This window comes from Triticum aestivum, chromosome 3A, assembly GCF_018294505.1.
Source record: "Triticum aestivum cultivar Chinese Spring chromosome 3A, IWGSC CS RefSeq v2.1, whole genome shotgun sequence".
Classification (NCBI taxonomy): Eukaryota; Viridiplantae; Streptophyta; class Magnoliopsida; order Poales; family Poaceae; genus Triticum; species Triticum aestivum.
Window position 1 is genome coordinate 642,050,739 of NC_057800.1, and position 69,690 is coordinate 642,120,428.

Here is a 69,690-nt window from a genome sequence, read left to right on the forward strand (position 1 = left end):
AGCACTATGATTTCCTATAAGCTATACAGCTAGTAATGATTGTATTTTGCCATTATTACTATCCAGACTAGCGATGGTTGCATTTCACTTAAGAAACACAGCCTTTTAATGATAGCCCTGAACGTTAGTCAACTAGTTTTTACCCCCTCAAATGTTCTGGTTTCTTCATATGCTTGGATTATCACAAATTCACAATGATTTTGAGTCTGGCTTGTCATCTCCTCAAGTGTTTGTAGCCATTCTCATCATTTCAGGACTGAGCAGTAATATTCTACTTGGCTATTTTTGTTATGCAGTTTGATCAGGATTACTACCCTGGTAGACGAAAAAGAGGTAAGGACTACCGAGAAGATATGGTATGTCCATTTGCTCTTGAATTTGCTGCCTAATTTAGTTCTATTTTTCCTGGTCCTGTTAATTGCTGATGTGTTGATTGCTTTTGTGCAGCTGGAACTTCCATTCTTCTACCCTGGACAGGTTCCACTTGAACTTTTGATTGTACCTTCCCTCTTCAGTAACTTGCTGACTGTTACCATTTTAACCTTCGATAAATGGTTCAATCTACCACATGCAGATATGTTACGGTAAAGTGATCTCTATTCACCTCCATCAAGGAGCTTTTGTGGATATTGGTGGCACACATGATGGGTATGTACTCCTCTTAATCTTCTGCACAGTTATGGAGTTACCATGGCTGATTTAAGATCATGCGTTATGATATTTTTAGTGACATTTTGTTGTTGTCTTGCTTTTAAATGTGACCTGTTAGCTACGGTGAATAATACCACATGGAAATATTAAGGGCATCTGCATGTTGGCACGAAACTGCATCACAATATTCTACCAATAGCATTATGTTGAATGATGATCAATGAATGGCACTGTCAGGCCTAACTTTGCCTTCTTAGAATATTCTACTTTTTTTACATAACTTGTCATAGTAAGAAGATATTTAATTTGTGTGGCTGCATCTCTTTATATGTTTAGGTGGGTGCCCATAAAAGGAAACGATTGGTATTGGATCCGCCACCATATCAAACCTGGCATGAATGTCTATGTGGAAATTCTGGTTAGTTAGCCTTGAAGTTCATTTTCCAATTTCTGTTGCTGCTTCTGAAGATATCTAATGGTAAACAATATGTAGTGGAGGAATGCCTGGTTATCCACATTGCATTATGATGGTACATACAGACGCGGAGTATTTGAACCGAGCTCACATGCTCTCCGATGAACAGTAACATCCGAAAAAATAGTTTAAAAAACTGATTTTTTTTTGTGATAAACATTGATGAATGTTTTTACCGCCTGCAATTTTTTTGTGATAAAATGATATTCGTGTGGGTCTGGGCAAAAAAAATCAAAATCGATGATCTGAAAAGACTATTGTTGGAAGCATTTTGGAGCATTGATTTTTTTTGTCCAGACCTCCACGAATGTTATTTCATCACGAAAATTTGCAGGATGTTAAAACTTTCATCAATGTTTATCACCAAACATTTTTACTGTACATCAAAGAGCATGTGAGCTTGGGATCAAAAGAGCACTTTCCTGTACAATTTTGTTACTCCGTCCGATCCATATTACTTGTCACAGCTTTAGTACAACTTTATACTAAAGCTGCGACAAGTAATATGGGTCGGGAGTAGTTTTTTTTATAAGATGTCTTTTGTTTTTTCTTTGCAACCTGGATCCTGGAATTTCAGTAACTTTAGTAGATATGCCTTACTAATGAATTATAACTATCTATTGTTTTGCAGGCCAAACGAGACCCATATCGGTTTCGTTTCCCACTTGAAATGCGCCTTGTCTATCCTAACATTGATCACCTAATGTGAGTGCTGTCACTAACTCACTATCCTTATCCTCAGTCACTCTGGCGAGTCCTGATTGTGTGACGGTTTTAATGTCCATTGTGTTATGCATTGCTTCGATTTACCTTCAGTCTCGGTTGACTCAGGGTTGTCTATCTTCTTCCTTGCTGCAGATTTAATAGGTTTGACTTCCCACCAATATTTCACCGAAAGGAGGATACAAACGAAGAGCAGCTGTGGGTACGACTTTTCAATTGATTTAACATTTGCTCTCTTGATTCTGTTTTCTGCTACTTCGTTAAATCTAGTAATTCCCTCAAGAATTTTCACATTATTTTTGTTCTTACTTCATCAGTGTTATGTGCTTGTGTGTGCTTCTTACCTTTATATGCACTGACAGCGCGAAGGTGGAAGGCTGCCCATTCCTAGGAAAAAGCCTTTGACAGACATGGAAACAGAACCTTTGGTGTCAGACCACCCCTTTGTTGAAACGGTAGCCACATATCTACCGCTAACATGCTTGTGTCTCTTGCTCCCTCCTAGTGTTCACATTTGGTTCCCATTCGATAGGTTTAACAGGAATGTTTTTTATCTGCTTGCAGCTTTGGGAATGGCATAATGCAGAGCAGATGATTTTAGACCACGAGGATGAAAATCCAGATAAATTCAAGGATGTGACGTACGAGTCAACAGTTGATACATCCTCATTCGACGAAGAAAACAGGATTCAATACACTGAAGGACGTGTCAAAGAAACAGTGCTTAAAAAGAAAGTTGTGGTACGCATTTGTGTGCCATGATTACTTTGATCAGCATTGAGTCTTTATTTCAGAGTACAGTGATCCCTTAATGATACACCCATTGTGGTTCTGAACTTTTTTCTGTTATAGAATGTAAACATCAAAGAACTCGATATGAAGGCTGCTCGTGCTGAGCGTGAGGTACCGTTTCTTCCATCATTAGCTGGATTTTTTGTTTAGCCACTCTGCCATTCCTTTACTGATGCTGAAATTTAACCGACGCAGGAGATTAAAAGGCTCAAAGCGGAAGCACAAGAAAGAGGAGAGGAGTACAAAATCGGAAAGATGCGGCGGAACATAGAAATGGACGAGTACGATCTGCTGCAGTGGCGTCGCTCTTACGAAGAAAGGGAGGCTCTCCTCAGAGACATATGCTGGTAACTGCGACTGAACAACAAGTTTCATCACACCCAACACACGCGCTCTCATTATTAACACCCATGTAAACCGGCAGCCGGAAGGCCCTGGGCCTCCCCATCGAGGAGCCGGGGCGGTACGACGTGGACGAGACGGTGGTGTACGGCAAGGACTACTACGACCCGTCGAAGCCGATGTACCGGTACGACTACTGGGGCGAGCCGCGCAACACGGAGAAGGTGAAGCTGGAGCGGGACGTGGAACGGCACAACCAGCAGATCATCGGGGACGCCAAGAAGTGGTGCGAGACGTCGTACGAGGACTACGTCCGGAAGAAGACGCTGCGGGAGGCTGCGGAGGCCCGGGAGCGGCGGCGGAGGGCGCAGGAGCCGCAGGAGGAGGAGGAGTACGACGATGACATGGACCTCGACTTCGAGAAGATGACCGACCCCCGCGCCCCGCACAACCGGTTCTACATCACGAAATGAAGAGATGGCGTGGCGTGGAGATTTTAGGTGTAGTAGTTGTTCTGTTGTGTGCAAGCAAGAGATGTGAATATTTGGTAGCTTCGTGGCTGTGATAAAGCTGTGACTTGACACTCAATTGTGCGCAATGTTTTCGAGTGGATGAGTCGACGGGTCGCTCGGGGAGGGCGACTCTAGACTCACGGTCGACAAGTCGACATGGCGATGAGTTGACGTGAGTTAAGCAGCAGGAAGTCAGGGGAGGAGCACAAGTGCACAGCAGCAGCAGCAACCAGGGGAGGAGGGGAGGAGCACACCACCAGCAGCAGTAACCAGGGCCAGCTGAGAGATGGACCACTAGTTATGCACTTCCCTGTGGCCCAAAAGCCCATCTAGTAGCTATATACTCCTCCGTGACCTAATCCACCATCCACACTCCTTCCTCCCTCCCCACAGCTGCCACACATTCGCTGCCACTCTCTTGCCACCTGTCCACCACTCCTCCCAGCGATGGATCTCTCAACTCCCCCGCAGCAGCTCTCTTGCCACCGCTCCTCCTCCCAGCCCGCTCCTCTTGGCGCTTCAGCTTCAGCAGCAGCAGCAGCAGCACGGCGGCAAGGGCGCAGCAGCAGCAGCGAGGCAGCATCAGCAGCACGGCGGCGGGAGAGTGCTCCAGATCCAGCGCTGCCTCGAGTCGTTCGACCCAAAAACCGCGACTGGTCGTGACTAGTCGAGACTAGTCGCGCGAGTCGCTCGACTCATCCCAGGAGTTGAGTCGGGAGGCTGAGTCAGCCCTGGAACTGCGACTCGTCGACGACTAGTCGCGATTAGTCGAGCGACTCGAAATCCATGATTGTGCGTGCCTATGATGTCTTTGTGATCAAATGCAAATGAGAGTTTAGGAAGAGACAATTCCAGGTCAAAGCAGGCGAACTTGGCCTGGTTTAGAATGTTGTACTAGTATAAGAAATGGTTGGTTGGTTTTGTAGATGTAGAGTACTACTCATGAGCAAAGAGAGAGTGATCCGGTGTTGTCTTTGTTGACCCGGCTGCATTTTGGGCTCCTTTTCTGATCAATCAGACGGGTTAGGTGCGTTTAGCAAATCCGTATTTTTAATTAACCGAGACGGCCGCGACAAGTTGTACCTTTATGCTATGTCATAGCAGGGAGTAATTTAGTACTAGTGTTATAGTGTTATGCACATGACACTAATCTAAGTTACTATTTTTATAGTGTAAAGTAATATAGTAGTAGTGTCATAAATGGTTTTATTTATTAATTTTAAGACTCATTTTTTTTAAGAAACGCTATGTTACGGTAACATATTATATTACTCTAAACACATCTTTTCTCATTAAATACATGCCACATAAGTAAATTTGTCTTAGGCTACGCTATGTTACTAGATATTAAGTTACTCCCACTATGACTAGTCTTACGGTTTACTGTAAAAGAGTATGAATGTAAGAGCATATCCAGTCGTTCGCCCCACCAGGGGTTTGAAATAGCGCCACTTGAGGGCCAACCGACAGTAAATTCGGAGCAAATTAGGCCCAAATTCTGCGTGCTTGGACACAAATTCAACAAAAATTAATTTTATCCCGTAGTTCATCACAGAAATCAATACAATTCAATAGTTCAATGAAACAAACTCATAATTCAAATACAAATTAAAACTCATAGTTCATCACATGTCGAACTAGGCGTTTCCCTTGAGTCTCCATAGGTGCTCCACCATATCTGTAACACCCACAATGCGGTTATATCTTTCACGTGTCGAAGCACGACTTAGAGGCATAACCGCATAGTAGGCATGTCGCAAGAGGGGTAATCTTTACACATCTCATGTACTGAATAAGAAAAGGATAAAGAGTTGGCTTACAATCGCCACTTCACACAATACATAAATATAGCATTACATCATCCAGAATACAATCAAGGTCCGACTACGGAACAAAATAAAGAAAAACAACCCCAAATACTAGATCCTCGATCGCCCCAACTGGGCTCCTCTACTGATCGTCCGGAAAAGACACATAGTAACGTCTTGAATCCTCGTCGAACTCCCATTTGAGTTCGGTAGCGTCCCCTGCACTGGCATCATTGGCACCTGCATCTGGTTTTGGAAGTAATCTGTGAGTGGACTGAGCAATCTCACACCCTCGCGATCAAGACTATTTAAGCTTAAAGAAAGGAAAAGGTAGTGAGCTGGAGCTGCAGCAAGCACTAGCATATATGGTGGCTAACTTACGCAAATGAGAGCGAGAAAAGAAGCAAAGCACGGTTTGAAGCTATAAAGATCAAGAAGTGATCCTGAAACTACTTACGTTCAAGCATAACACGAGACCGTGTTCTCTTCCCGGACTCCGCCGAAAAAAGACCATCACGGCTACACACGCGATTGTTCATTTTAAATTAAGTTAAGTGGCAGGTTTTCTACAACCGGATATTAACAAATTCCCATCTGCCCATAACCGCGGGCACGGCTTTCGAAAGTTCAAAACCCTGCAGGGGTGTCCCAACTTAGCCCATCACAAGCTCTCACGGTCAACGAAGGATATTCCTTCTCCCAGGAAGACCCGATCAGACTCGGAATCCCGGTTACAAGACATCTCGACAATGGTAAAACAAGACCAGCAAAGCCACCCGAATGTGCCGACAAATCCCGATAGGAGCTGCACATATCTCGTTCTTAGGGCACACCGGATTGTCCAAACTTCCGGTAGGCTAGCCCAGAGTTTCCCCTGGTGGCCATCGATGGCTGACAAGTTGAAACAACACTTAGAGGAGCACTGGCCCGGGGGTTTAAAATAAAGATGACCCTTGAGTCCACGAAACCCAAGGGAAAAAGGCTTAGGTGGAAAATGGTAAAACCAAGGTTGGGCCTTGCTGGAGGAGTTTTATTCAAGGCAACTGTTAAGGGGTTCCCATTATAACCTAACCGCGTAAGGAACGCAAAATCAATGAACATAACACCGGTATGACGGAAACTAGGGCGGCAAGAGTGGAACAAAACACCAGGCATAAGGTCGAACCTTCCACCCTTTACCAAGTATATAGATGCATTAAAGTAAACAAGATATAATAATGATACCCCAACAATAAACATGTTCCAACATGGAACAAACTCCATCTTCACCTGCAACTAGCAACGCTATAAGAGGGGCTGAGCAAAGCGGTAACATAGCCAAACAACGGTTTGCTGGGAAAGGTGGGTTAGAGGTTTGACATGGCAATATGGGAGGCATGATATAGCAAGTGGTAGGTATCGCGACATAGCAAAAGAGCGAACAACTAGCAAGCAAAGATAGAAGTGATTTCGAGGGTATGGTCATCTTGCCTGCAAAGTTCTCCGAGTTAACGAAGGCTTGATCCTCGTAAGCGTACTCAACGGGTTCCTCGATCACGCACTTGTCTCCCGGCTCTACCCAAGGCAAGGGCACAAGCAAGGGAAACAACAATCAACCATGGTGTAATGCGCAAGCAATATGATGCAAAACATGGCATGATATGCGAGACGTGATATGCAATGCATAAGCGTGCTCCGGAAGGAAAAGATTGAACCATGCATCAACTTGGCAAACCAAGTGCGCCGCTGGAAACATGAGTTGATTTCGGTCGAAATCTATATAAAGATCACCGGAATCGGATGCACGGTTTGCAAATAGCAAGCAAAACAAGAATGGCACAATTCTGCGATTAACAGCACAATGCCATCTAGAATGCAACAAGAAACTAAGCTACTGCACTCCAACATAGCAACAAAGCGCATGGCAGTGATCTACTCAAGATGCTTGACAAAATATGAACACTGAGCTATGACTAAATCACACAAGAGCAGGTTCAAACAAGCATGGAAAAGGTGCAAAAGATATCAGCATCACAGACTTAGTGAAAATAACAGCATGCCAGGAATTAACATCAGGAAGCAATATTTAGAACAAGCAAACATGCTACAGGAACAGAACATAGCAAACAAAGGCATGGCATGAACCTACTCAAAGAAAAGAATAAAAGTCCCTTACTGACCATAAGCCAAAAAGGATCAGAAGATATGATGGCACCCATATAAACATAGCAAGTTTCGTTAACAGATTCAGACTTAGCAGAAAACTGGGCATGGCAAAAACAGAGTTATGAAGGCATCTTTGTGAGCTCGATTCACTCATCACAAAGCCTTGCATGACAAACTAAGCATACTACCAGCAAGAAGACATGTTCATGAAGCTAACCAAAGCAATAACAAGCTCATAGCATGCATGGATCAACTACAACAACCTTGAAAAAATTGATTAACACGTAAACAATATGCCAGGAACATTTTATAGCAAAAGTAGAGCAAGATTGAGACATGCTAGGGCACCCCATAAATGCAAACCGGGGCATAGATGGATAGAGCACAACCATATGTCCAAATCATCCTTACTGAACATACTCAAAAGAAGCACGGATCTCACTGTAGCAACATAAATACATGGCATAAAAATAACAGCAGAGCAATGACTTAGTGAAATTCTAAGTCTCTAAAATCAGCAATATCATGAGAGCTACTTTGCATGCTTTTGCTAGTCACCACAAATATCACAAAAATATATGACATACACCCCTGTAAAGATGACATGGAATAGACCAAAACACATGTAGAGCTCATGACCATATGCAGCACACAACAATTGTAGCAAAAATGACAAATGCTCATACTCTGCTAAGAATCAGCACCTAACATTTTATAGCACTCTTGCATCAGTTATTTGGGCATCAAGATGGACTCAAACAAGCAGGTCACAATGGAACAAAATGAAGAGCACATCATGATGAACATTTTGATATATCAGGCCAACTCCACCGCGCGACCACATCCTGTCCGGCCCCGTCCGTTTGGGGTAAAACAGACGAACGAGGCGGCCTAGCGCGCGACGGCCTGGACCCATCTGGTCCGTTTTGTGTCCGGGCCGACCCGTTTCAAGCGCATCTTTGCGTCGGGTTTGGGTCGCCGCGGACACCGAACGGACGCGCCGCTCGTCTGCGTCTGGCCGCGTGGCGGGGCGGCCACCTACCTCCCACCCGCCAACATCAATGCGCACAGGTGGCAGACCCCACCTGTCATCGGCCCAGTGGAAGGTCACCGTCCTTCTTAAATGGGGAATCCGTGGACCGATCGTAGTCCACACTGCCCCACTCCATCCAGCGGCCTCCTCGAAACCCGACCGCGCTAAACCCTAGACCCCTCCCTTGTCAAGCTCGCCGGCCGGCCACCCTCGACGCCATGGGCTTCTGGAACCGTAAGGGGAAGCACGACCGTGAGGCCGGCTCCTCGTCGGGGCGCCGCGCCGGCTCCGGGAAGAAGGAGGCCGCATCACCACCACGTCGGGCCCCCGTGCCGACGGCTTTCTTCATCGCCCCCACGTCCGCCGGCGAGCGCGACCGGTACTACGTCCGCGCGTCGGTGTGCCGCCATTATTGGGAGACGAGGACGCCGCTTCCCTGGAGCGATGTCCACCTCCCCAACAACTGGCACCTGTCCGTCGATCGTGTGCCGATCCCGCCGGTCCCGGGGAGCGCCCGTGCACGCCGTCAAGAGATCACGCGCCGCCGCCTCCTCCTCCCCGACGACCTGTACTACGACCACAGGTATGCCCCCGACTCCCCGCTGTGGGACACATGGCTCCAGGACGAGCACGACGTGCGGCGCGCGTCCTACTTCGCCGGCACCGTGTCGGGGCCGCGGAGGCCACATGCAGAGGCGCGCAGGCGTACGCGGGTGCGCGGCCTAACGCCCACGCCGTCGCTTTCCCCGTCTCCGTCGCCACCTCCCCCTCCTTGCATGACAGCGGAGGAGGAGGCCCGTCTCCTACAGCGTGTCACGGACGACTCCATGAACACGCACGACGAGCGGCAGTGGGACGGCCTGGAGGAGACCATGGCCCTCTCTGTCGCCGGGGACATCGCCTTCCCGGAGCTGCAGATGGCGGCCATCACAGAGGAGGTGATGGAGGAGGATCCGCCGGCCGCGTTCCAGCAGCTGTTGGGCCAGGGGTGGGGCTGGTCCTGCACTGCTCCGGAAATGGCCGCCGGCATGGGCGTGAACTGGTGCCCCACTTCGACGCGGTCACCAGAGCGGGAGGCGTCGCCACGGGAGGAGGTGGTGTAGGCACCTCCGGTCGTCCAGCCCGCCCCCGTCTACCACGCACCGCCGGCCCACCTGTGGACGCCGCCGGCCTACGTCGACCTCGTCAGCGACGACGACGACACCGGCGGCCAGTGAAGACGGCGACGGCCACGGCACCGACGGGCGCGGCAGGAGCGCGCGGGAGGCGTTTTTTTATATGTTAATTATGAAACTGGGCCTTTTAAGTGGCCGTGGAAACTGGGCCGTTTTGTGGCCGACCCCTATATATGTTTTATGTTTTTTTAAAATGTGTTTATTTAATTTTTTAGTTATTTCATTCTAGTTTTTTAATTTTTTTATTCACGTCCACCCCGGACACGATTTGGGGTGCGGCCGCGCGATGGGCGCACGCACGACCTATCGGACAAAGCCGGACACAGGCGAACCCATCGGTGCCCCAAAGGAACAAAATCCGGCCAATCCGGACGTCCGTTTGGGGTTGCGCGGTGGAGTTGGCCTCATGCATGCAAAACGGATCTACAAATGGGGAGTTATGGCATGTTGAACAGAGCTTCAGAATGCAAAAATAAATGACTTAGAGGAATTTTCGGGTCAACCCTAGTCTTCAGATCTGGATCTGGCGCGTTCCACGAGGTTTGCCAGAGCAGTTCGCCGGAGTTGAGAGGTCCTGTGGCCGGAGAGGTGCGGAGGAGGCAGATCCGGCGCTCGGTGGAGGAGAAGGGCCGCGGGGCGCGGGGAGGCGCGGTCGGAGGCGGCGGAGGGCGGCGCCGGGCGCCCATCGGCAGTGACGGCGAGCAGGCGGTGGGGCGAAGCAGCGGCGGAGCTGGGCGGCAGCGGAGCGGCGGGGTCGCGAGCGAGCGGCGGCGGCAGGGAGCGGGTCCGCGGGGCCGGATCTGGGCCCAGCGGGCCTCAGCGGCGCGCGGGTCGGCGGCGGACAGGTGGCGCGCTGCGGTTGGACGGGCGCGGCGGCGGACGCGTCCGGCCGGATCCGGACGTGTCCGGCGGCGCGAGGAGAGGGGGAGTTATGGTTTTTGCCCGAATTTTTGGAGGGGAGGACATATTTATACATAGAAGGAGGTGTGACTGTCCAAATGAGGTGTAGTTTTCGGCCATGCTATCGTGATCCGACGACGGAGGACATGGGATAGGTTTGGATGGGTTATAGGGCCACTTTAGAGGGGTGTTGGGCTGCAACACACACGAGGCCTTTATGGTTCCCCGGTTAATCGTTGGAGTATCGAACGGACTCCAAATGGCACGAAACTTGACATGCTGTCTACCGGTGGTGTACCAAGGCCGCTTGACAAATCTCGGTCCATTCCGAGAAAGTTTAACACCAGCACATGAAAAGAGACAAAAGGGGGGCGCCGGAGGACATAGGAGTGTCGGATTGCAAAACGGACAACGGGGAAGATGCTCGAATGCATGAGACGAACACGTATGCCAATGTGATGCACATGATGACATGATATGAAATGCATGACATGAACAAAATGCAAAACGAAGGCAAGAACCCAACCACGAATCTCATAACTTAAAGCCGGAAATGGCAAGAGTCGGAGTACAAATATGGTAAGTTACATCCGGGGTGTTACAATATCGTGTTGCAGTTCTTGATGCACCTGTGGGTCTCGGGTCTCCTGACGCATATTGAGGAAGACAGTCCATGATGCTGTTAGCTGGTGATCAATTTAGGCAAGAGGACCCTGCCTGTAATATGGTTCAGTGTCAAACATTGGTTCTTCCTGCTCACTCTCAATGATCATGTTGTGCAAAGTGACACAACAAGTCATGAATTCCCACATTTGATCTTTCGACCAGGTCAGAGCGGTCTACCGGTCAGGAAATCGAGATTGGAGCACACCAAATGCCCGCTCAACATCCTTCCTGCAAGCCTCCTGACACTTGGCAAAGTAGGAGTTCTTGCATCCTGGCACAGGGTTTGAAATAGTCTTCACAAATGTGGACCATCTCGAGTAGATGCCATCTGCTAGGATAGTATCCCTTGTTGTAGTGGCGCCCATTGACCTCGAAGTTCACCGGAGGAGTATGACATTCAACAAGCTTGGCAAAGACATCCGAGACTGCAGTACGTTGATGTCATTTGCGAGTTCGTGACATAAGAAAGAAGGAGTGCCAAATTCAGAGGTCTTGTGTGGCCACTACCTCAAGTACCACACTGCAAGCTCCTTTGGCGCCTTTGTATATCCCCTGCCAAGCAAATGGACAGTTTTTCCATGTCCAATGCATGCAGTCGATACTTTCAAGCATCCCAGGAAATTCTCTTGCTGCATTCTATGCTAGGATCCGAGCAGTGTCTTCAGCATTTGGTGATACACAAGTATTATGGTCCAAACGCTGCCACCACTGCCCTGCAGAACTTGTACAAACACTCAATGGTGGTGGACTCGGCCATGCGTCCATAGTCTTCCAGTATATCACCTGGAGCTCTGTATGCAAGCATCCTCATAGTTGTCGTGCACTTTTGGATTGAGGAGAATCCAACTGTGCCGGTGCAATCCTTCTTGCAAATGAAGTAGCTGTCGAACTCCCGGATGGCATTCACAATCCCGAGGAAGAGTTTTCGGATTATCCGACAACGGCGCCAAAATAATTTCTCGACGTGCAGTGGAGCGTCGGTGAAGTAGTCGGCGTAGAGCAAGCAATAGCCCTCCAGTCGATGCCTCTGCTTGCTCTTACGGCGGCCCGACGCTGAGCCACCTAGCCGCAACTTTGCATTGCTCGCGAACAGGCCGACCAGAGCGACGAGGATCATGAGGTGCTCTTCGTCCTGGGTGTTGGCCTCGGCTTCCTCCTCTAGCAACGCCGCGAACGCCTCCTCATCGTTGGAGTCCATCACCGAACAGGCAAATCACCGAACACTTGGAGGGCGTGGTGGGTGCGCAGCCGCCAGTATCCCACGTCTGCTTGGCCGGAGCCCTGGAAAGCTCGCCCAAGAGCGGGATGGAGGCTACCGCGGCGAAACCCTCTCTTTTAGGCGGGGAAATGTCGTTCTAGCGGCAGAGCAACGGCTGTGGGCAGGTGGGCGACGCCGGGGTCGGCACGGCAGCGAAAGGGGAAGTGGCGTTGTACAACACTCAGGGACGAATCTGGGCGGGGAAAAGTCGTTTGTCGCCTGACAGTGTCGGCCCACGTGTCACTTTTCCTTCCGTCGGAGCCCCCAAGTGCGCTGGGCGCTGACGGAAAAAAAGGCGTCCTGAGAGTACCGAGTGTTTCATGCGTGAAGCTTGGTGCAGGCGTACGATGCTCCGTGTGTGCGCTTGTGCATGCAAATGCTTGTGGTTGCAAGAATGCGCGCTTGTACCGCGTCCCCGTCCCTGATGCCTGACCCAAGTCGTTTACCAGAACCGTTACATCTCCAGCATGTGAGGTGCGGTTTTCACATAGCCCGTGACCAAACCAAATCATCACGCGTTCGTTTTGTGTGCGTGGAGAAAGTATGGTGCGGTGCGGTGCCCATGGACCCGAACCGAATCAAGAGATAAGAGAAGGATGTTCCACCGAGCTCTCTCAGAGCTCAGACACTCTCGGCCGTTGGATCGGTTCGCTTGATGGAATTCAGGCCGTCGGATCGAGCCGCTGGATGACCTCGTCCATCGGATCAAAGAAAAGTTACTGCTGAAATGAATAGTTACCCTGTTTCGTGCCACCGCCTGTAAAATTGGGTGGCCGCCGAGGGCATTTTCGTCATTTCACTCGCAGGGGGTATAAATCACATTGGCTCCTCTGGAGATGACCTAGCCGCCGCCTCCTCCCGCACTTGCACCCCCTCCCTTCTTCCCAGCCGCGGCTCCCCACCCTCTTCCTCTCGCCCCCGCGCCGCCATCTCTGCCTCCTCCCCCCTCCGGCCGCCACCTCTGGCTCCTCCCCTCTCGCCGCTCGTCCTCCTCCTCCCGCTTCTCATCCCCGTCGCGCCTCCATCCTCCTCCCCATTGAATCGCAGGCGGCCCTCCCTTGTGCTAGCCGCTCTCGGTGATGAAGGGCGGCGGAGCCAGGAGCAGCAGCGGCGGGTTGATGCGGATGCGGCTGCGGCTCCCCTAGTGCTCCTCTCGTGCTCCCTCTTCTCATAGACGGCTTCTTTGGGTCCCTCCTCTTGGCCCAGGTAACATGGCCGGTGGCGGTGGCGGTGGATGTGGGGATCATGAACATCACCCTGTAGAGAGGATCGACGACGGCATGGGGTGGTTGCTCCAGCTGTTGTTGTTGCTTGGGGCTCAGTGTCGGTGTCGGCGTGCTGATCTTAGCACCCCTGACCTTCCTCGTGCAAACCCTAGGCTTCCAGCATGGATTGGTGGTGGCGGCGAAGGGAGGAGGTGTGGACTGGGACGGGGTTGGGTGAAGGGGAGGCTACACATGGTGAGGGGTGGCAAAGATCTCATCCTCTCCATACTCCAGCTTCCACTGCACACTAGTAGCCTCTTCTTTATTTCTCTTATCTCTATTTTACTTTGTGCTTACTCTGTTGTGCTTGATTGCTTGCTACTTGCATTGAACATCAATGAATGCCACTATGGCAACAGGGAGTAGTAGCAGTAGGTCAGCTCTGTCCCAATTGCAAATTTCTTTGTTATTGTGTACTGTTATAAGCAATGAATCTTTTGGATAACCTTGGTGATTTCAGAATCTGAAGTGCCATATTTAGTTGCACTGAGAGAGAGAGAGGGAGAGAGAGTGTGTGGGTGATGTTAACCACAGTTTCCTTTTGTTATCCAGATTGGAATTGGCCGGAAGAATGATGTAGACTTAATAGTCGACTGTTCTATTTGTTGTTAATGCCAGTTCCACACATATATGTCGTTGATCTAGCTATTAGCATTATGGTGGCATACTTATGTATGTTATTTCTATTTGCAATGTTGCCCATTGGATGGCAGTGATTGTGTTGCTTGCACTGTGCTTGGGGTTCATATATTTTGCCTAAATGTTGTCGTGCCCCTCCAAAGTTATTTATCCATGTCGTTGACCGCCTCTGTTATGATAGTTCTTTAACGAAGTGGTCACATTCCACAGGAAGAAGAACCCGTAGTACTATGAAGTTTCTGCCAAGAGAAACTACAACTTTGAGAAGCACTTCCTTTACCTTGCATGGAAGCTGGTTAGGTCATTGTCTCTCTCCCACATTGCTTTCTTCGGAATTGGCTGGCCTACCTTGTGGGTATCCATCTCAGGTGCTCTTCTTCGCCGTCCACTCGAATTCGATGTACCACATGCCCTGCAGTTAGCAATCTTTCTATCTTTTTAGGAGTCTTGATGTGTTATTTTCTTCGAAATGGATGATTTTTTATGCGTGTTTGATAATCTGCTTTGAAATGTACGACTTACTGCTTATTAGATTGGATTATACATGTTTGATTCTCTGCTTTGAACTGTACGAGTACCTGCTTATTAGCCCTGGAAAATGAATGGCTTCGATGGGTGCATGTGTGGTCAAGGGATGGTTTGGTTCATGCATCGTACTTACACTGTGTTATTTGTTGTTGATTTGTAGCACAAGCTGACATTGTTTAACATCTTAGGTGGATGTGCTTGGCCAGAAGAAGGAATGGACGCCATCAACCTCGCCCGCTTCTGCACAACGCAGGTATAGCGAATCGTCCTCCCTTCTAAGTTGTTTCCATATAATTGGATGAACACCCGCAGTTCAGTTTGGGCTTGGGCAGTGTGTGTTCTTCTCGAATGCTTACTCTTGATGCTTCGTGTGATTCAACATCGATATTTTGTTCCTATTGATTTACATGTTATACTAATGAAACTTTAGTTATCAAGGGTGTATAATATCTTGGAAGCTTAGTGTTGTAATTGAATGTCCTTCTGCGTTTAAGCTAAAAAATGTTCATCTGCATTGATTCATTTTTAGTTGAGGATGAAGGAGCAACATGCTCATAGTATTTGTATGAGGATAAGTTTGTTTTGTCGTCACATGCTCATTCAACATCAGATGGTCTATTTTAGCATTGTTGGTTCATATTGTTTAAGGATGTGTCTATTTTGCCAGTACTGATATATCCTTAAGCTCCTATCTGATTAAGGATGTGTTTCTCTTGGTACTGCATGTCCATGCTAATTGAGCTTTCTTGGCAGGCGAAGAGTCCTCTCGCGCCCTGGACTTTAATTTAGTTACCTCTCGTTCGTGCCACCACGTGTAATTCCAGTGACCCGCCGAGGGCACTGTAGTCGGCCGGTCGGAAGCCATTCTTTTTAGGGCGATGATGATTAATCATGGCTGAAATAAGTGTGCCTTTGAGCAATTGAGGCACTTGTGGGTATCAAGTTGGATCCTCCCTGTTGTCTCTAGAATCCTTTTTGATCTTGTGATACATGTTGTCCTGTCCTTGGATGGTCATTCTTGTTGAGTGATAACCAGGGCAGCTCCACTGTGTAAACAGATTGATCTGGTGATAAGAGATGACGGGGGTAGGTTATATGATCAAGAAAAGGAGAATCTGAGCCCACTATGCAATGAACCTTGAACCCTTTTATTTGTATTTAAAGGTGTTGCTTATTTATGCTCCAGTGTTTATAGTTGTCTTATGCAAAGATTTCTCGTCTCTCATACCTTTATTGCATTTAAGTTGTTCTTGATCTTTTATTGTTTGTTGTTGGTCCTTGATTTAATCTGGTTAAGTAAGTTGCACTTTGTTATACTAGAAAGACTCGCTCCTAGCAAGTTAACGGTTGAATGGCTTATTTTAATTCGGTGTGATACTATTACTTCTATTTTTCCACAAGTTACCAGTTGCAGCTATTTTTTCTTACATGCTACAAATAATAATGCTACAGGATTTTTTGAGTGTTATTTGGAGATAATGTTGGATTGTTCATGTAAAGGGTGTCTGAGGTAGCATGTCCCATGTTGTTGTCTGCATCCATAGACACCTTTTCGACTGTTGTGATTAAGTTGTTGGGTTAATCCGAGCCATTGAGCGGCCATTTCACTTTGTTTTCTTTAGTTTGTGCTGAAGCTTTCCCCAATTCTGTTTGTCACCCCTGCATTTTTTGGATCACACACCAGACTAAATGTAGTGAATTTTGAAGGATGTGTGTTTTGTTGGCTTTGTAATTTATTTCCTTGCTAAGTAAGCATTTGGGGTTATTTTGTTTTGTTGCTACCTTCTGGGCGACGGGCGGGCGGATCTATGGACGGCATCACCACAACTATATTCTGATGGTCTAATCTCGAGGTGAAAATACTCTCTTTGTCTCTCATTTATGTTAGTTGAATAGTTACTTGATTTGATGTTGGTTAGCGTACTGCTTGCTATTTCTAATTTTTGTTAGTCCCATTCGCAACTACAACTTGCATGATAAGGACAATCGGATAATTCTAATTTCTATTTTTTGTTAGTCCCATGGATGGTAACAATCTTTTACTATTTCTTGTTGTATGCTATCGTATAGTGCCTCCCTACTTGCTCAAAATCAAATGTACATCTATGAGAAGGTACAAATTAAGGTCGTTACGATGGAAGTAGATTGGCATGTTTGCAGAAAAAATAGCCATGTAAGTTCAAAAGAACGTCTTTAACTATTGCTGCTATATGCTTTGTATATTTCCTCTCTGGTTCCTTCAAAATCGAGAGGGCCAAGGTCTCCATCGTTGATTTTGAAGGAAGCAGAGAGGAAATAAAATGTATATAGCAGGAATATGTTAAAATATGTTCTTTTGAACTTACATGTTGATGACGTCCTTGATTGCAAGTAAATAGTTAACCCGATCCTTGCATTCCCCACCAGAAAAGAAAAATAAAGTCATCCTAGCAGATGTGGTAAAAACCGCAGTCAACTTATGGCGAAAGAGCTTACAATGTAAACAAAAGGAAGAATCACCCTAGATTCAAGCAGCTTCAAATGGGGAGGCAGAATAGTAAGAATACAAAACAAGAAAATAATGCAGCCCGACACTACAATGTTCAGGGGCATAGCAGAACAACCTCTGCCTCAACCACCTCTTTGAAAGTGCATTTTGGAGCAAGAGCAATGATTGGAAAAAATGGGAGCATTGTAGCATAAATACTTAAACACGCTAATTACAATGTTAGTCACTTCAGACCCTTAGATAGCCTAAAAGGAGTAGTTTTAGTTTTTCTATATAGAACAAAAGATTTATCTGCAAATAGCAAAAGAACTATATGATAAATCTGCCCCCATCAACACCAAAGAAAAAAGAAGGTACCAAACAACTTAAGAAAGACAACAAAACATTCTTGGAATCTAGCTAGATATGAGCATCTATTGGATAGGAACAAACAAACTTCCCATGCAAAAACAGCCAAGGTAGCCAACAAACCTAAAAGGACATAAAAAATCTACTCTATTGGAGCCTAGATAGATCTAGACATCTCTTAAACCCAATTTGCAGGAACCTAGCTAGACATAAATATATGAGCAAGTCCTAAAAATACAAAAGTGCCTGAGTTCTGAGGAGCCAGGTGAGGTGCTTCGTTTCTTCTTTGCCTCGCGTGGGGGCGAGGGAGGAGACGAAGAGGAGCCGCCGGAGTCCACCAGAGCCGCGCCGGCGATGAAGGCAATGCCCAACCCGAAACCCTAGCCACGGCTGAGGGTCACAAGCGAGCGCGAGACGCCCTCATCCTCTCTCTCTCCCTTACAGGGACTCGCCTATTGCCTGCAAGTCGCCGCCGCCGACGAGACGGACGCGGGAGAGGAAGAGGAGCGGCGCGACTATCCGCTGGGGGCAGAGGAGAGAGGCGTAGGGCAGGAGGAGGCCGACCCCCTGGGCCACGCCGCCCGCGCCGCGTCCCATACGCCGCCGCCTTTACCTCGCCTCGCCATTTCCTCCTTCCCTCCCGTGGGAGGCGGGGCCGGGGCGGGGCATTAGGGTTTGGCGGCGCCAAATCGGGGGGTGGAAGGAGGAGAGGGAGGCGCGGGTGGGGAGGAGGCCGGGCGGCGGCGAGGAAGGAGGAGAGGGAGGCGCGGGTGGATAGGAGGCCGGGCGGTGGCGGGTGAGGAGGAGGCCGGGCGGCAGCGGGAAGGAGGAGAGGGAGGCGCGGGTGGGGAGGAGGAGGCAGAGCGAGCGGGAGAGGAGCTGGCTAGGGTTTCACCACGGGCGGAGCCGGCCTTTTATACCCCGTGTGAGTGAAACGACGAAAATGCCATGGCGAGTAAATAGTTTGGCATGCTCTAGTTTATGGAGTACTCTTGGAAACTTATTCTTCCTATCTTTCTTTTTAAGGGGTTTAGAAGATAAATAGAAATGATTATGTAAGGATACAACCCTTGAAAACTATGTATATTCTTATAGATAAATGAGCGAAATACTTGTTGTTGGCCATTCAGTTAGTGAAATTGAAGTAAGATCTGCAATTGAGACACCAAAAATGTTATTTACCGTGAGCGCTTCCAATCTGCCAGATTCTCTTGGTTACTTAAATTTGTTATTATGTTTGTAGATATTATAATTTACACTTTGTGGACAGCATGCCCGTATATGTCCTGTATATACATCCAAATGAATGGGATGGATAGGATCGGGGCTCTAGCAGTTGTTGCCATGGTAATCACTCCATTTTAACATTTGTGTGTTATTGTTGGTCTTCGTTGGGAGGAATGTGAGCAACGATTTGATGCTGATATAAAAACTTTGAATTGAATCAAATTTAATTCTTTTTGCCTGTCCTGCAAAATATAGCTCAAAAACTTTCTCCTTTTTTGCTTTCAAAGGACGAAGCACATCTCAAATTAGGAGTTGCTTTGTACAATTCATATTTCTTGAACTATATGCAGTTTACAACTTTATCTCTTTGATTTGTCATCAGTTCACTAAGAATGTAAGTAAAATAATACCTCAGGGTTAATATCGTGTTGGCGACCGAGTGTGATGAGCCAAAGCCGCTTGACGAATTGTTTGTGTGCCATTTCTGTGGGTTCTTTATTTGACGCCACTTTAGTAATTAAAACAATGATGGCTCTGATGCCTATGTTGCTTCTTTGCTTCAAACTATAACATGTGTTTTTAGTTCCAACGGTTTTGCATTATGAAAGTCACTCACGGGATTTTCTAGCTTTAAATTGTTACTCTGTTTCTCTGTGTCTGCTCTTCTGTGCCCCATCAGGATCGCCACTCACGCGCTGACTATTGTATTGGCAGCCCGCATAGAAACTGTGGGAAACAAAACTAAAACTACCGCGGAATTCTTTTTATTATTTGCTGCCTATACAGAACAAATACTATTGAGTTTTGGCTAATCTCTCGATGGTTTCTAAACGGTAATCTTGCCTGACCATTGACTTTTTGAGTTCTGTCTTAAAAGAGTATTGTGCACCAATGAGAGAATGTATTATGATATAATGATATGTTGAGTGATCTTCCTTTTCCTCTTAAAAGTACAGATTTGAAAAAAATCTGTACTGGTTGAGTGTTTTGTCTAATTAGAAATAACTCTAATCAATAACCATTACGAAGCCACCTAATTAGAAATGACTCTAATCAATAATCATTACAAAGCCTCTGTGTGTGTGACCGCTGATCTTTCCATTTTCTTGGCTTGCAGGTCGCTGCTAGAGCCGGACAAGGTCATGACTTGCCTTACCTGGTGAGGTACTGGCTAGAAAGAAACACGTACCAGATGGTGCCGTTAAGGACATCGTACTGCTGATGATCTACAGGTCCATTTCTCCTTCTCCCTCTCTCTCATATGTCAAGCTCAATTCCTTATCATTTTGCACAATGGAGGTCCCTTGAAAGCCACTTGACCGAAATCCCGTGTCTTGTGATATGCATTTCATACGGTTGCTTTCCTTTGATATTTTTCTTCTTTGTATTTGTCTATGGATATGAACAATTATGTTTATGATTCCTGCGTTGCATATGGCTGCTTTCCATTGATGATAAATGGTGAACAACTATGGTGTTTTTCCAGCTTAACTACAGAAAGTTGAAATGTGCCTAGCTCGAACCCACTTGTCACTCCAGCGTCTTCCTTTCTACTTCATATATGGTTCTGGTATGTCCTTTATACTCAGTACATTCATGTCTGGTTTTGAGATCTGCTAAATTTAATGTTGCGCCACATGCAAGATAGATTATCTCCATATATTATTACTTTTGACTGACAAGAAGTTCAGATATTGTTGCTCTGTACTGATTATACTGAAATTATTTCTCTCTTATTGCTTTGGATGCTGAAATGTATTTCTGACCCTATACGAAAACAATTTTTTTGTAAATAATGCATAACATAGTTTTTCTGTCGATAAACAAATTTTTGATGTATAAGCACTACCAAATCAGATTACCAGACTAAGAAATCTACCGCTCGCTCCAGTTTAGCTGTAGTTCTGGATCAGGATTTTAATCTAAAACTACTTGAGGCGACAACAAAATACATATACGAATCTGTAATTTGTAGACCACTGTGATAGCTGTAGCATAGTCGAGATGTTGTTGTGTCACTATGGGTATTTATAAATGAAGAAAAATGATAAATCTAACTGGTCGGAGGAGGTAAGCCAGAAGCGAGAATTTGAGCAAGCCATGCCGCAACTGCATTAGGAAGGCTTGCATCACCATTATTTTAAGGAAGTTTAATCCACATATGTTTTGGGCATCTAATTTAAAATTATTGGCTGCATGGAAGTGGCACCTTTTAGTTCTTTGTGCTGCTACAAAAATAATCATGGTTGGGCTGTACATTTGACTGGCAACCTAAGTTGATTTTAGTATTTTTCTTCTTGGTAAGCTTTCAGTTATATTAGCAAAAATGGTGCTTGAAGGTTTCAAATATATCACACCAGAACTATTCCAAGATTGCTATTGAAATCTTCCTTCTGGAAGTACTTGAAGGAAGATTCTTGCCCAGTTCAGCCGCTTTAATATTCTTGAAGGACACATCAAAGATTTCTAGGTGATGCAAATTTATATGAATTGCACATGGTATTTACTTTCAGAAATCTGGATAGTCTAAGAACGTTGGCAAGTTGTGATGGTTATCAAAGTAGTTAACTAATCCTACTTAGTATTAGCTCTTGCCAATCACATTGTATACGTATAGTCTGTAGTTCTCTATTGGCGGCGGAAGACGAGGTGTGCGCTGAGGATCCCAACGAGGAAGAGGTGAGCCGCCGCGACATCGAAGCTCTCGCACCGCTGCTCCCCGTCGAGCTTGCGCGTGCACTGGATCCGGTGGCCAATACAACCCGTCCATTTGCCGGCACCTCCAAGCAACGACTACAGCAGCGGGTGAGCCACCCTACTCGGCAGTTTGTTCTTTGCATCCTTTGAAACGAATCGACACACTACTGAACTTTATATCTGGTCTGCTGTCCTGAAAAATAATACTATCTACAAAGTTGTCTCTGTCCAAAAGATCACAGAGATTCCAGATGATATGAAAGCAATTTACAAGTATGTGAAATATGACCACCCCATGCTTTAATTTAAAAAGGTGTTAGTTTTCACATGTGTAACCTTTTCTATATCATTGAACCAGGACTCTTTAGGAGATCAAGTAGAAAATTGTTGTTGACATGGCTGTCGGTCGTGGCTACTACATTAATCAAAGCCAGGGCCTTAATTATCCTGTAGGTTGACTATACCTTGGTTTTAGTAGCTCTTTGTTGATAACTATCATACTTGCATAGCTGGTTGATTGATTTGATTATAACCAAACTGCACCGACATAATTTTAAGATCGTGATTATTCATATAAAAATGATGGAAGAAATATATGTATCAAAGTCGCATCTGTTGAGATCATGAGTAGGCACAATTGCTCCTTCGAATTATTGTGATATTGTAGTCCTCTTTAGTCTTATAAATTATGTATTGTGATGCTCCACCTCCTTTTCTCTTCTTGCCAGGACATATACTCTGCATGGGAAGTTGCGTGTTTGCTACGAGCTTAAGACGCATCGGCATCCGCTACACCTTTCGATGTACTTCTGTTGTTATGACGTATCTCTTGCTTTTGGTATATTGTAGTGAATTTATTGTTGTGCACAACCATTTGTATGCTATGAATGGGGTCTTTATGCCTTTGTGATCAAATAGAATCTATCAAAGGGCGGCTGCTCTGCTCTTTGTTATTTTGGATTCTGACTTGCTTCTGTTATATTAAACATCTATCCTCTATAATGAATGTATAATTGTGAACCTTCTATCCTCTGTAATGAATGTATAGTTGTGACCCTATTGACATGGGCTATTACTATTCCTTCCTTGGGTCTTTATGCTGTCCAATCAAATAGCAATCTATCATAGGTAGCTACTTTGCTCTTTTTTATTTTGGATCTGGCATTATGTCATTATTTAGAATTAGGCATGCTGCACCTATGGGATGGACCAGACAATGCGCCAAGATATGTTGGCAACAGTTACATTATCTATAAAGACGATCTCATATTTGATTACTCTTGCAAAGATTTGTACTTTGTTTACATCTGGATAACGTGTCGAGCCAGACACCACCTGTCAGCATCAAAATAAAAATATAGCGCCAGAATCTGGATTACTACTAACTTAGCATTACCTGTTTGAACAAAACATTAGGACCGGCGCCCTTGCGCCAAGGCGCGGTCCCAATAGATAGGGGCACGCGTTCCTGGCCGGCTCTCACAGCGGCCGCTCATGCAGTTGCCGTGAGAGCCGGCCGACGCTGCGGATCCCATGATTGGGGCGGGCCATGCCATCATCACCTTGGCACCGTCGCCGTCGGCCGAGGTCACCGTTCCGTTGAGTCGTTCTCCAAGTCACGCAAAGCGTGCCTGCCTGCCTGCCTGCCTGTCCTTTTTTTTCAAACAAAAGGCCATAATAAGCTAATTAATCACGGACCCGCCCGCCGCCACCGGACAAAACCTCGAGCTGATTGTAAATTAATTGGCGCCACATGCAACTCCAACCCCATCGCCCCGGCCCCGGGCGGGCATATTCGCCTCCACCCCACCCCTGACCCGCCAACCGGCATCGGCATCGGCATCAGCTGCGGCCGCTTCCCCTGCGATGCCACCCCCGACCCCCCAACCCAATCATCTCCGGCAGCGTCAGCATCACCTCCCCAGTTCAAAAATACACTCGGCAGAGCAAGTTTATTAGTCAGTTTCCTTTTTAATTAATTTCTAGAGCGAGATAGGGGGGAAAGGGGAGGTATAAGTAGGGCGAATCGCCGCCCATGGGCGCACATAATTTTTTGGAGTAGGAGGGAGGGAGGGAAGGAAGGCTATAAATTTAGTGCTGCGGGTATATAGGGGGATCGCTACAAGTAAGCGCTCCATACCGGGAATAGCCGGCCGTCCGACCGTCCGTCCGGGAGGAAAGAAACGGAACCAGCCATGGGGGACGGTGGTGGTGGTGATGGCGCCGCCGCCTCCTCGTCGCCGCCGGCCGCCGCGGCCGCCCCGGGCTTCTCCTACCTCGCCGTCTTCCACAACTTCCCCCTCGTCGCCGCGCTGCTCGGCTTCGCCATCGCGCAGTCCATCAAGTTCTTCCTCACCAGGTAACCCAACCAATCGCTGGCCGCCAACGACGACTGACGACCCTTGCTCTGACCTTCGCTTCCACCTCCTCCTCCCCTGGACGGCGCCTTCTTTGGCCGTGGAATTGCGGCCAGAGGAGGAGGGTCAAAGTTAGTCTTCAATTTTCACAGATTAGAGTGGGGAATCGTTCAGGGGAGATCTGGTTCAGAATGCAATTCCCTCCGATTCTCTGATTTTGCTCTGCTCCTTGGGGATGCTAGGCTGGAGAATGCGATTCCCTCTGGAATTATTTACTTGCGTCTTAGGGGGGGGGGGGGGGGGGGGGGGGGGGGGAAATGAGCTGGGAGCATAAGCAAAATCGCCGTAATCTCTTCAAATTAAGCATATGGTTTGGTCGGCCCGTGCCTGTTCTGGGGTGGGTGAAATTTGCATTTCTTCAGCTTGAACACATCTAAACAAACGTTGCAACTCACATATTCTCTGACTGCGTGTTTCGTTTCGTTTCCATTCAGAGGCCCTTAACCATGATCACCCAAAAAAGATATTCATACGAGACAAAAACAAACCAATAAATTTGGGCGTTGATCTGACATGATCAATGGATTTTGTGATTAATTCCCCATTACACACTTCTGCGCCTTTATTCGCACTATCAAATAAAAATAAAATACACACTTCTGTGCTTGTTAATTGTTGCAGTAAGTTTTCATAGGCAGATGCTGCTGCAATAGGTCTGATGTGCATTACTTCTTGACTGAATGAAGGTATAAGGAGAAAAGATGGGATCCTAAGCGGCTTATCGGCTCCGGTGGCATGCCGTCGTCGCATTCCGCGACCGTTACAGCATTATCGGTAGCCATTGGCTTCCAAGAGGGCTTCGGCAGTGCCCTCTTTGCCACATCAACGATATTCGCAAGTGTGGTAGGTTATCCATCTCGTCCCATCACGCATCACCTGTTTGTTTATGAAGAAAAATAATATGTTGCTTCTTCCTGGACATAAGCGTTCTACCATGAGTTGGACATTAAAATGTTGAGTGCAAGCATCGTGCAGGATTTTTATACTTAATTTCCTGTCTGTTGATTCATGACGACGAGGTCTTTGAGTTTCGATTTTGTCACTTGATTGGCAGGTGATGTACGATGCTTCTGGTGTCAGATTGCATGCTGGAAAGCAAGCAGCGGTATGTAACATCTGCTCTGATTTTTGTGATTATATATGCTTTGATGTTCTGAGTTTTGTAATTATGCTGCGCCTTGTCCTGACCTTTTCCATTCTTTAGGTGTTGAACCAAATAGTCTGTGAACTACCGGCTGAACATCCCTTGGCTGAAACAAGACCATTGCGTGAACTTTTAGGCCATACCCCGACCCAGGTCTGCTCAAATGTCCTTTTCATTCTCCATTTTTAGTATTAGTTTGGCAGTTCGAAAGCGATGCCATATTTTTACCGCGATCACCCAGTCGCCAGCTGAGCTCATTGCCCGTTCTGGGAGGTTTGCCCCTCCATGATCGTACCAGAAAACTTATTGCCCACTCAAATTTGCTCGCAGGTTGTCGCCGGTGCGGTGCTTGGGTGTATGATAGGTATTGCAGGGCAGATTATCATTGCAGTGACAAGTGTTGTATGACGCTGCTGTGTCTCAAGGTGCAGGAGAATTGCTAGTGTTCTCAGAGACCTGAGAAGAAGAAGCTTCTCTGGTGTTTCTGTGACTTAGGTATCGGTTTGATGTGTAATGATGTGCCGTAGTGCTGTTGAAGATTGAATCAAGTTTTGATAGCACCTAAGTGTATGTTCAGGTGATGTTCTCAGGCTTGATGTACAGATTATCTATTCGATAACTTCATTGCTATGGTGAAAGCTAGAAAGTGGCTGCATCACTAGTTATAATGACTCGCTAATTTTGTTCTTTACGCTTGTTTAGATAGGGATGGCTCGGGTTAGAATTCATGGGGTTTAGTGCATAATAAAACTCACTTTTTGGGGGGAAGATATGGATCTGTATCCCGATTCTTGGGGTTCAGTGTACAGTGTAACAAACAAATCACAACAAAAACACTTGGTCCAAACACTCCCTGTTGATTAGTACAAGAAGCTGACAGCCAACATATCTAAAGCATGATGTAACAAAGATAATTTTATTCACATTGATGTAACATCTCCGGGAAGTTCATGTCAAATGTATGATAATGTAACCAACATGTGTGAGAAGATATCAACAAACAAACCTGACGGTCATGTACATGCAAATAATGCAGCATGGAACGGTTAATGTCCACGTCTAGTGGTCGAGGTTCTAAGTTTGACACTTGAACCCAGTCAGTTAATGAATGTATATCTGGGCATTCTTACACCTGGGGCCTATTTAAACTCAAAATCTGAGAAAAGACTTTTCTAACGTCTGCATAAGCATCTCTCACCGTTTCAGGTTCTGTTCTCCATGCTATGTGCTCATCAGGCCTAACCAAAATAACACTTCTATTGCTTACCTGACACATCTCCCACCACGAGTTGGCAGATGCCCTTGGTATTTCCTCGACATCGACATAGTTTGTCCAGGGAGCCAGCTCGGACATGCTCCCTTTCACTCCCTCGCCCCCTGAACCTTGTGGCCACATGACGCAAACTTTGGCTGATAACTCGAATTCATCTGTTATCCTTAGCATGGCCCGGGCAAGCTTATATGACTCTTTCAGTGGTGCGATAATGATAACAAACTCAACTTTATCCCCACTTACTAGGTCCAGTGTTGAGAACATGCCCTGTAAGAAGTCATCACGCCCACGGCTTACACAAAGGTACATGAACGGCTAAAAAAGAATGTACCAATTATAGGGGTCAAAGGGTCGAACCTCACTCGAAGCAGACAGTGGTCTCACCAGCATGTGTGGTAGCCGTGAAGCAACCTTAGCAGATGGGATGTACTCTCCTGATGACCTCTTAGAATGCTTCTGTTTTTCTGCTTGATAAGTGGTGTCAGCACAATCTTCAGCAACTAGGGCTCCTTTTTCATAGCTGAAAGTGCACAGTAGATCCAGGTCAGAAACTTGCCTATTTGGTGAGAACATAGTATTGTCTCCGGAGGCGGTCTACTCATGTTGTTCCATCAAGTAAACTCAAAAGGAAGATAAACAGTAAAGTTGTTTTGAAGAATCATTCACAGTACAGAGACTAACCGAAAGCCAAGATCCTCTGCAGGGAACTGCAGCTGTAGACTTTTTCCTTCATCAAGAATACTTCTCAATCTTGCTAGTCTCAAGGATCCAAGGGGATTGTTCTCACTCAAAATGTAGTCCGAGACTTGTGTACGACCAATGGAAAATAATCCTTCCAGAACCACCTTCTGTAAATTTCTTGGAATGATTGATCCTAGGCTGCTGTTGATTACTCTGTGCACTGATAGAAACATGTGAGGGATGCGTATAAGGGGCAAGTTACAAACATTCAACTGTAATCAACCATAGTTGTACATGTTGTCAATATTTACTTTTCAAAGAGAATATCAATAAATTGTGCACAGCCCTCTTGCAGGAGCAGGGTACTTTACCTGAGTTTGCAATGGTTGGATCAAGGCCAAGGGTAGCAGGAATAGACATTGCTGCCTTGAAGTTTTCCAAACTAAGTACTGTGTTAAAAATGGCAACCTGTCATAAAGAAGCATGAATGCTATTTCAGTATATTTGTAGCAGAGATGTTAACATTGACGAACAGAAGGCATGCAAGGAGAATCTAACAGGTTTGCGCTCTGACTCATAAGTTTGTATAATTGATGGGTCAGCGATGCCATTTAGAAGTAAACACAATTTCCAAGCCAAATTATGTGCATCCTGAACACCAGTGTTCATTCCTGCGAAAAGATGTCAGGAAGTGCACATCTCTTTATACATTTGAACTTCAGATACATAATAACGAGTTCAGCATGGTAATATTGCAGTATCAAATTTGAAAATAACTACTAACCAAAACCACCAGCAGGAGGAAAGCGGTGAGCAGCATCACCAACTAGGATTACACGATTGTCGCAGCCAACATACTTCTCTGCAACTTCAGCATGCATTGCCCATTGTTTTATGTCTAAAACCTGAATATCTGCTGGCTCCCATCCAACCAATTTGACAATAATTTGCTCGCACACCTAGAACCAAAGGGGAAATACATACGGGGGAAAAGAGTAAGGAGGCGTGTAAATATCGGCATAAAATTTACTCTGCAGACTAGAAATCTACAAAACAAGTATTTCAGAACTGTAAGGACTGCAAATAAGTTCTTGAAAGAATACTACAGAACAAGCATTTCAGAATGACAAGGCTATACAGACTGGGTGCCGAAGATAATTTTTAGTAGACGTTCACAGGTGAATGAGGTGGGAAATGCCAAAAACTAGAAATTGAGAAAAATATTCAACTGAAATCACCTTTGCACTAAAATCCTCAAACATCTGCTGAGGCGGATAAAATGGAACCTGAACATGAAACAGGAGATAAATTAACAGCTAGATAACTAATCATCCTACTTCCTTCAGCATAATGGGCATCTTACTCACAACAGTCTGCTAATTTGATATACCTGCAACACAAATTCCCCATGCTCCAGGTCATGTGCCACGAGCACACCAATTGCATCAGGGTTGAAAATAAAGAACAGCATGCCAGGCCTCTCACTAGATAAATACTTTCCAAGATCCCTGCTCACAAAATGAACACTGACCAATTTCTGCAAGTCCCTTTCACCTTTCATAGATATACCAGCCAACTCACGCACTTTGCTTCTTGCGCCATCTGCCCCAAGAAGAAGGCCACAGTGAAGCTTCCTCTCCTGCATCCTCCCCCCATTGTTAAATGATGCTCCAACCAGAATGCCGGCATCGGTCAGCTGAATGGAGCTACACTCGTGTCCCATCAGTATCTTGTTTTCCAGCAGCAAATCTTGAGCGGAGCTACCGCCAAGCTCATCAGGAAAGCACGTCTCAAAGCCAACGTCATCCAGTTTCTTGAGTAGCAAATCCACTAGCTTGTACTGCGAGAAGTGTGCGACCGATATAGGACTAATGACCTTGTCAAAATCTGCACAAAATAATCGTCAGCCGGTCAATGTATGCAGCGAGGTTCAGAACATCGCGCACGCAAACACTTCAAGAACTAAACTCACCTTCCTGCTTCATGTGATCAACTGAACCGAGAATGGTTCCGGAAAGCGAGGTACAGTACACGAACTTCCTCCACAGGTCCACCTGCGGCTGAGCCCTCTCGATGTCCCCAGCCAGGCCGTCGAACTTGCGGAAGATCTGCCAACACCACCCAAACCTATGAAATCACCACCCACACAACACACACGAAGGGCTGAAATGGCAATGTTGGGGGTGCGCTTGGCAGATAACTGATAACACACCTCCATGGTGCGGTTGTTGATGAAATGCGCCCGGGGGTGCCTAGTGAACTCCATGCTTCTCTCTAGGACCGTGCATTTGATGCCTGCGAGGTTTCAACAAAACGAAATGTCAAATTTATCAGCTGAGCTCCGATTGATCCACTGAACATCTGATTGGGGCGACTCCGCAGGTGCTCACAAACAAATCCTCGCCCCACGCCTACCGAAGCGCGAAGCAGAGCATAGCTCGCGGAGGCTGGTGGCGCTTACCGAATTTGGCGAGGAGGAAGGAGAGGGCGAGCCCGACGGGCCCGGCCCCGACGATGACCACCGGCAGATGCGGCGCGTGGCCGCCACCGCCGCCGGCGAGGGAGGAGAGGAGCGGGCGCTGGAGGCGGCGGAGGCGCAGCCAGGAGATGCCCCTGCCCGCGGAGAAGAGGCGCCAGCCTCCTCCGGCGGCGATCGACGGCATCGTGGCCTCGGCGGTGGCCGCGCAGGCTGCCGCGGTCTGCGAGAGGGGGTTGTGGGTTTAGAACGCGGACACGAGTACGAAAAAGCAGTTGGGCCGATGGAAGTTGAGCGATGGCGTGTTCGGTAGCCCTCTGTGGCAGGAAACTCCAGACTAGTCACAATGGGTAACTTACACTAGTTTGTCTTAAAAAAAAGTAACTTAGACTAGTAACATGCATATGTTATTATGTTACTATATCTATAGTGAGGAGTAACATATGTACGGTGTCATATAACACTTTATTTATTAGGTTGTAGACTCATCTTGTCTTGATATGTGTAATGTTACAATAACTAGTTATGTTAGCACATGTCCCTCTTTCCTTATTAATTACTCGCCACCTCATCTGTTTCGCCTAAAAATGTGCGATATTACTGCTGGAATTTTGTCTATTTTGGGCCTAACCCAATAGCAGTTTCAGAAATTCCTAATAAATCCTAAAGACCCACTTAGCCCATTTATGCAAGGCAAGAGGTGGTACAAAAGTTTAGTCCCACATTGCTAGTTTAGTGGGGGTTGGACCTCCTTATAAGGGAGGTTCTTTCTCCACTTGTACGAGCATGAGAACAAGAGGGATATCCACGCTCGCTCATCCTCCGCCCGCCTCGCCACGCCACGCCACGCCAGAACTTCTCCTTCCTCTCGCCACCGGTTCCAATCTCTGAGCTGCTGCTGTCTTCCTCATCCCGGCTTGCGACCTGCACCGCAGGTCGGGACAGTAGGCCTCCGAAACCGCACCTCTTTGAGTCCTGTACGGGAGAAGGGTGATAAGATTTTTGGGGAGCGCTCTGCGCGACTACTGACTAACTCCTTCGTACGCTGCTGTCACGTATGTGTTCTTCTTTCTGTTAGATATCCTGCCACAGTTTCTCGTAATAGTACTTGCCCTAAATATGTTAGGTTCTACCTCATATATGCAACTAGTTCTACTGTCTGCTATGGATATGATAGGCTACGGTCCATATATGCGGAAGCTATTTACCTTCTCTCTGTCAGAACGCATGACTTGTTTTATCTCTACTATATTAGTCATGCTTTATCTAGTATTTCTGTTAATAAAATCATTTGGTAAATTGCTCATATTTCCAACAATCCAAAAACCTTATTATAGGCAATTTACCCCAAGTAGTTTTGCTGCTTCCATGAGATCTCCTATGTTTGAGGGTATTCACTACAAGAGGTGGCGCGTGAGAGCAGTCTTATGGTTTCAAACCATGAGTTGCTATGACGCCACTCTCGGCAAACCTGAAGAGGAGCTTGATGCTCAACAGGCACAAGCCTTTCAGAAAATGGATACTCTGTTTAAGGCTGCTCTCTTGAGTGTTCTTGGTGAGAACATAGTTGATGTTTATGCGTCAATTGATAATGGAAAAGATATGTGGGATGCACTCGAGGCCAAGTTTGGGGTCTCGGATGCTGGCACTGAGCTGTACATCATGGAGCAATTCTATGACTATAGGATGACTGAAGAGCGCTCCGTGGTTGAGCAAGCTCATGAGATACAATCATTTGCTAGAGAACTTGAGCACTTCGGTTGTATGCTACCGGACAAGTTTGTTGCCGGAGGTATCATCACTAAGCTTCCTGCTTCATGGAGGAACTTTGCTACCATGCTGAAGCATAAGAGACAAGAGTTTTCCGTCCCGGATCTCATTGGCACTCTTGATGTGGAAGAAAAGGCAAGAGCAAAGGACACACGTGCTCGAGGTATTGAGGGGGGATCTAGTGCCAATCTGGTACAAAAGAAGAACTTCCAGCCCCACAAGTTCAAGAACAAGGGCAAGTTTGATGGTAAAGCAAAGTTTGATGGGAAGAATAAGGATGTGCAACACACGAACTTCAAGAAGAAGAATAACAAGAAGAAAGGTGTCTGTCATGTGTGTCGGGTTTCGGGTTCCGGCAGACCCTTGAGGTTCGAACACTGGGGTGCGCGCGGAGATCTCTCCCCTACCGATCTACGTCCGATCCTCTCGTGCGAACTAAGATGAAAATGGTAAACAACACAAGGGACACGATGTTTATACTGGTTCGGGCCACTGTTGTGGTGTAATACCCTACTCCAGTGTGTGGTGTGGTGGATTGTCTCTGGGGCTGATGATGGACAGTACAAGGGAAGAACAGCCTCGCGAGAGGTGTTCTTGAGCTGGTGCGATGAACTGCTAGGGTGAGTTCAGTCGCCTCTCTCTCTCTCTCTCTCTGCTATGGTTCTACCAGATTTCTAGTCGTTCCCTCCTTCTGTGGTGGCTAGCTCTATTTATAGAGGCCCTGGGCCTCTCCCCAAATAATGAGCAGGAAGGGAGCCAACAATTGGCCATTTCGAAGGGGAACATCTAGTACAAGTTATCCTGACCAAAGGTGGTCTTCGGCTGCCAAAAGCACTGGCGATGACGCCGTCTTGGGCTCCACGGTGACCTCCGTCCTGCCGTCTGGCTGGTCTTGGTCTCGTTGCACCGGAATGGTAACCTTTGCCTGATGCCTTGGCATGTGCTTGCCCCCTTTGCACCAAAGAGGAAACAAGGACACTGCGCAGGCCGGCGCCCGCCTGGTCTCGATCGTCATGGCTTGCGTCACGGGTTCCTCGCGAGGTACCCCTACCTTGATCTCTTCGCCTCCTCGCGAGCCTGCCTGATGAGGCTGCCTTTGAGGAAGCTTCCCGTCGTCCACTCCGCGAGGGTTGGCCCCTCGCGAGGGTCTTGAGCTTGAGCTGATGAAGACGGGCCGTGCTGGGGCCCCGCTTGAGCCACGCCGCGGGCCGCAGGCAGGCAAGTCTGGGGACCCCCGTTCCCAGAACGTCGACAGTAGCCCCTGGGCCCAAGGCGCGTGCGGGCTTGGCTTAGCTGAGAAGCAAAGGGGTAAGCGCGAAGTGCCGCGGGCCCTAACAGCATGCGACCTTGGGTGCCGCGTGGCGGTTGATTGGGCGTGGGCGTCTGCACTTCCCACGATGCCTTGCTACGCGCCCGGCTAAGCGGATCCGTAGTTGCACACAGTTGTTCCTCCTTTGGTTGCCCGCTCGCCTCCTACCTTTACTCTTCTCCGAGCTCCAACCCCCGCCGCCAATCCGACTTGAGCTCTTTCCCTTCCCCAACGCCATGGCTCCGACAAAGAAGGGAAGGGGGAAGAAGCCCGCGCCTCCGTCCTGCGCACTTCCAGCGGCGGCCCCCGCCATCGATCGGTCAATCATACTCAACCCGGAAGCCTTGGACAAGGTCCACTCCGCCCTTGCTTCCATCTTCAACGAGTGCGGCCGGACCACAGTTTGGCCCGCATCCCGCGCCTTTCTTGATAGGACCGTCACGGAGGTCCGATTCTTTGCCGACGCCCTATGGGCGGGTCTGGTTCTCCCCTTTTCTGCTTTCTTCAATGTTGCGCTCTCCCATTATCAGATCCACATGATGCACCTCGGGCCGGAGTCCATTACCCTCTTGGCCGTCTTTGCTTTTGTGTGCGAGGCGATGATAGGCATCCCTCCTTCTGTTGCCCTGCTGCGCCACTTCTTCTCCTTGCGCCTGAGCGATCCCACTCAGTGCTTGGGGTGTGTAAGCTTCTTCGTTGTGCCCGAGACGGCTGCTTCAGGGATTGACTTCGGCCTTTCGCCTTCTTAGGCCAGGTTCAGAGAGCGGTGGCTGTACGTGGACGTCGTGGTGCCCAGCCCCTTGCTCTCGCACCCGACCTTGCCTGTTGTTCCCAACCCAGGCTGGGGTCATGAACCGCTCGCGAGCCCCCGGCTCGCTTTCGTCTGGCGCCGCTTCGAAAGTTTGAGGGCGCACAATGTGACAGCGCCCAAGGTGGTGAGGGAGTTCCTTCTGTGTCACATTGCTCCTCTCCAGCGCCACTCTCGCCGGATGTGGGACTTTGCGGGGCGCAGAGACCGCATGCGGCTTCAGGAGGAGGATTTGGCGCCCGAAGTGCTGCGAACGGTGCTTCGGGTCTTGAATGGTGATCCTTCCCCAGGCAGCCTACGGAGCGGTGGCGTCCTTCTGTACCTTTGTTTCGGCAGGGCTGATTTCGTGAAGCAAATGCCCAGCTTCGACGAGTGGGAGCTATGCCCGGCTAGCCTCACGGGGCCGCGCGAGAACCTAGTTGTCGTGGTTGCTCCCCCCCCCCCCGCCCACAGCGGTTCCTCCCCAGGCGATAGAGCGGGAAGAGAGCCGGCGGGAGCTGAGGTGGCTGATGTCGAGGTGGTGGCGCCGCGTGAAGCCTCGAAGGCGGCGTCTCCCGGGGCCCGTTCTGGGGCGGCGGTTGATGCAGGGTTTTGGCCTTCGGCTCCTGAGGCTGGGGCTCCCGAGCCCCCAGTCGTTCTTCGCGAGGCGACGCCCGACGGTGCCCCCAAAGCTGACTCCTCCGGCGCCGATAATCCTGAGGCTTCTTCTGCGCCCCAGGCCGCCCCCCGCCCCAGGCGCTTGGGTCGGTTTCGTGTAGACTTCGAGGCCCTTCGCAAGAGGAAGGAGGCCTCAGGCGGCAGCGACCACCCTTGCCGCTTGTTGACGCACAGGAAGTACTTTGTCATGGACGAGTAAGCCTTCTTCTTTCCCTGCTCACTTGCTCTGTTATCCTTGTGGCTGATCGTGGCCCTTCAGGTCCCGCCTTGCTGAGTCCGTCGAGTTGACCCAGGAGCCAGCCCCCGCAGCTTCGCCCCCTTTGCTGGCTCCGGGTCCGCCGAGCTCAGGTGGCGCCCTCGCCGCTGGACCGGTTGGTGGAGTGATCTGCTCCATAGGGCGCCTCGAGCTTGCTCGCCCGATGCCCTTTCTTCGCGAGTCTTCTTGGGGCGCGTCAGGCTTGCCCCGTGCCCCTTCTCTGGTCATAGAAGGCGAATGGCTGAGGTCTGTCCTTGGCTCCTCCTTCGTGGGTGGATCGACGTCGGGCCGGACTCTCAGGGTGGTCCATCTAGCGACGGCTGGGGCGGCAGCCCCCTGCCCCACGCCTGGAGGGGGCTTACCGCCCCAGGGCCCTCTGCATGCTCCAGCGGAAGAGGGTGATGTGGAAGAGGTGCTCAGGTGTGCTCGGGAGTGTCGTGCCCTTCGTGAAGAGTTCCTCCAGGGGGCGGCGGATGCGGTGAGCCAGATCGGGGCAGAGCTTGCTGACGAGGATGCGCGCCTCGAGGCCGAAGGTTTGCGCCTTGTTGAGGAGAAGTGTAAACTAAAGGTTGTCATAGCCCTCGCGCATCATCAACATGATCTTGACAATGCGAAGGCTGAGGCGTCGCTGGCAGCTTCGCGGGAGGCCTGCTCCCTGGCTGTTGAGGAGGCTCGGGAGGCAGACCGACGGCGCAAGGATGCGGAGGAGCGCGCACGGGAGCTCCAAGCCTGAGCAACTCCCTGGAGCAGCAAGTGGAATTGCGCCAGGCGGCCCTTGAGTCGATGGGGGTGGCCTCTGTCGACCGGGTGGAGCTTCTTAAGCGCGAGGAGGTGCTGACGCTGGAGGCCGCCGAGCGCAACCTTGACCTTGAGCGGTTGGAGATGAGGGAGCGCCCGGTGGCCCAGGCGGAGGATGACGTTGCCGCGCGCGAAGCCCGAGCCCAGGAAGAAGTCGATCGCCACGTGGCGGAAGCTCGCTCGGCCCTCGAGCGCGAACACGGGACGAGGCTGGGGCTGATCAAGGCCGAGGCCGAGGGCAGGACCGCAGCCCTCAGGGCCAAACTGGCCGAAGCAACGCGCCCTCGGCGTGGCGCAGGCGGAGCTGTCCTCTTCCCGGGCCGAGCAGCTTCTTCTTCAACAGAGGGTCGATGACGCCGATGCCGGGTGGTTGGTGCGACATATGCCAATGGATGGCTTATCATTGTGGGAGCCAATAAAACATCGCCGGTGCCTGGAAACGGGATAAGCGAAGACATGCACGCCGGTGAATCTTACCCAGCTTCAGGGCTCTCCGTGGAGATAACACCCCTAATGCTGCTCTGCGGGGTCTCCGCATGATCACTAGTTCGTGGGTTGCTACAGAATGCTCCTTGAGCTGTTCGGTAAAAGGATGAGGGAGGGCCAGGCTAGCCCGCTCCTCTTCTCCTTGTGGTGTCTAAAATCCATCCAAAGAGTGATCTCCCTCTGCATGGGAACCCTGGGGGGTTTATATAGGCCTACCCCCAGGGGTACAATGGTAATCCGGCTGGGCGTGGGCCCCAGCCGTCTATGTCTATGCCCGCCGGCTTCTCCGCCGACTAGTGGGGCCCGCCGACTGGTGGGCCCGCCGGCTGCCGACCCTTTGGCCGACAGGACGGCCCCACCGCTTAGGGATCTTGTCGGGGGCTGGTTATTGTTACCTTGCCCCTGGTGACGATGGCTTTGTCGTGGTAAGCATGGCTACAGTGCCGCCGCGAGGCGGCTCATCACTGTAGCCTTACCTTCTCTTGTCTCCTTAATGAAGCACCTCCTTGGAGGGAGAGAGCTGGCCGGCTGTTGGAAGCCGGCCATACCATTGGCCGACTGTGGGAAGCCTGGTCGCCTTCGGGATCTCCCTGACCGAGGGGGCCCGCCACCCACAGGTCGTACTGACCCCTCGCCGTGGGTGACGTCACGATCATCGTGGCAACAGTGTCACGCCGGACGGGGATGGCCGCCCCGTACGGTGCACTGTGGCCATGCGTGCGCCGGGATTCAGGGGTGGCAGGCTTTACTGTAGCCACGCCCCGTCTTGTCGCCGTTATATGGGTGCAGACTCTAAGGGCAAGATCTTAGCCGCCTGCTGAGGGGCCGGCTCCTCGGAGTCGGCCCTTTTATGGCCGGCTTCTGGAAGTCGGCCTTCTCATGGTCTTGTTTCTCAAGGATTTCAGGGCTGGGCTGCCTTTGCGCAGCCGGCTTGAGAGGTAACCGGCTGGGGGAAGACGACCTCATGTCCTGGAAGCTTGGAGGCTTGTTCGGCCTGTAATTTTTCTGAAGTGTCAGGGGAAGCCGACTAGGCTACCCGTGGTCATTTACTCCGACAGTAGTCCCCGAAGCTGGTTGGGCTCCGAGGCAGAAAAAAGTCGAGGAGCCCAGTCAGCTTCCTATCTTGAGGAGCCGAGAACCGGAAGCCGGTTTTGACTAGGCGCATCGTCTCTTAGAGATCCTGAAGTTTGAAGGCGGGTGCCAGTCGGCGCGCGAGTCCGGCTGTGAACTGACCGCTCGTCTTCTGTGCGCCACGTGGCATCCTCCGGCTGGAGGGGTCTGCCAGCCCATGCGCGCGACGGGACGCCGCCGCAGTCTGGGGCCCGCCACTACAGGGCCTCGGCCCATGCGCGGATCTTCTGCGGCCTGGACGGACCACGCGCGCCCCAGTGGCGGTTTCCCCACGCTGTAATGGCGCAATAATCGCGGGGCCTGGGGGGAGTGGGTGCAGTTAATCCTACGCCCCCACGTCCTGCCTCCTCGGCTTCGCCGCACGAGGCTATAAGTAGGGGTAGAGAAGGGGAGCGCCAAAACGCTCGCGCGCTCTCCCTCGCTCCGCCCCCTTCTTCTTCCTCCTCCTCTCGTCACGACAGCCACCTGCCGCCGCTCGGCCTTCCTGCCAATCTTCTTGGCTCGCCGCCGCTTCGTCGCAGCTGGGTCGTGCGCCCTCCTTTTGTCGCACCTTCCTCGCCGCCGCGCCGTCCCCATGGCGTTGTCGAGCTCCTGGGACGGCTCCAACGTCCATGACGACCACGTCGACTTCCTCCGTCGGACGCGGCGGTTGCCGGGCACGGATCTCGTACGGGTTCGCCTCGCGCCGAAGAGGGAGATCTCGCCGGCGCCAAAAGAGGTTGAGCGGGTGATCTTCCGCTCGCACTGCCTGCGCGGCCTCGGCCTGCTGGCGAGCGAGTTCCTCCGCTCGTTCCTTGAATTTTATCATCTCCAGCCGCATCACCTCACTCCCAATGCGGTGATGCTGCTATCAGCCTTCGTCACCCTGTCCGAGGGTTTTCTCTGCGTCCTCCCCACTCTTGAACTGTGGGGAGAGTTCTTTCAGTGCAAGCTCGGCACCGTCGTTGCGGGCGTGCCCGCCCCATGTGGTGCCTTCATCGCTATGCGGAGGGCGAGCGACAACAACCCGTTTCCGCTCATCCCGCTGATCCAGTCGGTGAAGCTCTGGCAGAAGTCCTACTTCTACGTGAAGAATATTGCTCCGCAAGGCGACTTCGTCAACCTGCCAGCTTACATAGCCGGCCCGCCGGCTGGGAGGCAGCCTTCATGGTCCTTCCGGTCCAGGTCGCTGTCTTCGGGCGGGTCCGCCTCCATTGCCCGGCTCCGGGTGATGATCCAGTCGGAGGGTCTGTCCAGGGCCGACCTGGTGGCCGCCTTCGTGGAGCGTCGGGTGCTCCCGCTCCAGGGCCGACCTCATATGATCTGCCAGATGAGCAGTCGCTTCGACCCATGCCGGCTAAGCACCAAGGAGATGCCTCACGCCGAGGTGTCTTACATGGTGAACTACATTTCCAACTGCAAGCTCACCGAGGAGTGGCAGTATGGCAAGGTGCCGTACTGTCGCGCCAATCCTCCACCGGTGGTACGTTTCTCTTCCTCTTTGCTCGTTGTCGAGTTCATGGTGGCTGACTCCTGACTAGCCGGCCTTTCATTGGCAGAACCCCATGCTTCCGCCAGCAGCCGGGGCCGCAGGGGTTGATGCCAGTTCCTCCCCGACCGTACGATTGACAATGTAGACGACCCAGACCTGGGGGCGGCCGCCACGGAGGACGACGTCGCAGGGGAAGGCGGCAACACAGGAGGGTCCGGGCTCGGGGCCGGCTTCGAGGACTGGCCAGATGACGACGAGGCTGAAGTCATCGCACGCCGCCGACCGGTGCCCGAGCACCATGGTGCGGGCCCATCCGTCGGGCCGACTGCCCAGGGCGGCGCGCAGAAGCGCCAGCCCGCGTCGACCCACTTCGGCAGTCGGCCGAAGAAGCCCAAGAGTACCGCGGCGGCGACCAAGCGGGACGAGGCGGCCGCGAAGGCAGCCCGCTTCCGCAAGGTGGTGAAGCAGCCGCAGGTGGTCTCAGCGTAAGTGTCACTGTTCTTATGCCTTTCTTTTTTCTTCTTCTTCGGTTGATGTTTTTCCAAACCCTTTTTCTCAATTTATCAAACACGGCCCCTCTTTACCTTGGGCGAGTCCCGGCCGCCTCCATAGTCGGAGCCGTAGGAGGGTCTTCAAACTCACGCCGGGTAGATCCCCGCGCCGACCTCCTAGAGGCGACGGAGCGGAACACGCGGGAAGCGCGAGAGGAGCGGGAGGCGGAGGAGCGGAGGGCGGCTCGGGAGGCGGAGCAGAAGTCGGCGGAGGCGCGAGCCGTCACAGCCGCCAAGGCCCAGGCGGAGGCCGCAGACGCGGAGAGGGAGGCGGAGGCCCTGCAGAACCAGCCTTCGCAGTTCGTCATTCCCCTTCGTGCCGCGGCTCCTGACACCCCTGTGCCCCTGTTGGAGGAAGCCGGCCGCGGCCAACCGGAGATGGAGAGGGAGACGATGCCATCGCCGCCGACTGTAGCGGGCCGAGGAGGCCAGCCTGAAGTGCCGCCTGCGCGGTCGGCTGGGGGCGAGCCAACCGTGGGAGGGGATCTTGTGATCTCGTCACCGCTTCGCCGGCGCGCGGGGAAGGCGACTTCAGCGCCGGACGCGCAGAAGACCGTGGACGCCGGCTCGTCTGCCCAGGACCTAGAAGCGGCCAGCGACAGCTCGTCCGGGTGGACGCCGGGCGGCGGGACAACCGTGCTGAATGTGGCGGTGCAGGACGTCCGGAGCCGGCTTCAGGCCCAAGCCACCGCGCTGAAGCAGTACACCCAGGAGTTTCTCATGACGCGGTCGGTTATTCGGGTGAGTCCTCCTGCTCCTTTGATTGCTTTTAATTTCTTCCGTGGGGGCGCGTCAACGCACCCACTGGGTGTAGTCCCCGAGTTCCGAGCTGTCTGCTGAGCAGGCGGCTTGGAACTTATTGGAAAGCTTGATTACCATCTTGTTTTTACTCACGTCCCTTGTCTTCTCTGCAGGAGTACCACAACCTCCGCGCGGCCGCCTTCAACTCCCAGGGCCAGGAGTTGAATCAGAAAGCCACTGACCTGACCGAGAGCCGGAGTAAGCGCTCCGTTTTTATTTTAAGTGGGGGCGCATCAGCGCACCCACTGGGTGTAGTCCCCGAGATTCGGGCCGACTACCGAGTAGTCAGGTCGAATCTTTTCCTGACGACTTCTTTCTTTATATTGCAGGGGCCAATGCCGACTTGAGGAGCCAGTTGAGCGGAGCCCAGACCGCTCTTCGTGCCAAGGAGGCCGAGTGCACCGCCCTGGCTCAAGAGTGTGACCGCCTGGCCAAGAGGTTGGCCGACCAGGAGGAGAGCCACAGGGCGGCCCTGAAGGCGGCGCAGGACAGCGAGGCCGCCCTCAAAGCCGAGTATGAGACTGAGGCGGCAAACTGGGATGAGATGAGGTAGACGCTGAGCCAAGGCTACAGCCGGGTGGAAGTCTTGATTGACGGTAGGCCGCCTTCTTCTTTGCTTCCTTGCCTGCCTTCTACTATCTGATTCATTTTTTGATTTTGTGTCGCTGCTTTCCTCTTTGCGCAGATTACTTCCCCGGCTACTCAGCCGCCGCCACCCAAGCCATCGAGGCCTACCGCGACACGCGACGGCAGGCGGGGACCGAGATTACGTCGAATGCCAGTCGGTCACTTGAGGAGCAGCTTCTGGGGCTTCAATCCCGCCTGCAGCCGGCCCATCGCATGCTCCGCCATCTTCAGCGCGCCGGAGCGCAAGTGCTGGACGCCCTCTGGCCTGGCGAGGTGATTCCGCGCACCCCAAGTCGGACCACCGACTGGCTGGGGATCACAGTCGGCCGCTTCGAGGCTTGGAAGGCGTTAACGGCCCGCTCCAGCGCTGGGCAGGCTCTGGAGTTCGTCCGGGCTTGGTATCCTGGGCTGAACTTGGACCAGCTGAGCACCTGGCGGCAGGAGGCTGACGAGGAGCTGGAGGCGGTGCGGCCGGCTATCATCCAGCGCGCCTCGGCGATCGCCGAGTATACCGATACCAGCGCCTTTGCTCCTGAGGTGGATGACACCGGCGTTGCTCAGCCGGAGGAGTGGTTCGGGCTGAACCCGGCCGAAGGTGAGGACTCGGCGGAGGAGATTGCCTCCAGTGATGAGGGCGAAGAGGAGGAGGGAGAGGATGACGAAGACGCTGCGCCGGATGGTGAAGCGACCAGCCCGCCTCAGCCCGATCGTGCTTGTAGCAACGATGCCGAGACTCGCCAGCCGGTCACTCCTCCAGCCGGCACCGCCGACTCCGCCAACCTGCCCCACTCGCCTGTTGCTCCCCTGGCTTGATCCGCCGTCCTAGCTTTCCTGCTTGTTACTTCTTTGAACAATCTTTAAATTTGCACAGTTCCACCCACTGGGGGTGTATTCAGACTATGTTGAATGCTGGCCTTTCGAAGGTCTTTTATGTAAATATTATGCATGTGTTTGGCATCTGTTTATGTTTGCTTTTTATCCTTTGGCTTTTTCCTTTGCCGCGTTCCCTTGGCCGCCGCCTTCCCAGCCGGACAGTTGCTCTACAGTCTGCGGCCGGAGAAGGACTTGGTCATTTTTGGGAAGGCAAGTACTTGAGTTTTCTCAGATTGCAGCAAGGTGAGCGGGAAGCCAGCCAGCCGACTACTCCAGTAGTCGGCTGGCGGGGTGGGAGGCCGGCTCGTTTTATATAAGTTCGTTAGTCCTTAGCCGTTTTTTCGCGTGGGCATCCTTTCCTGCCCTTGGCTCTTGCCAGTCGGACAGTTGTTTCTTTGAGCTGCGACTTTTGGCAAGAGGGGGCTTGGGTGCCGGCACACTACTTGTCTGGCTGCAGGTGGAACTTCAGATATAACTTGAGGCAGCGAGTCCTCGGGTCGACTGGTCGAACCCGGTGCCGGACGAAGAAAGCAAGTGTAGCAACATAATTGTATTCGTGATACTCATCTTTCATAGATAAAAGAGGGTAGTCCCCGAGTACTCCTCGGGGCACCCCTTGTCTCGTACTTAGTACAAAAGGTAGCGTGCTACGCACTACTTTTTAACTGTAAAATCTTCGGAGGATATTGGCGTTCCACGGTCGGTCCGACTCCTTGCCGGAATCGTCTCTCTTGCGTGCCTTCGGCTTCTGCGCGTCGATTAGGTAGTAGGAGTCATTGCCTAAAGCTCTGCTGATGATGAAGGGGCCCTCCCAAGGGGCTGAGAGCTTGTGCTGGCCGGCTGTTCGCTGGATCAGCCGGAGCACAAGGTCGCCCTCTTGGAAAGATCTTGGCTTGACCTTCCGGCTGTGGTAGCGGCGCAGACCCTGCTGATAGATGGCAGACCGACTGAGAGCTAACAACCGGCCCTCTTCCAGTAGGTCGACGCCGTCTTCTCGTGCTTCCTTGGCTTCCGCCTCTGTGTACATGGTGACCCGAGGTGAGTCGAACTTGATGTTAGTTGGGATGACGGCCTCGGCACCATATACAAGGAAAAAAGGGGTGAAGCCGGTCGATCTGTTTGGGGTAGTGCGCAAACTCCAGAGGACGGCCGGCAGCTCGTCGAGCCAGCAGCCGGCCGAACACTCCAGTGGCACGACCAGTCGGGGCTTGATGCCTGAGAGGATGAGTCCGTTTGCTCGCTCGACCTGGCCATTTGACTGCGGGTGGGCAACGGACGCTAGGTCCAGCCGGATGCCGCGTGTTGCGCAGAAACGTGCCAATGCTCCCTTTGCAAAATTTGTGCCGTTGTCGGTGATGATGCTATGCGGTAGGCCATACCGGGTTATAATATCTGCGATGAATGTGACGGAAGTTGGCCCATTTAGCTTTTTGGTTGGAAGCTCTCTGTTTACTAAGAAGTTGAGGATGGGCTGGGCCCAGGATGGAGCTGTGACTTCTTCTATTGTCAGGACTGCCACTGTGATAGGGGCGGGTGGGCTGGGTAGTGAAGAGTTGGGGTCGGAGTCGGCCATCGCTTGTTGTTTTGATGTAGTCCCCGGGCCGGCTGCAGTAGTCCCCGGGCCGGGTGCGACTATGGCAGTCCCCGGGCTGCCTGTTGGAGTTCCTGCGCCGCCTGCTTGGTTTCCCAAGTCGGATCCGACTGCGTTGGGGTCAGGCGGCACGAAGATGGAATCAGATTATGGAGACGGCTTGATAGACGGCTTGAGGAGTCGGTGGAGAGAAACGCCGGCTGGTATGGCTTGTCGGGTGGATCCTACTCATGCCAGGGCATCCGCTCGCATGTTGTCGGCACGTGGTACATGAAGGAACTCACATCCTTCAAAATATCCACTGATTTGCTGGACGAGGAAACGATAGCTCGCCATGTTTGCGTCTTTGGCGTCCCAGTCACCGGATGACTGTTGGACCACCAAATCCGAGTCGCCATAGCACAAGATCCGGCGGATGCCGAGTTCTTTGGCTAGCCGGAGCCCGTGTATGAGCGCCTCGTACTCGGCCACATTGTTGGAGGCGGCAAAATGAATTTGCAATGTATACTTGAGCTTGTCGCCCTTGGGAGAGGTGAGGACGATGCCGGCTCCCAAGCCGGTGTGCATCTTGGACCCATCAAAGTGCATCCGCCGGTGAGTGGAGTCGGGAGCCGGTGACAGGTATTGGGTTTCGGCCCAATCGACGAGGAAGTCGGCCAGTGCCTGGGACTTAATGGCTGTGCGGGGCTGGTAGAAGATCGCGTAGGGGCTAGCTCAATGGCCCATTTGGCCACTCGGCTGGATGCATCCCGACTGCCTATGATCTCGGCAAGCGGGGTAGTACATACGACCATAATGGGGTGCTCTTGAAAATAGGGCTTGAGTTTCTTGGCAGCGAAGTACACACCATAGCACATCTTCTAGTAGTGTGGGTAGTTCTGCTTCGAGGTGGATAAGACTTCGCTTAAATAATACACCGGCCTCTGAACCGGCTGAGCTCGGCCTTCTTCTGGGCGTTGGACTATGATGACAGTGCTAACCACCCGGCTAGTAGCGGCAATGTAAAGGAGCATGGGCTCCTTTCAGCCGGTGCCGCCAAGACAGGCGGCGTGGTCAGCATCTTCTTTAGCTTGTGGAAGGCTTGGTCCGCCTGGTCGTTCCACTCAAAATAAGTGGACTTCTTCATGAGTCGGTAGAGGGGGAGGGCCTTCTCTCCGAGCCGGCTGATGAAGCGGTTCAGGGAAGCCAAGCATCCGGTGAACTTCTGGACATCTCGCAGCTTGGTGGGAATCTCCATTCTCTCTATGGCCTTGATCTTTATTGGGTTGCACTCGATGCCGCGTTCGGAGACCAGGAAGCTCAACAGCTCACATCCGGCTGTGGAGTCTATTACTTGGTCAATCCTTGGCAAGGCAAAGGGATCTTTGGGGCAAGCCTTGTTGAGGCTAGTGTAGTCTATACACATGCGCCACTTGTTGTTTTTCTTCAGCACGAGGACCGGGTTGGCGATCCATTTTGGGAAGAAAACTTCCATAATGAAGCCGGCTGCCAGAAGCCGGGCTATCTCTTCTCCCACAATCCTTCTCTTCTCCTCCGATAGTCGGGGGAGAGGCTGTTTGACTGGTTTCGCACCTTCTCGGACATGTAGCTTGTGCTCGGCGAATTCCTTCGGCACACCCGACATGTCCTTGGGGGACCATGCGAAAATGTCCCGATTCTCACGGAGGAAATCGGCGAGCTCGCCTTCCTATTTGCTGTCCAGGTTTGCCCCGATGGTGGCAAACCTTTCTAGGTGATCTGGGTCCAAAGTTACCCTCTTTGTTTCTTTGGCCGGCTGAAAGGAACCTTGGGCACCACACTCCTTGGGGTCGGGGGACAGGGCCGGCTGCTTGCCGGTCATGGCCATGACTCGGTCCAATATCTTCTTCTCTTCAGCAATTACAAGGGACTCGGCCAGCTGGCTGCTGGCAGCCGCGCACTCGGAGGATTTCTTGTAGTCTCTGGCTATGGTGATGATGCCCTTGGAACTTGGTATCTTCATCTTTAGGTAGGCGTAATGGGGTACAACCATGAACTTGGCCAGGGCAGGTCGGCCAAGCAACGCGTGGTAAGGGCTCTCTAGATCCACCACTTCAAACCACACCGCCTCTCGGCGGAAATGATCCTTGTCCTCGAAGAGGACATCTATCTTGATCTTGCCGATTGGGGAGCGGGACAAGCCGGGTATGATGCCATGGAACACAGTCCGACTGGGCATGAGCTGCTTTGTCTTGATGCTCAGCTTCTCCATGGTGTCGCGGTATAGGATATTGATACTACTCCCACCATCTATCAGCACACGGGAGAAACGGGCGGCTCGCCTTTCCATAGCGAGGGTGGCGTCCAGAACCAATGCGTAGGAGCCGGGAGACGGCATCACCTCTGGGTGATCTGTCCGGCTCCAGCTAATAGGCCTTTCTGACTAGTGCATGAATTCTGGGTTGTTGGAGGCGACTGCGTTGAATTCTTGGTGTTGTCGGCGCCGGCTACGCCGATCTTCTGGCTGGCTGGTGAAGACGACATAGGCGGCATGCTCGTCGGGGTACTCGTCTTGAACTGCCCCGACCGCTGGTCGAGTGGCCGGCTGCGGAGGAGCGGGAGGCGGCTGACCAGCAGGTGGAGGCGGCGCCATCCCCTCACCCTTGGAGATCCGAGTGAGCCAATGGCATTTTCTGGTCGTGTGGCTTGAAGGCTTCGCGCCGCTGTGAAACTTGCAGGGGGCATCAAGTGCTTGCTCGTAGGAGAAATCCGGCTGCCAAGCCGGCCTGCCGCCCTTCTGCTTCTTGGGTGCGGGCCGTCCTTCGGGTTGTTCATCTTCGACTGTGGCCACCTGCCGACTGGTGGAAGGCGGCAGGGGAGCCTTGCGCTTGTGGTCGTTCTGGTGCGGGCGTCGGCTGGATTCTCCAGCCGGCGTCTTGGGACTCGGAGCGAGCACCTTCTCGGAGGTGTCTACTCGGAGCTCGGTCTTCATCGAGGAATCAGCCGTGGTGTATTTATCAGCTATGACCAGTAGCTCATCAAGCATAGTCGGCTCGTCACAGAGGAGTTGGTGCTTGAGGAGGGTGCCTTCTCGGCACCCGGCGGTGAAGTACTCTATAGCTTGGACCTCGTGCACTCCCTCGCAGGAATTGCGGAGCTCGGCCCACCGCGTGAGGTAGTCGCGAGTCGACTCGTTGGGCCCTTGGACGCACAAGGAGAGCTGTCGGGGCTTAGGAGCCCGCTTGTAGGTGCTGGTGAAGTTGTGTATGAAGGCTTCAGTGAAGTCTAGCCAGCTGTTGACACTGTAAGGCTTGAGGCTGTTAAGCCAGGTGCGCGCCGTGCCTTGGAGCATGAGGGGCACATATTTTACGGCAACACGCATGTTGCCGTTTGCGATGCTAACCGCGGTGGAGTAGTCGATCAACCAATCTTCCGGCTTCACGGAGCCGTTGTACTTGGGCGTGTCTCTTGGGAGCGAGAACCCTTTGGGGAAGGGCTCGTCGCGGATGCGGGGGCCAAAGCAAGACGGACCGACATCATCTTCTTCTTCCAGGGCCAAGGATCGCGCAAGGCGGTCGATCCGGTGGCGGGCATCATTCTCGCCGACTCCTTCACGGCGACCCAACCGGCCGCTGAGAGTCGGGTGCGTGATAGGCGGCGGGGTAGGGTATCTCTCCCCATGAGGTGGAGGAGGAGGAGGGTTGCCCCGCCACTCCACGGCTCGAGGGCGGCCCTCAGCGTCACGCTCGATGGAGATTCGAGTCTGGCTGCGGCTGGCAGCCGGCTCCTTTTCTTTTCTCGCGCGGGTGTTGCCCGCGGTCGGTGTTCGGGACGTTGCGCCGTGCTCTCGGCGCAGGGGAGGACTCTCGACGCGGACGCCGGCTTGATGCCGCTCTGTGGCCGCGTCGATAAGTTGCTGGATGTGTTTGGTCATGTAAGGGAGCTCATCGGGCCCCAGCCCATTCAACTCGTCTGCGGCCGCCTGGGCGGCGCGCAAGTTCTCGAGAGGCGTGGCATAGACTGGGCGGTCTGCTCCCAGTATGTCAGCGATAGCCGCGCCGTGTTTCTTGACGATACCGACGCGGCTCGGCCCGTCGGGAGGCGGCGTGCCGAAGGCGGCTCGGTCGACCTCGCGCTGGTGAGCCTCGGTGAGGCGTCTCATGGTGGCGAGCCTCTGGCCCTCCGCAACAAGGGCGAGGCGGCGTGCCTCCAATGTCTTGGCGTCCGTGTCGGCCGGGACGAGGACGGACAAGTCATGCAGCGCCGCCTGCAGAGCGTCGTGGGTGTTTTCGCCTAAGGAGGCGCCGTGGCTGATAACCGGCACCTCGGTAATGGCACTGCCGCTGCTGTCGTCTTGAGGAAGAGGGTCGTTGTTGACCACCACATTGGTGGGGAAGGGGTCAAGGGATGCCGTGTCGGAGTCGACAAGCATCGGGTCGATGGAGCCAACCGACTCCAAGTCCGCGGCAAGCTCGCCGGAGACGTGGAGTTGATCGAGGAGGCTGACGAGGTGGCTCTCGGGGCAGTCTGTGCCCGCGTCAGATGCAGGCTCATCAGAGATGCGAGCCTCGCCAAGAAGATCGGCGAGGCAGCTCGCCGCGCAGGCGTCGGCGACGTCTTGCAGCGCGTCGAGGCAAGCACCATCGGGCGAGCCAGGCTGGCTACGCACGTTGGGAAGAAAGAGGGTTCCCGTCCAGAGCAGGTCTCCGGACGACGGTGCACCTGGCCCCACGGTGGGCGCCAAATGTCGGCTGGTTGGTGCGACATATGCCAATGAATGGCTTATCATTGTGGGAGCCAATAAAACATCGTCGGTGCCTGGAAACGAGATAAGGCGAAGACATGCACGCCGGCGAATCTTACCCAGCTTCAGGGCTCTCCGTGGAGATAACACCCCTAATGCTGCTCTGCGGGGTCTCCGCATGATCACTAGCTCGGTGGGTTGCTACAGAATGCTCCTTGAGCTGTTCGGTGAAAGGATGAGGGAGGGCCAGGCTAGCCCGCTCCTCTTCTCCTTGTGGTGTCTAAAATCTATCCAAAGAGTGATCTTCCTCTGCATGGGAACCCTAGGGGGTTTATATAGGCCTAACCCCCAAGGGTACAATGGTAATCCGGCTGGGCGTGGGCCCCAGTCGTCTATGTCTACGCCCGCCGGCTTCTCCGCCGACTGGTGGGGCCTGCCGACTGGTGGGCCTGCCGGCTGCCGACCCTTTGGCCGACAGGCCGGCCCCACCGCTCGAGGGTCTTGTCGGGGGCTGATTACTGTTACCTTGCCCCTGGTGACGATGGCTTTGTCGTGGTAAGCATGGCTACAGTGCCGCCGCGAGGCGGCTCATCACTATAGCCTTACCTTCTCTTGTCTCCTTAATGAAGCACCTCCTTGGAGGAAGAGAGCTGGCCGGCTGTTGGAAGCCGGCCATACCATTGGCCGACTGTGGGAAGCCTGGCCGCCTTCGGGATCTCCCTGACCAAGGGGGTCCACCACCCACGGGTCGTACTGACTCCTCGCCATGGGTGACGTCACGATCATCGTGGCAACAGTGCCGCGCCGGACGGGGATGGCCGCCCCGTACGGTACACTGTGGCCATGCGTGTGCCGGAATTCGGGGGTGGCAGGCTTTACTGTAGCCACGCCCCGTCTTGTCGCCGTTATGTGGGTGCAGACTCTGAGGGCAAGATCTTAGCCGCCTGCTGAGGGGCCGGCTCCTGGGAGTCGGCCCTTTTATGGTCGGCTTCTGGAAGTCGGCCTTCTCGTGGTCTTGTTTCTCAAGGATTTCAGGGCTGGGCTGCCTTTGCACAGCCGGCTTGAGAGGTAACCGGCTGGGGGAAGACGACCTCATGTCCTAGAAGCTTGGAGGCTTGTTCGGCCTGTAATTTTTCTGAAGTGTCAGGGGAATTTGGCTAGGCTACCCGTGGTCATTTACTCCAACAGCCGAGGCCGTCGTGCAGCGAAGTGAGGACAAGCTCCGTCGGCGGCGGGTTCTGGAGCATGTGCATGCCCCCATGCTTCAAACGCTCCGAGAGAGGGCCAACACAGCTTTGGGCTATGTCTGCGAGGCCGCTGCTAGGGAGCCGCACGAGGTCAACTACGCCGGCAACCTCCATTTTTTCACTAATGTGGTGACGCTTCTGGAGAACCGGTCCGAGAGGTCCCACTGGCTTGTCGAAGAGAGGAGCCGAGCCTTGCTCGGGCGTGCCTTCTCCCATGTCTTCAGCTATCTGCAGGACAGGGACCCCCACTTCAACTTCGACACTGCCATCGCACCCGTGCCCATTGCCGTCCGAGGTGACCTGGCGCAGTGGGTGGAGGACAACGTGGACGCCCTCGTTAGGGCCTTCACGTCTGATGACGATGGCGTGGTCGTGGGTGCCAATGAAGGCGACGTTGTGGACGATCCTGGCGATGATGGGGATGCTGGCGGTGGTGGTGACAATGTCGACGACGCCAGTGACGCTTCCGAGGACGCCCCAGAAGACGTGGTGAGTGATATGTCCGACTGACAGCATGTCTCCGCAGTTTATCCTGCATGAAGAAGACTCAGGCTTGGTCCTGAAGAATATAAGAGCTTTTTTGGGAGGGGAGGCCCCTCATGTAAAGATTTGTAATCCGTACTCTGGTGAGCACAACGTTATGCGTGAGTTTAGTAGCTAGCCCGGTGATGGTTCGGTTGATTCGTTTACCTTCCGGCCCTGGCGTGCCCTGAGCGGGCCTGAGGGGGGATGCTACGCCTCCGGCGTCCCTTGATTAACCTGCTGATCCTATGATGAGGACCTCCGGAGAGGGTGCGGAGACAATGGTCCTGGCTGTAGGCGTGCCTGGCCCGACCCGGCTCACGAGGGGCTCGTGAGGGGGGGCAGCTGATGCTAGCTTGAGGCGTAAATCCGAAACCAGAACGCGAGAGATTGTTTGAACAAGACTAAACACCCCCTCCCCGAATGCATGCAAGCTTCGAACTCAAATCCAACTTAAATCCAAACCAAGGAAACTTGCCGACAAGGAAGAAGCAAAAAAGCAAAAAGGCAGGAGAAAAGCAAAAAAGCCGTGTCCGGCACCCAGTCTAGTCTTCGACGTCTTCTCACCAGCGCGGAGCTAAGTGCTGCCACTGGGCGTGGGCGGGAGCCCCAGGGCCTGAGGCCGGCGCTCCTGAGACTCCGGGGCGTGTACAGCCCCACTCATTATTACGTGAGAGTGTCACGGGGCGGCGAGGATCACAGGCACTGGGCCTTCTTCACAGGTACTGGCGTAGCTTCATATCGCTAGACGAGGGCCCCGCCTTGCGCCTCACTCTGCCGCCATTGACGGCGACCGGAAACCAAGGACGACGCCAATGGGGTAGAGCGGTCGCCAGCGGTTCCCCCGATGACCATGGGTCCTCCACCGGGGGTAGGCCATGGGGCACCTCCCCGGCAGAGGGCCTACCTCCTGAGAACATCTTGACCCGACCGCCGCGAGGGTGAGCCCGGATCTCGGCCCCTTTCCTGCAGCCCCCTGCACCCTCCTCCCGAGGGATAAGAGGCTGCAGCGTTGGGGCAGCCATCCGCTGCGGTGACCTGCACCTCGTGCGACCCATGGTTAGCGTAAGCTTGCTCCTGAGGGATGAGTGGTACCCGATAGTTGCTGTTGTCGGCGCGATTGTCGATGCTCTCTTGGGGTTCCTGAAAGAGCTCGGCTTCCGGCGCCTCCTCGTCCCAGCCGGGCCTGAGGAACGAGCCGTGACCTTCTTCCAGCTCGCGCCCTTGATCCACCATGCGGGGTACATAGGCCTCCGGGGCGACCACCTCGTGGACCTCACTGTAGCGCCCCGCGTGCCACGCAGTCTGGCTTGGGGCGTCGCCTTGTATGTGATGACGTGGTGGTCCGCCGAGGCCAAAGGCCGCGGCGCGCATCCCTTCGTTGGCCTGGGGAAGGGCCAGCGCGATCTGCCGCCCGGTGCCGGCGGAGGTGTTGGCGCCGGACCGGCCCTGGGGCCAGCCTGAAATCGCGTGGGCGCGCATAATGCCATCGTGCGACCTGTCCTGGATCTAGGGCGGCAGCTGGATGCAGAAAGGGGGTGCTCCTGAGGCGGCGGTGTCCAGGATCTCGGCCACTCGCTCCAACAACATGTCGAGGCTGCCTTCCAGCAAGTGGCACCGTAGTAGCTCTCGGGCCATCGTGAGCGCGGCCCTGGAGTTCGCCTGCTCCCATCGGGTGTATGGCGCCGTGGCAGCGGCGTGGTTCGAGGCCCTTGCTGCGGCCCGCACCTGCCGTGGCGTGAGGGCAGGCGGCGTCTGGCCGCGTCGCCCGTGCCCCGCAGCGCCCTGCAGAGCGCGAGCTGCCTGAGGCACAAGGTTGAGGTCGCCCTAAGACGGCGACACAGCATGGGCGGGCCACGCCGCCCAGCGGTTGGCGTTGGCAGCCGGGTTGCTTGACATCTGTGTGGAGAAGCGGCGGAACGCGACACGGAGGAAGGAGGACTCCGGCGCACCCCTACCTGGCGCGCCAAATGTCGGGTTTCGGGTTCCGACAGACCCTTGAGGTTCGAACACTGGGGTGCGCGCGGAGATCTCTCCCCTACCAATCTACGTCTGATCCTCTCGTGCGAACTAAGATGAAAATGATGAACAACACAAGGGACATGATGTTTATATTAGTCGGGCCACCGTTGTGGTGTAATACCCTACTCCAGTGTGTGGTGTGGTGGATTGCCTCTAGGGCTGATGATGGACAGTACAAGGGAAGAACAGCCTCGCGAGAGGTGTTCTTGAGGTGGTGCGATGAACTGCTAGGGTGAGTTCAGTCGCCTCTCTCTCTCTGCTATGGTTCTACCAGATTTCCAGCCGTTCCCTCCTTCTGTGGTGGCTAGCTCTATTTATAGAGGCCCTGGGCCTCTTCCCAAATAATGAGCGGGAAGGGCGCCAACAATTGGCCATTTCAAAGGGGAACATCTAGTACAAGTTATTCTGACCAAAGGTGGTCTTCGGCTGCCAAAAGCACTGGTGATGACGCCATCTTGGGCTCCACGGTGACCTCTGTCCTGCCGTCCGGCTAGTCTTGGTCTCGTTGCACCGGAATGGTAACCTTTGCCCGATGCCATGGCCTGTTCTTGCCCCCTTTGCACCAAAGGGGAAACAATGACACTGCGCAGGCCGGCGCCTGCTTGGCGCCCGCCTGGTCTCGATCGTCATGGCTTGCATCACGGGTTCCTCGCGAGGTACCCCTTCCTTGATCTCTCCGCCTCCTCGTGAGCCTGCCTGATGAGGCTGCCTGTGAGGAAGCTTCCCGTCGTCCGCCCCGCGAGGCTTGGCCCCTCGCGAGGGTCTTGAGCTTGAGCTGATGAAGATGGGCCGCGCTGGGCCCCCGCTTGAGCCACGCCGCGGGCCGCAGGCAGGCAAGTCTGGGGACCCCCATTCTCAGAACACCGACAATGTGTGTGGGGATCCTGATCATTGGGCTCCTATTTTGTGACGCCCCGAGACCGATGCGCCAGGTGTCTTCCAGTTATTCACTGTCTTTGCCATGTCATTCGCTTGAGTGTTGCATCTTGCCATGTCATCATGTGCATTGCATCATCATGTTTTCAAAACTTGCATCTGTCCCGGTCTTCCAGTTCCTTCCGTTGTCCGTTCTGAGCCCAGACACACTTGCACGCGCCTGCGGCACGTCCGAAATATTATTTTATAAGTGGCCGGAAAATATTCTCAGATTGGGTTGAAAGTTGATGTGTGGTCTTATTATAGTGTAGATAGACCGCCCATCAAGTTTCATCGCATTCGGAGTTCGCTTGATAGCCCAACTGTTAAACTATAGCGGCATTATAGTCGGGCACACGTCGGGCGTTTTCGGTCTCCGAAAATAGTCGTCGGGCCTCTCTTCTCTTCTCTCAGCCTGAGACCTTCTGCACAGTCCACTACCTACCACCAGGCCTAACCTAGGCTCCCTCGTCAGTCCGCAGACCTCCTCGCGTGCGCGTCCGAAAGTTGTCCCGGACCCGATCCGGGCAGTCGTCACCGTTGTGTCCGGATCATCCCCAAACATCTACAAAAGGTCTTCATTTTGTTAATTGGGCCCCCTAACCTATTTATTCGTGACCGTCCGATTACAATGGGAGGGACGAGGTAGCCCCTAGCCTAACCTACCCGCTATATGTACTAGTCTAAACCGAGACCAAACTCCTAATTTCTAGGGATCCTACCCTAGCGCCGCCGCCCACTTTCTTCTAAATTTCAGCGCCAGGCTAATCACCTCGCTCCGACCATCTCCCTCGATTTGCACCGATCCACCCAACCAGCTCGCAGCCGCCTTCCCTTCCCTGCTCCCGTGCGTGTCCAGCACTAAAGGAGAGGTGCTCCTCGAGCCCTCGATCCAGCGCGCAGACGCCTGAGCGCCTCCTCACTTCGTCCCCGCGACGCCGTCGCTTCGCTACAGTGCCCGCAGCACTGTGCTCGCAGCATCGAGAGGAGGCCGAGCTCCTCTCTCCGTCCAGCCCCGCCTCCGGCCGGCAAGTCACCGGAGTCGCCCAACGGCGCCAGATCCATCAGGCCAGGGCCCTCGCAGCCTCCCCTTATTTCTCCTTCCTCCCTCTGCTTTCTCCCTCTCACGCAATTCTCTCCCTCTCTCTGAACCTTCACAGGAACAATGGTTTGTCGCCCGGAGCCGTCGCCATGGACCGCCGCCACCGTCGAGTCGCCATGGCCTTCCCGACGTCGCTGGTTGCCCGCGGCTGCCGGATCGGATCCGTCCCCGAGGGATCCACCGTGGCCCACCGTTCCCTCTGCTGTCGTCTGCTTCTTTTCATGCGAGACAGACGAACTCGAGCTCCCTCCTCTCGATCCATGGTGCTCTGCCTCGAGCCACTCAAGAGATCGCCTGTGCCCGAGACCAGGCCACCGTCCCGAGCGTCGCCCGACCCCGCCTCCACCTCGTTCTCGCCGGAGCAAGCCCCACCGTGCCGCCCTGCGTAAGCCGCCGGAGCCTGCTTCCACCCTCGCGGCTGCGGCATCCTCTGCCTCGGCCCCTCGCCGAGCTCCTCGAGTCCCGCTGCTGCCTCAAGTTCCCCGCCGCCGGAGTCCCTCAAGCCGCCGCCAGTCCCGCTATTGCGGCCTCCTGCATCGCCGGCGTCCGAGCGCTCGACCCCCTGTTTCGCTAGCGTGTTGAGCGCGCCCTGTTTCTCGAGTCGCCAGGGCCCAGCGCCCCTCCTGCAGCCTCCCTCCCGATCTGGGCCAGGCCCACCGGGTGAGAAACCCCCCTGTGCACTTTGGGCCGGCCAGATTCGGCCCAGTCTTTTTTTAGGCTCTGGTGATTTTGTTTTTTTCCAGAGGCTGCCAGTTTTACAGAAAAGTCCCTGGAGTTCATGCATATAATACCTCATTAACCGTGCATCGGATTAAAACAAATTATATATGAAACTTGCTTAGAATTTTGTGTACATTAATAATTTGCCACTTTCATCTATGTTTAAAATGTTTAGAGTGTTGTTTGTTTAAATTTGCTTAAATAACTCGTTAAAATGCTTTATTTCATAACTAAATAACCGTAGCTCGGTTGTAAATAATCTTTATATGAAAATGGGGTAGAAAAATGCCTAGTTTAACATGGTGTACTTGCTTTGCATGTTTAACAACTTTAAAATTGTGTTTAGGGAAGAATAATACCAAACCTAATATATGCATATGGGGATTTACCGAAATTGTTGTTCGTTGTTTCCGGCCTCATTTAAACTTGCCTAGATAGGTAGTTTTCTTTTGCTTCACCCTCTTGCCATGTTTAACAACATTTAATATTGTTGGGTACATAAACAAGATCGAACTAAATAAGTCACGGGTGTTTCGTCAATATGCAACGGAGTTGCATATTGTGCTCCACTTAATTTGTAGGATTGTTTGTGCACTTTGCCATGCCATGCTTCATTAAACCGGACATGCATCATACTTGTTTGTGCATCGTGCCATGCTTATGTGATGGTCGTTTACTATGTTGTTTGCTTTCTTTCCGGTGTACTTCTTCTCGGTAATCCGGTAACGTCGCGTTTGTGAGGACCCGTTAGACTACGTCCATTTGTCTTCTTCATGGACTCGTTCTTCTTCCTTGCGGGATTTCAGGCAAGATGACCATACCCTCGAAATCACTTCTATCTTTGCTTGCTAGATGCTCGCTCTTTTGCCATGCCTATGCTACGATACCTACCACTTGCTTATCATGCCTCCCATATTGCTAAGACAAGTCTCTAACCCACCTTGTCCTAGCAAACCGTTGTTTGGCTATGTTACCGCTTTGCTCAGCCCCTTTTATAGCGTTGTTAGTTGCAGGTGAAGATTGAAGTTTGTTCCTTGTTGGAACATGGATATTTTGTTGGGATATCACAATATCTCTTATTTAATTAATGCATCTATATACTTGGTAAAGGGTGGAAGGCTCGACCTTATGCCTGGTGTTTTGTTCCACTCTTGCCGCCCTAGTTTCCGTCATATCGGTGTTATGTTCCCGGATTTTGCGTTCCTTACACGGTTGGGTTATAATGGGAACCCCTTGACAGTTCGCTTTGTATAAAACTCCTTCAGCAAGGCCCAACCTTGGTTTTACCATTTGCCTCACCACCACCTACTTTTCCCTTGGGAGTCGCTCTCTCGAGGGTCATCTTATTTTAACCCCCCCCCCCCCCCCCGCCGGTGCCAGTGCTTCTCTAAGTGTTGGTCCAAACCGAGTAGACTGCGGGGCCACCTCTGGGCAACTTGAAGGTTGGTTTTACTCGTAGGATGTCTCATCTGAGTGTGCCCTGAGAACGAGATATGTGCAGCTCCTATCGGGATTTGTCGACACATTCGGGCGGCTTTGCTGGACTTGTTTTACCATTGTCGAGGATGTCTTATAACCGGGATGCCGAGTCTGATCGGAATGTCTTGAGAGAAGGAATATCCTTCGTTGACCGTGAGAGCTTGTGATGGGCTAAGTTGGGACACCCCTGCAGGGATTTGAACTTTCGAAAGTCGTGCCCGCGGTTATGGGCAGATGGGAATTTGTTAATGCCCGGTTGTAGAAAACCAGAAACTTATCTTAATTAAAATGCATCAACCGCGTGTGTAGCCGTGATGGTCTCTTTCCGGCGGAGTCCGGGAAGTGAACACGGTGTTGGAGTTATGCTTGACGTAAGTTGTTCTAGGATCACTTCTTGATCATAGTTTATCGATCGTGTTTTTGCCTTCTCTTCTCGCTCTCATTTGCGTATGTTAGCCACCATATATGCTAGTGCTTGCTGCATCTCCACCTCATACCTTTTACCCTACCTATAAGCTTAAATAGTCTTGACCGCGAGGGTGTGAGATTGCTGAGTCCCCGTGACTCACAGATACTTCCAAAACCAGTTTGCAGGTGCCGATGATATCATGCAGGTGATGCAACCGAGCTCAAGGAGGAGCTTGATGAAGATCTTGTTCATTGTTCTGTTTCGTGTTAGTTGATCAGTAGTGGAGCCCAGTTGGGACGATCGGGGATCTGTGTAGATTTTGGGGTAGTCTTATTTTTATTTTGGTTCCGTAGTCGGACCTTGATTGTATCTGGTTGATATAATGCTTTATTCATGTATTGTGTGAAGTGGCGATTGTAAGCCAACTATGTATCTCTTTCCCTTATGTATTACATGGGTTGTGTGAAGATTACCTCACTTGCGACATTGCTTTCAATGCGGTTATGCCTCTAAGTCGTGCTTCGACACGTGGGAGATAAAGCCGCATCGAGGGTGTTACATAGTTGCCCTAATCGCTATGACAAGCGTCACCCTAGGAAAGACGGCAAGACCGCTAATGTTGTCATTGGAGACACTGACATGAAGGATGATGGGTATGGTATATTTCCCACTATTCTTTCAGTATGTCATTCTCCTGATTGGTTGATTGGCACGGGTGCTAATATGCATGTATGCGGTGATATTGCCATGTTTTCGTCTTATCAGACCGCAGGGACTTCAACCGTGCTGATGGGCAACGGTTCAAGTGCTTCTGTTCGTGGTGTTGGCACGGTCGATCTGAAGTTTACTTCGGGGAAGATCGTGCGGCTGAAGAACGTGCATTATGTCCCCTCCATCAATAAAAATCTTGTTAGCGGATCTCTTCTGTGTAGAGATGGCTACAAGCTTGTCTTTGAGTCGAATAAATTTGTAATATCCAAGTATGGAACCTTTGTTGGTAAAGGCTATGAGTCAGGAGGTCTGTTTCGTTTATCCTTATCGGACGTTTGCAATAAAGTTGTTAATCATATTTGCAACAATAGTGAATCCAATATGTAGCATTCACGTCTTTGTCATGTTAACTTTGGTTGCATGTCGCAACTAGCAAAGTTGAACTTAATCCCTAGTTTCACCACTGTCAAGGGATCTAAGTGTCAAGTGTGTGTGCAAGCTAAGCAACCTCGTAAGTCTCACACGACTGCAGAAACGAGAAATCTTGCACCACTAGAGCTCATACATTCAGATCTATGTGAAATGGATGATGTTTTGACAAAAGGTGGAAAGAAATATTTCATGACGTTAATTGACGACTCCACTAGATACTGCCATGTGTATCTTCTGAAGTCTAAGGATGAGGATTTGAACTTTTTCAAGATCTATAAAGCTGAAGTGGAAAACCAACTTGATCGAAAAATCAAGAGGCTTAGGTCCGACCGTGGTGGAGAGTATTTTTCCAATGAATTTGATGTTTTTTGTGTGGAACATGGTATAATCCATGAGAGGACGCCTCCCTATTCACCTCAGTCAAATGGGGTAGCCGAAAGAAAGAACCGTACTCTAACTGATTTGGTTAACGCCATGTTAGACACATCGGGTCTGTCCAAGGCATGGTGGGGGGGGAGGCGATATTGACAGCATGTCATGTCCTAAATCGAGTTCCCACAAAGAACAAAGAGATAACTCCATTCGAGGAATGGGAGAAGAAAAGGTTAAAACTCTCTTATCTACGAACATGGGGTTGTTTGGCAAAAGTCAATGTTCCAATTCCAAAGAAGCAGAAGCTTGGACCAAAGACTGTGGATTGTGTTTTCCTAGGATATGCTTTTCATAGCATTGGCTATAGATTCTTGGTTGTAAAATCTGAGGTACCTGACATGCATGTCGGTACGATCATGGAGTCGAATGATGCAACTTTCTTTGAAGATATCTTTCCCATGAAGGATATGGCTACCTCATCTAATCAGGAGATGCCTAGTTCATCGAATCAGGAACCATTTACAATTACCGAACCTACAATTTCGATGGAACACTTTGAAAGTCCTGTGGAGGAGAACAATGAAGTTCCTATTAGGAGCAAGAGACAGAGGACTGCAAAGTCCTTTGGTGATGACTTTCTTGTGTACCTCATAGATGACACTCCCAATTCTATTTCAGAGGCCTATGCATCTGAAGATGCTGACTACTGGAAGGAAGCGGTTCATAGCGAGATGGATTCCATCTTGGCGAATGAAACTTGGGAGATAACTAATCGTCCTTATGGGTGCAAACCTATAGGATGCAAATGGGTATTCAAGAAGAAGCTTAGGCCTGATGGTACTATTGAAAAGTACAAGGCTCGGCTCGTGGCTAGGGGATATACCCAAAAGGAAGGTGAAGACTTCTTTGATACTTACTCACTTGTGGCTCGACTGACCACTATTCGAGTTCTACTTTCACTAGCTACCTCGCATGGTCTTCTCGTTCATCAAATGGATGTTAAGACTGCTTTCCTAAATGGAGAGTTGGACGAGGAAATCTATATGGAACAACCAGACGGGTTTGTACTAGATGGTTAGGAAGGAAAAGTGTGCAAGTTGCTGAAGTCTTTGTATGGACTCAAGCAAGCACCTAAACAGTGGCATGAGAAGTTTGAAAGAACTTTAACAGCCGCAGGCTTTGTTGTAAACAAAGCTGACAAATGTGTGTACTATCGCCATGGTGGGGCGAGGGAGTTATCCTTTGCTTGTATGTTGACGACATACTGATTTTTGGAACAAATCTAGATGTTATTAAGGAGGTCAAGAATTTCCTATCTCGCTGTTTTGAGATGAAGGATTTAGGAGTGGCTGATGTCATTCTGAACATTAAGTTGTTGAGAGACGATGATGGTGGGATTACATTGCTTCAATCTCACTATGTGGAAAAGATCTTGAGTCGCTTTGGCTATAGTGACTGCAAGCCCTCTTCAACACCTTATGATGCAAGTGTGTTACTTTGAAAGAATCGAAGAATTGCTAGAGACCAATTGAAGTATTCTCATATTATTGGTTTGCTTATGTACTTAGCCAGTACTACAAGACCTGGCATCTCTTTTGCTGTTAGCAAACTGAGTCGGTTTGTCTCAAAACCAGGAGATGTGCATTGGAAAGCTCTAGAAAGAGTTTTGCGTTATTTGAAAGGCTCTGTGAATTATGGAATTCACTACACCGAGCACCCAAAGGTGCTTGAAGGGTATAGTGACTCAAACTGGATCTCAGATGTTGATGAGATAAAGGCCACGAACGGTTATGTATTCACTCATGGAGGTGGCGCTGTTTCTTGGAAGTCTTGCAAGCAGACCATCTTAACGAGGTCAACAATGGAAGCAGAACTCACAGCACTAGATACAGCTACGGTCGAAGCAGATTGGCTTCGTCGGCTCTTGAATGACTTGCCGGTCGTTGAGAAACCTGTACCGGGTATCCTTATGAACTGCGACAATCAAACTGTGACACGAAAGTGAGCAGCTCAAAGGATAACATGAAGTCATCAAGACACGTTCAGAGAAGGTTAAAATCTGTCAGGAAAATGAAAAACTCTGGAGTTATTGCATTGGATTATATCCAAACGTCTAAAAATCTGGCAGATCCTTTTACTAAGGGTCTATCACGTAATGTGATAGATAATGCATCGAGGGAGATGGGTATGAGACCCACAATATGAGTTGTTCACAGTGATAACCTATTCTTTGTGATCGGAGATCCCGTGAATTAGATGTGGAAGACAAGTTGTTGGTCAGCTGAGAGGAGAGTATCCTTACTATTCAAAATACCACTCCATGAAGATGCAATACTCTCCTAATCTGCATGGCAGGTTGATGTATATCTTAATGTGTTCTAAATGGCTTACTTAAGCAGAGATGTTATCCTGCAGAACATCTTTTGAAGAACACATCTATATGAGTCTGATTGTCAAACGTCGCAATCTATGAGAGTAGGGTTCTCTCTAGTAAACTCATGAAAGGTCACGGAGTATGACGCATAAGCTCCACCCGCGAGGAAGACCCACGGTAGCCACGTATTGGTCAAGGCTTTATGTGAAGCTAGATTCGCAGAAAACTTGCAGTTCAAGGCCCAGTCCACTGTTCAAGTTGCTTACTAGTGTAGCATAGAGTTCTAGGTGGAAGTTCAACTTAACAGTCTCCACTGCAGTACCGGTATATAAAACAGTGTTTTGAAACCAAAGGTAAATTTCTGTGTGCCTCTGGGATCTGGTAGGGATTGCTAGAATTTTGTCTATTTTGGGCCTAGCCCAATAGCAGTTTCAGAAATTCCTAATAAATCCTAAAGGCCCACTTAGCCCATTTGTGCAAGACAAGAGGTGGTACAAAAGTTTAGTCCCACATTGCTAGTTTAGTGAGAATTGGACCTCCTTATAAGGGAGGTTCTTTCCCCACTTGTACGAGGATGAGAACAAGAGGGATATCCACGCGCGCTCCTCCTCCGCCGCCCGCCTCGCCACGCCTCGCCTCGTCACGATGCGTCGCGGGTTGCGGGAATGATCCAAGCCGATATCTAAATTTTTGCCACGCACTACGGGTATACGAAAGGCACGGAAGCTGAAAAGAGTTTTTGCGAAAGCGGAGTTCGAATGCGAACGGTGCAGCCCTTCGGCTGCTGGCTGTTCGCTTCGCCTCCGTCTCTTCATTTCGCCTCTCGTAACTGCCCTCTCGCCTCCTTCTCTTGCGCCTATAAAAGGAAGGTCGCTCCTCCCAGAGAGACACACCAGAACTTCTCCTTCCTCTCGCCACCGGTTCCAATCTCTGAGCTGCTGCTGTCTTCCTCATCCCAGCTTGCGATGTGCACCGCAGGTCGGGACAGTAGGCCTCTGAAACCGCACCTCTTTGAGTCCTGTACGGGAGAAGGGTGATAAGGTTTTTGGGGAGCGCTCTGCGCGACTACTGACTGACTCCTTCTCCACGGACGCCCCGGACTCCGACGACTTCTTCCCCGACGTCGACAACCTCCTCGACGACATGGCTGGAGAGGACACCGACCCCAAGTCCAGTGCTACTGCTGCTGCTGTCACGTATGTGTTCTTCTTTCTGTTAGATATCCTGCCACAGTTTCTCGTACTAGTACTTGCCCTAAATATGTTAGGTTCTACCTCATATATGCAACTAGTTCTACTGTCTGCTATAGATATGATAGGCTACGGTTCATATATGCAGAAGCTATTTACCTTCTCTCTGTCAGAAGCATGACTTGTTTTATCTCTACTATATTAGTCATGCTTTATCTAGTATTTTTGTTAATAAAATCATTTGGTAAATTGCTCATATTTCCAACAGTTACAACCTATATTACTCCCACTGTGGATAGTCTCAACTCCGTCGCCCATAGCGAGCTCGCAGGGAATTCTCTATTGGACGCATGTTGCGTGAAACTGTCGACGAATCGCACAAGGGGATCTAACTAGCGAGCGATTTTTGGCCGGCCCTGTAGCGACAAGCGTCTACCAGGTTTCGGTCTTGGGAACCTTCTAGAGCGTTCCTAGCCGGTTCTTACTGGTTTTGAGAACCATCTAGAAAGTTCCTAAACCATTTTTTTTCTTTTTTTACTCTTTCTGTTTTTTCTTCTTCCCTTTTCTGGTTCTTTTTTCTTTTCTTTTCATTACTTTTTTGTTTTCTTTTAGTTTTCCTTTTCAAGTTAATTTCTCTTTTCAACAAATTTTCTTTCTTTTGTTTTTTGTTTCCTTTTCTTTTATTCTCTTTCTTTCAAACTTTTTTCAAAATATTTAAGTTTTTGTTCATGTTTCCAAAAGATGTTCAGTTTTCAAAAAAAAAACTTCTCAAAATTCAAAAATTGTTCAAAACTTTCAAAATTCAGAAAATGTACCAGATTTCAATTTTTTGTTCACGTATTCAAAAAAAATAATGCTTCCAAATTTATTCGGGATTTTTCAAAACTGTTCTCCGTGTTAAAATTTGTTCCGAATATTTTCAACAAATGTCCGTGCTTTAAAGAATTGTTCGTGCTTCGAAATTTGTTCTCCGTTTCTAAATTTGTTCTCAAGATTCAAACAAATTTATTACTTTAAAAAATTGTTCACAAATTCCAAAACATTCTTGTTTTAAAAAAATGTTCAGTTTTCGAAACAATATTCTCAAAATTCAAAAAATGTTCTCGTTGCACAAAAAAGTTGATAACTTTCGAAATTCAGAAAATGTACCGGATTTCAATTTTTCGTTCACCTATTCAAAACAAATTCACGCTTCCAAATTTGTTCGGGATTTTTCAAAATTTGTTCACAAAATTCAAAAAATGTTCGTGCTTCAAAATTTGTTCTCCAAATTTGTACACAAATTCAAAACTTTCCCATTTTGAAAATTTGTTCACAGTTTTTAGAAAATGTCCCCGTTGTTCAAGATTTGTTCATAAATTTATAAAATGTTCCTATTTTGAAAAATATGTTCACAAAGTCGAAAATTGTTCACTGTTTTTCGAACTTGTTCGTGATTGTCATAAATTGATTGGTATTAAAAAATGGTTCCTGTTTTTCAAGGTTTGTTCAGAAATTCAAAAAATGTTCATGCTTTAAATTTCGTTCACAAATTAAAAAATCAATCCTGTTTTACAAGTTTGGTTAAAAAATACACAACTTTTCAAACTTGTACGTGCTTGGCAAAAACGTTCGTCATTTAAAAAATGTTTATTTAGTATTTTCAAAAAATGACTAGAAAAAGGGGAAATAACCCGATCAGGCGATTTTATACTTTTATCTAGTGTTAAAGTATTTGTGTTGCCTGTGTACCACTAAGAGCAGTAAGCCGCAATGGCCCGTAATTTCTTTCCAACTCCCGCTTCTCGGTTTCCTCGGAGCCAGGGTTTTTTCAACTCCGTCCCTCCGTCATCACGTGACATATGTGGTAAGCAATTCAAACAATTAAAAAAAACTCCTTCGCTCCATCGATGTTTAATAACGTAAGATACAAAAATGTCAGATGACAAACCTGAGTGAATTCATCAATAGCAAATAGCTTTTCAACCATCCTTGCAACAGACATGTTCTATCAGACTCTGCACGAACGAACGATCCTTGCACCCTCTTCACTCAAAAGAAATTACATTTCGTCCCAAGGGCTACACGGTGTTTACAGGGAAATAGGGTGAGCATTTGAGGTTCAATTTTTCGGACAAGAATAGTGTTGTATCCTTTTATTTTTGTTACCTTTTTTATTCCTTGTTATAAACGCTATAAGGGCTTCAGTTTGCTAAAGCCGGGCAAGCGCCTCCTCTCTAAAAAGAAATCGTCTAAATCTGCACAGCGAATTACATCTCAAAGCTTGGAGGCACCCATGGACATGGCCTGCTGCACAAGCTCCCGCCGCAAGATCTTCCCCGCAGGAGATTTGGGTATTGCCGCTACGAAGGCCACTCGGCGGACTTTCTTGTAGGGCGCAACCTGTCCAACGATAAACATTTAGATCTGATTTTAGTGCACCCCATTCATTCCAAAACAATTGAAGTTTTAGAATTGTCCTAAGTTAAATTTTTCTAAGATTGACCAAGTTTCTATAGAAAAAACTACCAATACCTACAATATGAAATATCTAAAATATCAAATATCTAAAAAAAAGGCAACCTGGTGCATGTAGCTCCCGCTTGCGCAGGGTCCAGGGAAGGGTCCGACCACTTTGGGTCTATAGTACGCAGCCTTTCCCTACATTTCTGTAAGAGGCTGTTTCCAGGACTTGAACCCATGACCTCATGGTCACAAGGCAGCAGCTTTACCACCGCGCCAAGGCTCCCCTTCTAAAATATCAAATATCTATAATATAAAAATATTTTTCATAATGAAGCAAATTTGGTGCGGTAGACGTTGATGTATTATAGACTTAGGACAAACCTAAGTTTATACAAAACTTCTAAATATTTTGCTAAAACTTCATTTTTATGTATGCAACATATGTTGATGTATGTACTTTATGAAGTTTGAACCTAAAACTTTAATTACTTTGGAATGGAGGGAGTAGTAAGTGGCAAGACAATTGCAAATTATGGCAACAAGGAGACAAAAGAATATGCTGTGCACATAAAGGTGAAATGATGTTTTTTTTGTTAATGTTGATGTGGGTCTCTTCAAATCAACTCCAGGTTTGTGTTGCTATGTTTGTCGTGTGCATGACACACGTGCACGAGCACGAGCACGAGCTTGTTCGTGTGCTTGACATGTGCCTTTGTTTGGCACGCAGATATCTAATTTGATGATCCCATCCTCTATAGTTTTGCAACAATATGATACATACTATTTCAGTGGTGCTGCTCCCATCAGGGAAAAAATGTTAAAATACTTTAGAGACAGTGTCACTAACAATACTAAAAACAGGACTAGGCCTAACTCAACTTGCAATTGCTCAGCTTGCTTGCCAAAAGGCAAAATAAAGCTGATTATGACACACACTTTTAACTCATCACCGAACTATGTCTGGTAGCGAAAGTGGCATTGAGAAAATGAGAAGGAGAAACTTACATGTTTAGCCACGTAATCTATGACTTGTTGGCCAGTAAGGTTTAAACCTGGTTGCCTCACTATAAAAGCCATTGGCACTTGCCCAGCATCTTCATCTGGATATCTGCATAGTGCATAGGAGGGGGCATCTTATATACTGCCACATGCTGAACAGAGCATCATACCATATTGTTAAGAATATATGATTCATTGGAATTTTCCCAAGTTTACTGCACTTCATACTAAATATACTTACCCGATAACTGCAGCATCAGCAATTCCAGGATGTGATGTTAGAATATGCTCCAGTTCAGCTGGAGGCACCTGAGATAAGATGTAGTATATCAGTATCATGCAGACAGAATCTTGCGAGGCAAAATTCTCCAACGATAATAGTATAATTGTACCTGGTATCCTTTGTACTTTATCAACTCCTTCAAACGATCAACAATGTAGAGAAATCCATCTTCATTGAAGTAGCAAAGGTCGCCAGTTTTCAGCCAGCCATCTGAGTCCACTGTTTCTGCAGTTGCTTTGTAATCGCCAACATAACCTGAAAAAAAAAACACCACCGGTGAGTCAGTGAGGCCCCGATAACAATAGGGCAAAAGCAACAATGTTTAGATCGCTTGTATTGTGATTCTTGTCTTCATAAGCTTATTAAAATTACATTTATATTGTGAGGGCCCAATAATACTAAGGCAAAAGCAACAGTGGTACGATGCTATAATCTGCCAAGCATAGTCAAGTGTCTATCAGTTGTAATGTCACTCTCCATACCAAACTGTAGGGTGGTATGGCTGGTAGCAGATATGAGAGACGTCCTCGTTTCTAACAGATGATTTCAATTAACAAGTTCCAACAGAATATCACTGGCATGCTGGCATGACTAATCTATTAAGCAGGAGAACAAGCATCCGTGCATTGCTGCCAGGGTTGAAGATTTATCGAATTTCCTACTAGTACTTCAATGGATAAATGTTGGCAACTACATGAATTAACACAAAAGTCGTCATTAACAAAAAGCTATGTCTCTATTAAAAAGAAGGCATCTCACATCACCATCACATTGCTATGGATAAACTACTCCGTTCCTAAATATAAGTCTTTTTAAAGATTTCAATACAAACTACATATGGATGTATATAAACATATTTTATAGTGTAGTTTCACTTATTTTGCTTCGTATGTACTCTTTTATTGAAATCTCTAAAAAGACTTATTGGAGTACTATTTAGGAACGGAGGGAGTACACAGCTTTCACATGATAAATGCTGGGACAAGTACATCACAAAGGGAATCAAACCACGACACAATAATAGATTTATAAAAGGTTTTAGGCGACGAATCATCATCAATCAACATCGCTATCAACGGAATCATATTAAATTTCCACGTGCACAGTCTAAACAATCAAACTATTGGTAGTATGCACATGCTTAATGGTCAGAGCAATGACCCAGTTCATGCTGCGCAGTGTTCACCTTTCATGACGAGTGGGCCCCTAATCCAGAGCTCGCCGCGCTGGCCCGGCCCGAGCGCCTCGCCGGTAGCCGGATCGACTACCTTCGCCTGCAGGCGCGACCCCAGCTTGCCGGCGGAGCCGTACTTCATGGACTCCTCCGGCCTTACCGTCCCGGCGACAGCGCCAGATGATTCCGTCAGACCATAGCCCTGTAATATGAATCGACGGAATCATTTGCACACAGATCAGAAAGAGCAGTCTTCATTGCGCACAGAAGATTCAGTAGTATTCTGCAGCCTGCATGGAATCTGATGCTTAACCTGAACAATCTGGACGCTGGGGAAGATAGCGGCGAAGCGCTCGGCGACCTCCCGGCCAAGGGGCGCGCCGCCGACAGCGATGACGAGGAGCGACGAGAGGTCGTGGCGGCGCGCCTCCTCGGATTTGATCATGGCCACCAGGACCGGCGGCGCCGCGGGCAGCAGCGTGACGCGGTACCGCTCTATCGCCCGCAGCACGGCACCGAAGTCGAAGCGCTCCATGAGCACGGTCGTGTCCCCCATGGACACGGAGCGCAGGACCATCATGAACCCGAAGACGTGGAACAGGGGGAGCGGGAGCAGCGTGACGGCCGGCGGCGGCGGCTCCTCGCCCGCCTCGGTGGCCTCCGCTGCCGCCCTCTTCCGGTTCTCGGAGTGCGTGCACATCAGTGCGATGAGGTTGCGGTGCGTGATGGCGACGGCCCTCACCCTGCCGGTCGTTCCCGACGAGTAGAGCACGGCCGCCGTGTCTGACTGCTTCACCGCCATCGGCGGGGGAGCGGACCCCGCGCATGCAGACACCAGCCTCTCGTACGCATCGGACCCGAGGACGACGGACCTGACGTGGGCGGGCAGCTTGGCGGCGACCTCGGGCGCGGCGAAGGCGACGACGGGCCTTGAGAGGGCGACCTGGTGCGCGTACTCCTCGGGGGTGGAGGCCGGGTTGGCGGGGGACACGACGGCGCCGATGGACATGAGCGCGAAGTGGAGCACGGGGACGTCGAGGCGCGAGGGCGCGACGACGAGCGCCACGTCCCCGGGGCGGAGGCCGAGGGAGGACCAGAGGCCGCCCGCGAGGGAGCGGACGGCGGCGAGGAAGGACGGGTAGGAGACGGCAATGCCGGTGGAGGCGTCGACGAGCGCGGGGCGGTCGGGGAGCGGGGAGGCGAGCAGCGAGAAGGCGTAGGCCGCGGCCGTGACCGGGAGCGCCTCCGGCGGCAGCGCGCCCGCCGAGGCGGAGCGGACGCTGTGGAAGGTCCGCGTGGCCGCGAAGAATCCGCTGCGCGGGTCGATCCCGGCGGGCGCCGCCGCCGGTTCGGCCATTGGAAGTTTTGCTTTGTTTGTGGTGTTTTCGACGGAGAAACAGCGCAGAACAGGCGGAGGAGTGACGTGGCTTATCCGGTCCTCCCGTCGCAACTCGCAGATCGCAATGGAGGCGGTGTGCTCGCTGCTCGGCTTGTCGGTGTATGTGCAGGTTTAGTTTTTCTTTTCCTGGAGGCCTTTTTTTTGTCCCGGAGGCCTTTTTGGTTTGCACTTCCTCCGTTCCAAATTACTCGTAGCAGAAATGGATGTATTTAGAACTAAAATACATCTAGATACATCCATATCTGCTACAAGTAATTCGGAACGGAGAGAGTAGGAATTAATAGCAAATATGTCCTTGCGTTGCAACGAGACAAAAAGAATATCACACACCGCCAACCTTCCCGCCCCCCAAATGTATGGTCTAGTTTGTACTCAGCAATGAAGAAAATGTTGGTTGCCATGAACAATAATGTTTTGGATCGAGACATGTGTCGCGGGGCATGGTTATGATGACAAAATTAAAACGGCTACATCTTTTGGGGATTCTAGTTCAGGCCATGGGATATGATCTCGAGTCAATTAGTTTGAATGAACAACACTAACTACAAATTTTTAGTTTATATCAAAAGAGCCTGTGTGTTGCAACAAATACACAATAAATAAGTACTCCCTCCATTTAAAAATAAGTGATGTTCTTTTAATTCAAATTTTCGAAAGGAGGTATTCTGAGTAACCTGAAAACAATTCACCACTCAAACAACTTTGCAAGTAGCAAAACAATATTAAAAGTAATCAAAAGTACCAAGGACTAATTTTCAAACAAAAATTTGAAAATGTGACGATATGTAAAGAAAGAAATTCATTTATAAGGTTAGAAGAAAAACCACGTACCTCGTGTTCTCATCGTTTCACACCTGAAGCTGGTTTCATAACAGAAGCCAAAATGAGAAAGAGAAAATATAAATCTTAGTAATCAAAGGAGATAAGCAAAGTCCTCGAAAAAGAAAACACGGTGAAACAGTGAGTAATTGGGTATTAGTCACACCTTAAGCTAAATATTTGCTAATCTGAATACTTCCATCTTTACACAATGATGATATTCATATATAAGGAGTTAACATATTTTGATAAACAAAAATAATGAAAGATTGCGTCAATGGTCTGGTGAAAACATCAACAATCGTGTGCATGCGCGATAAATCATGTACACACTAACATTGCTCACCTGTGACACCGATTATCATGCCTCAAAATCATAGGTTAGTTGTTGGACTAAAACTGGGAAGACTTGAAGCTCCCTTGGTGAATTATGAAGGGACCCAATGTATAAGAGACCAAAATCCCCTACTTCTCATTATATTGGTATAAACCATCAACGTTGAGAAAACCAAAAGATACATAGAGGAAAACCTATCGTGCCGGTACACATAAAGTTTCAGATCCAGTAGCTAACCATCAATTAACAGAAAAATAAAGGGAAGATAGACCCAGAGGGGTCAAAGTTTCACTAGAGGCATCTCTCCAAGCAAGATAAGTGTGCTATGGTGAACAAATTACAATTGGGCAGTGATTAAATTGTAATATTTATATTTTGTCTATGATCATTCATGACATAATCTTGCATAGGCATTACGTGCAAGATATGTAGACCGTTATCGAACTACATCTACAACTAATACTCCACCTAAAGACTGATATCCAGCATGCATCTCAAAATATTAAGTTTATAACAAACGGAGTACTGCAATAAACAAAGTGTCATTATGTAGACAGTAAAACTATCATCCAAGTGTGATAAAAAAACATTATTTTATCTTTAGTGGCAACAATGCAATACATGTTCGTTCCCTTTCTGTCACTGGGATGAATCACCGCAAGATTGAACCCACTGCCATGCACAACTTCCTCTGATGAACTGCTAATCAATCTTGGCCAAATAAGACAAATAGATCGGAGAGCATACATGACTACTTAATTATGCAGCAAAGAAACTTCAAAAAGATTAAATATAATTCAATGAACAATATGATCATAAAGTGATAATTTATCATATCCCAATAAATTAACACAACCACCGATTACATCATATGGATCCCGATCATGTGAGGCAGCTCACGGAAACTTTGTATTGAATCACAAGGGAGAGATGATGCCATCTAGCTACCAATATGAACCCTAAGGTCCTAAGAAAACTACCCACGCATTGTCATGGTGGCAACAAGGTTGATGAAGATGGTTGCGGTGATGAATTCCTCCTTCGACAGGGTGCCAGAACAGGCCTCCAGATTGAATCTCCGCGGAGAAGGAACTTGCGGTGGTGAAAAAACCCATGAAAAATGGTACGGAGGGTTTCAGGAAATACGATATTTGTAGGCAAAAAATAGGTGTAACGCGGTGGCTAGGGCCCCCATGTTGGCGGGGCCCTAGCCGCGTGGAGGCTGGGGTGGCCCCCCATCCCTTC

At 50.4% G+C, this 69,690-nt stretch overlaps 4 protein-coding genes across 5 annotated transcripts in view; 2 read left to right on the plus strand and 2 right to left on the minus strand.

Moving 5' to 3' along the window:
- Positions 1–3,571, plus strand: part of LOC123057072 (protein PLASTID TRANSCRIPTIONALLY ACTIVE 10) — an 8,950-nt gene extending 5,379 nt beyond the window's left edge. Inside the window, exons 4-14 of the mRNA XM_044480230.1 lie at positions 297–356; positions 448–477; positions 575–648; positions 988–1,069; positions 1,758–1,831; positions 1,985–2,051; positions 2,212–2,304; positions 2,414–2,590; positions 2,702–2,752; positions 2,837–2,988; positions 3,066–3,571. Coding sequence (XP_044336165.1) covers positions 297–356; positions 448–477; positions 575–648; positions 988–1,069; positions 1,758–1,831; positions 1,985–2,051; positions 2,212–2,304; positions 2,414–2,590; positions 2,702–2,752; positions 2,837–2,988; positions 3,066–3,456 — 1,251 coding nt within the window. The 3' untranslated portion in view covers positions 3,457–3,571. The remainder of the gene's footprint in view (positions 1–296; positions 357–447; positions 478–574; positions 649–987; positions 1,070–1,757; positions 1,832–1,984; positions 2,052–2,211; positions 2,305–2,413; positions 2,591–2,701; positions 2,753–2,836; positions 2,989–3,065) is intronic.
- Positions 3,572–23,505: 19,934 nt separating this feature from the next.
- LOC123062826 (uncharacterized membrane protein YuiD) lies at positions 23,506–25,920 on the plus strand. Its single transcript, XM_044486497.1, has 5 exons — positions 23,506–24,031; positions 24,776–24,932; positions 25,144–25,194; positions 25,294–25,386; positions 25,564–25,920. The coding sequence occupies exons 1-5, from the start codon at positions 23,868–23,870 to the stop codon at positions 25,639–25,641; spliced, it is 543 nt and encodes a 180-aa protein (XP_044342432.1). The 5' UTR covers positions 23,506–23,867; the 3' UTR covers positions 25,642–25,920.
- Positions 25,921–26,224: 304 nt separating this feature from the next.
- Positions 26,225–29,964, minus strand: LOC123062825 (putative polyketide hydroxylase). Its single transcript, XM_044486496.1, has 11 exons — positions 29,649–29,964; positions 29,400–29,482; positions 29,160–29,295; positions 28,578–29,074; positions 28,426–28,473; positions 27,972–28,146; positions 27,746–27,858; positions 27,559–27,655; positions 27,188–27,407; positions 26,864–27,026; positions 26,225–26,773 (listed from the first exon to the last, which is right to left on the minus strand). Exons 1-11 carry the CDS (start codon positions 29,848–29,850, stop codon positions 26,360–26,362), a joined length of 2,148 nt encoding a protein of 715 aa, XP_044342431.1. The 5' UTR covers positions 29,851–29,964; the 3' UTR covers positions 26,225–26,359.
- Positions 29,965–62,906: 32,942 nt separating this feature from the next.
- LOC123062827 (4-coumarate--CoA ligase-like 5) lies at positions 62,907–67,361 on the minus strand. Of its 2 annotated transcripts, none has more exons than XR_006429896.1 (6): positions 66,204–67,361; positions 65,903–66,092; positions 64,826–64,971; positions 64,675–64,742; positions 64,440–64,585; positions 62,907–63,371 (listed from the first exon to the last, which is right to left on the minus strand). XR_006429896.1 is itself a non-coding variant. In XM_044486499.1 (6 exons), exons 1-6 carry the CDS (start codon positions 67,245–67,247, stop codon positions 63,246–63,248), a joined length of 1,677 nt encoding a protein of 558 aa, XP_044342434.1. In that variant the 5' UTR covers positions 67,248–67,361; the 3' UTR covers positions 62,907–63,245. The 2 variants fall into 2 exon arrangements, 1 of the variants encoding a protein (XP_044342434.1); XM_044486499.1 differs by having other exon boundaries at positions 64,440–64,542.
- Positions 67,362–69,690: the final 2,329 nt, after the last annotated feature.

What these genes read in the sequence shown, in the direction of transcription:
- LOC123062826 (XM_044486497.1), top strand. Translation starts at nt 23,868, where the DNA reads ATGGGGGACGGTGGTGGTGGTGATGGCGCCGCCGCCTCCTCGTCGCCG. An exon ending in ATCAAGTTCTTCCTCACCAG is followed by an intron (nt 24,032 to 24,775) that starts GTAACCCAACCA and finishes GACTGAATGAAG; the next exon opens with GTATAAGGAGAAAAGATGGG. An exon ending in ATGCTGGAAAGCAAGCAGCG is followed by an intron (nt 25,195 to 25,293) that starts GTATGTAACATC and finishes TCCATTCTTTAG; the next exon opens with GTGTTGAACCAAATAGTCTG.
- LOC123062825 (XM_044486496.1), bottom strand. Translation starts at nt 29,850, where the DNA reads ATGCCGTCGATCGCCGCCGGAGGAGGCTGGCGCCTCTTCTCCGCGGGC. An exon ending in ATGAGTCAGAGCGCAAACCT is followed by an intron (nt 27,656 to 27,745) that starts GTTAGATTCTCC and finishes TCTTTATGACAG; the next exon opens with GTTGCCATTTTTAACACAGT. An exon ending in CACTGTCTGCTTCGAGTGAG is followed by an intron (nt 26,774 to 26,863) that starts GTTCGACCCTTT and finishes GACTTCTTACAG; the next exon opens with GGCATGTTCTCAACACTGGA.
- LOC123062827 (XM_044486499.1), bottom strand. Translation starts at nt 67,247, where the DNA reads ATGGCCGAACCGGCGGCGGCGCCCGCCGGGATCGACCCGCGCAGCGGA. An exon ending in CCAGCGTCCAGATTGTTCAG is followed by an intron (nt 66,093 to 66,203) that starts GTTAAGCATCAG and finishes TTCATATTACAG; the next exon opens with GGCTATGGTCTGACGGAATC. An exon ending in GCTGATGCTGCAGTTATCGG is followed by an intron (nt 64,543 to 64,674) that starts GTAAGTATATTT and finishes TGCACTATGCAG; the next exon opens with ATATCCAGATGAAGATGCTG.